This window comes from Mobula hypostoma, chromosome 2, assembly GCF_963921235.1.
Source record: "Mobula hypostoma chromosome 2, sMobHyp1.1, whole genome shotgun sequence".
In the NCBI taxonomy this organism is placed as follows: Eukaryota; Metazoa; Chordata; class Chondrichthyes; order Myliobatiformes; family Myliobatidae; genus Mobula; species Mobula hypostoma.
In genome coordinates, this window is record NC_086098.1 from 144,595,211 (window position 1) to 144,657,304 (window position 62,094).

General features: G+C 43.3%; 2 protein-coding genes across 4 annotated transcripts; one reads left to right on the forward strand and one right to left on the reverse strand.

Moving 5' to 3' along the window:
* The first annotated feature begins 18,127 nt into the window (after positions 1 to 18,127).
* Positions 18,128 to 26,301, forward strand: LOC134342550 (zinc finger protein 239-like). 3 transcript variants are annotated; one of them, XM_063040836.1, is made up of 3 exons: positions 18,128 to 18,152; positions 20,450 to 21,871; positions 25,324 to 26,301. In XM_063040836.1, the coding sequence occupies exons 2-3, from the start codon at positions 20,923 to 20,925 to the stop codon at positions 25,338 to 25,340; spliced, it is 966 nt and encodes a 321-aa protein (XP_062896906.1). In that variant the 5' UTR covers positions 18,128 to 18,152; positions 20,450 to 20,922; the 3' UTR covers positions 25,341 to 26,301. The 3 variants fall into 3 exon arrangements, with proteins under 3 accessions (XP_062896906.1, XP_062896903.1, XP_062896905.1); XM_063040833.1 differs by having other exon boundaries at positions 20,450 to 26,301; XM_063040835.1 differs by having other exon boundaries at positions 18,139 to 18,222; positions 20,450 to 26,301.
* Positions 26,302 to 36,721: 10,420 nt separating this feature from the next.
* Positions 36,722 to 46,483, reverse strand: LOC134342551 (zinc finger protein 239-like). Its single transcript, XM_063040837.1, has 2 exons — positions 44,115 to 46,483; positions 36,722 to 42,411 (listed from the first exon to the last, which is right to left on the reverse strand). Exon 1 carries the CDS (start codon positions 44,990 to 44,992, stop codon positions 44,171 to 44,173), a length of 822 nt encoding a protein of 273 aa, XP_062896907.1. The 5' UTR covers positions 44,993 to 46,483; the 3' UTR covers positions 36,722 to 42,411; positions 44,115 to 44,170.
* Between the last annotated feature and the right edge of the window lie 15,611 nt (positions 46,484 to 62,094).

Consider the following 62,094-nt stretch of genomic DNA (forward strand, 5'->3'; position numbering starts at 1 on the left):
TTCATCAACCTGCGCAGCTGCTTCGAGCGACCTATGGACTCAGACCCCAAGATCCCTCTGATCCTTCACACTGCTAAGAGTCTTATCATTAATACTATATTCTGCCATCATATTTGACCTACCAAAATGAACTACTTCACACTTATCTGGGTTGAACTCCATCTGCCACTTCTCAGCCCAGTTTTGCATCCTATCAATGTCCCGCTGTAACCTCTGACAGCCCTCCACACTATCCACAACACCCCCATCCTTTGTGTCATCCGCAAATTTACTAACCTATCCCTTCACTTCCTCATCCACGTCATTTATAAAAATCACGAAGAGTCAGGGTCCCAGAACAGATCCCTGAAATAGACCACTGGTCACCGATCTCCATGTAGAATATGACCCATCTACAACCACTCTTTACCTTCTATGTATAAACCAGTTTTGGTCCCAGAAAGCAAGGTCCCCTTGGATCCCATGCCTCCTTACTTTCTGAATAAGCCTTGCATGGGGTACCTCATCAAATGCCTTGCTGAGTTCGTCTAGCATTTTGTGTGTGTTCAGAGGAATTGCGAAATCTGAGAATGCAGAAACAGCAAAGCCGGCTTTAGCATTGTACGCAGGTGCAAACAAGACAGCTACGAGCATATGCGAGGCAAGATGCCTATCAGCGCATGCGTGGAAGCGAGGATGACTGATGGATGATGGAGGCAGCCATGCTGATGAAAGGACGATTCCCGGTACGCCGGACACTGGAGTATCTGCGGAGTGGGGCACTGGCACTTAAAGATTCGGTGAAGGTGATGACTGTTAATTATAACACCCATGGGCAGCTGAGTGAAGGAGCAAGGTGAGTGTCACGAAGGAACACTGGAACAGAATGGGATAGTCCACAATGGCTTGGATTTGGGGAAACACAGAACAGCGCAGCACAAGAACAGGCTCTTATGCCCACAATGTAGTGCTGAACCAGCTTAAAAAGGAAATAAAAATTCCCCAAAAAACTCATCCCTCCAATCTATGCAATGTCTATATTCTTCCGTCTTCCTTACATCCCTGTAAATGTCTCTTAAAAGCCTCCAATGTATTTTCCTCTACCATCGTATCAGACATCCACGAATCTGAGTAAAAAACTTCCTCCTCGCATCTCCCCTTGAATCTACCCATCTCCCCTTGAATCTACCCATCTCTCACTTTCAATACATGCCTTCTGGTAGAAACATAGAAAACCTACAGCACAATACAGGCCCTTCGGCCCATAAAGCTGTGCCGGACATGCACTTACCTTAGAAATTATCTAGAGTTCTCCACAGCCTCTATTTTTCTGAGCTCCATGCACCTATCCAGGAGTCACCACTTTATGCGAAAAAAAAAACTTACCCCGCCATCTCCTCTGTAACTACTTCGTGCTAGCCATTTCAGCCCTGGGGAAAAGTCTCTGATTATCTACACGATCAATGCCTCTCATCGAATCTTCCATTTTATCAGGTCACCTCTCATCCTCCGTCGCTCCAAGGAGAAAAGGCCGAGTTCACTCAACTTATTCACATAAGGCATGCTTCCCAATCCAGGCAACATCCTTGTAAATCTCCTCTGCACCCGTTCTATGCATCATTCCTGTGGTGAGGCAACCAGGAATGAACACAGTATGACAAATGGGGTCTGACCAGGGTCCTATGTAGATGCAACATTACCTCTCGATTCTTAAACTCAGTCCCACGATTGATGAAGTCCAATGCACCGTATGCCTTCTTAACTACAGAGTCAACCTGTATAGCAGCTTTGAGTGTCCTATGGACTCGGACCCCAAGATCCCTCTCATCCTCCACACTGCCAAGAGTCTTACCATTAATGCTATATTCTGCCATCATATTTGACCCACCAAAATGAACCACCTCAAACTTATCTGGGTTGAACTCCATCTGCCACTTCTCAGCCCAATTTTGCATCCTATCAATGTCCTATTGTAACCTCTGACAGCCCTCCACACTATCCACAACAGTCCCAACCTTTGTGTCATCGGCAAATTTACTATCCCATCCCTCCACTTCCTCATCCAGGTCATTTATAAAAATCACAAAGAGTAATAGGGGTCCCAGAACAGATCCCTGAGTCAGACCACTGGTAACGGGTATGTATTTAAAAAAAAACAGCTCTACCTCCCTGTTCCCTCATTCTCACCCGACAATCTCTCTTCCCCTCTTCCACTACCTCTTGCTCTCACTCTGCCCCTCTCTTGCTTGCTCACCCACAATCTATCCTTCTTTCTCTTAATCTTCTCAACCCCCACCTCCAACATGCCCCCATCAGTCCCAGAACAAGGCCAGTGTGTGGTGGCAGGATGTGAAATTAACCCTCAGGCAAAAAAAATTAAACTCCAGGATGCTGTGTTACGTCTTAGGTGCTAGGGCTAATGGTGTTTCTAAGCAGATCCAGAACATTCAAACTGAAGGGAGGTTTCCTACCAACAAAGCGAGTAGGAAAAGGGATGTGGTCCTACACAGTCAGCATGAGGAGTTAGAAGTAAAACAATAACAATCTCATGGGCTGTAATCTCTGGATGAGACACCATACCAGTCTATGAATGGGAGGATGAGCAGACGAACACACAACTCAGGATGCTGATGCAGGAGGGAGGGATTCAGAGTCTTGGACCATTGTGACCTTCTCTAGGGCAGAGAGGTGACCTACACAAGTGGGACGCGTTGTACTGAACTGAACGGCTCCTAAATATTGGCAGACAGCTTTGCGAGATCTACTCTGCAGGTTTAAACTAGAATGGCTGGGGAGTGGGACATAACACAGTAGTTTAGCAAGTAGGAAAGTTGAGGCAAATGTAGAAGGTAGTGGAGTAACTTTACTAGGTAGAAACAGGAGAGGGAACAGAGAAGGCCGGTTGACTAAAATACATTTTAAATAAAGAGGTCAGATGAGCTACATGGGAACGCTGTGATGAGAGTCCTTGACAACGATGGATTAGAACCAAATTCTGAAGTAACTGAGGCTGAGCTCGAGACATTGTCAAAAACAAGATCAAGAAACTGACCACAAAAGAAATGCTCGACGAAATCACAGGTAGGCTTATGATTGAGCACTGAACCCATGTTTAGGTGTTCCTTAAAATATTCAATTCTGGGTCTCCAAAACACGATTATCAATTAATGGAAAGGTTCTAAGCCCTTAAAGAGGCTGCAACAGCTATCCATATTCTGAAGAGTAATTACATCTCGGAAGCTGGCATGGTTGGAAGCATCTTGTAACAGGACGCACTCTCCTTCGGCTGGCTCCTGATGGCCCTGGTTGCTCGGAGAGGAAGTGATGGTAATACTGAATGAGAGTCAGATCCAGGATGTCCCTTTCCAGCACCTTCCCTTCAGTCCGAGTCTCTCCCAGTGCACTAGGTATTGCTGAACACTTCACACAGTATGCGAATCCAAAAGTCTTCACCGCGAAGACCTATTCCATCTTGATAAACCTGGGTGGTGGCAGGGCTGATGGCGATGGGGCTACGGGACTGGTACTGACAGGTTTTAATTTAGAGATGTCAAAGGTGGGATTGATCTTTAGGATTTTGGGGATCTGTCAGGTGTAAGCCACCAGGTTTACCTTCCTCAGGATCTTAAATGGACCAATGAACTTGAGCACCAACTTTCTAGATTCCACTCACAGAGGCAAATCACAAGTGGACAGCCAGACCTGTTTCCCAGGCTGTAACACAGGTCCCTGACTTCTCCTTCAGTTTGCCTTGGTCTCTGCTCTCCAGGTAGAAGCCGGCAAATTTTATCTTGCCCTCACCCATTTCTCCATGCAGCGTTGGCCATGATCTTCTGCCACAGGTACCCCAACCTCAGCTTCTTTTTCCATAAAGAGGCAATGGATAACCAAACTTGCACTTGATCAGTGACATCCCATTTGCTGAGTGCTGCAAGGTGTTATGGGAGATCTCTGCCCACATCAAATGGTCACACCACTCATCAGGTGTGTCCGAGGCCAAGCATCTCAGGGTACGTTCCATCTGGTCTGCTCCATGTGGGTGTTGGACTGCAGGTGAAACTCAGAGGGAAGGCTTGTTGCTAGCCCTATCAGTTTACAGAAAGCCTTCCAGAAATGGGATGAAAATTGTGGACCACAACCTGAGACAATGCCAAATGGGAAACTGTGGACCCCAAACAGCAGGTCTGGGACAATCTCAGCTGTCTCCGTCACAGAAGGTAGCTTCTCCAAGGCAATGAACTTGCAGGCTTTCGGTAATCGATTGACAACAGCCATGATGGCTGACTTCAACTTTGGATGGCAGGAGAAGTGTGACAAAGTCCATGGAGGTGTGTTCCCAAGATCTTTTTGGAATGGGTAGGGGGTGGAAGAGCACTTGAGGTCAGGTACAGGGTTCACCTCGCACACCTCACGTGCCTGCACGTACTGCCAAACTTCTCTTGTTACTCTGGGCCACCAGTACCTCTCCTTGACTAACTCCAAGGTCTTGGCAATCCCTGGGTGTGTGGTCATTCTTGATTAATGTCCCCATTGCAGTACCTGGGACTGGAGAGAACTTGGAACAAACAGCCGACCAGGAGGACACATCCTTGGGCCTTGTGAATAAGAGCATAGAATCCTCAATGAATTGATGCTTGGGGCAAAATAGTGTAGGCTGCTCCCTCATTCTGTTTCGTCAAACTGACAGGACAAGGCATCAGGCTTCTGATTCCTAGAACCCGGTTGATAGGTCAGGATGAAATTAAACCAGTTAAAAAAAAACAAACATACAAAGACCCATGGCCTGCCTGGAATTCAGCTTCTTGGCCTCCAGAATAGAGACCAGGTTCTTGTGGCCAATCCAAATGATAGCAAGGTTCTTGGCCGCTTTCTGCTAGTGACACCATTCCTCCAAAGCCAACTTAACCACAAGAATCTATTGATTCCCGATGTCATATTTCCTCTCTGCCGGGGATAACCTGAGTGCAGTTCACTGTTTGAAGGTGATTGTTGAGACAAGAGGGAAGCTACACCAATATCTGAGGTGTCCACCTCCACAATGTAGGGAAGGTCTAGGTTAGGAGAAACCAAGATGGGAGCTGCAGTAAACCACTATTTAAGTTCTTCAAATGCAGCCTCCAATTCAGTTGCCAGTTGTCCAGACAAAAGGGCCCATGGAATTCTTAGTTTGGGCGAAGTTCCTGATGAACTTCCGGTGGAAGTTAGCAAACCGCAGGAATCACTGCACCTGTTCACTATTGGATGGTGGTGGCCAGTCTCTGATTGCCTGGGTCTTGGTAAAGTGCATCTCAAGATTACCATTAGAGATGAAACCCAGAAATGAAATGGTCATTACCTGAAACTCTGACTTCTCCAACTTGACAAAGTCCGTGATCCAGTAGCCTCTTTAAAATGCCTCTGACATGAGCGACATGCTCCTCCATGGAGGACTTGGAGAAGATTAGGATATCATCCAAGTCAATGAAGGGATTCTTTTGGAGAGTATCCTGGAGCACAAAGTTTATAAAGGCTTGGAAACAGGCTGGGGTGTTCACAAGGTTGAAGGGTATTACCTGGTACTCGTAGTGCCCCGCTGGTGTATTGAATGTTGACTTCCATTCATTGCCCTCCCTGATATGGACCAGATGGCAGGCTCTCAGAGGTCTAATTTTGTGAATACGCTCACCCTTTGGAGCATCTTGAAAGCTGTATCCATAAGAGGAAGGGGTAGCGATTCTTGGTCATTATGCAGTTTAATCCGCTGTAATCAATGCACAGCCAAAGGCTCCTGACTTTCTTTTGTATGAAGAAGAAACCTGCACCAGCAGGTGAGGAGGACCACCAAGTGAAGTCCATGGCAAGTGCTTCCTTTATAAGCTCCTCCTTGGTGCTTCTCTTTGCGCCTGAGAACACATACAAATGACCTCATGGAACCCTCCGACGACTTTTAACGGCGGTCGGCAGTCGAACTTAAAGTGCATTACTGCCACCAAGTGGACTGGAATGTGGTGCAGGGAGTTGGGAATATCCCTACTAAATATCCCTACTAGTTCTTTATCAAATGAAAACTGAGTTACTCCCAAAAGCCCTATAGATTGTAAATAGTGAAAGACAATATTGTGAATTAAATTAAAGTCACTTCCATAATTTAGTAACGTACTTAAATGAAACCTATCAACTCCCAGAGATAGTAGTGCAGCCTGCATTTGCTTTCTTTCATTCTTGTATGCTTCATATTGTAAAAAAGTGTTCAACTGTTTCATAATGAAGGCAAAACCTACACACCCCAGACTGATATTTTCCAACAAGATACAAGAAATAATTAAACACACTATGCCGAATTCCAGGTCAATATAATTCCTTCTCTTCTTGTTTTACCCCTTTTCCCATTAATCCAGCAGTTTTACATATTCTGTAAAGTGTCTCCACTTTTGCCCATTATCCCACAAATTTTGCCATAATCCCCCAATTCTTAGTCTCACCAACACCCTCGATTCTGATTTGCTACATGGAAGCTCTACATCCACAGTTGAACTTTTAACAGCTTTTTTGGCCAAACAATCAACCAGCTTGTTCCCCTCAACACCCTCTACATGCAGGGACCCACAAGGCGACATGTAAACCAATATTTAGAATATGAAATAAAATTTGAAGAGCTTCCAGAGGTAAATCTAACCTACTGATAGAATGACTAGAAAAACCAAAAAAGAATGTGAACAAATTACATCTTTGCAAAGGGCAAATTTCCTCAACCCACTGTAAGCCCAAAATTATGGCAACCATTTCTGCTGTGTACACTGATAGATGGTCAAGATGCTTCTTTATTGTTACCTGTAATTCAGGCACAGAAACAGCCATAACAACATTCCCTGTTAAATTATCTTTTGATCCATTAGTAGAAATGATTAGTATATAATTTTCTTTCTCATATTGATGAACCTAGACTGTCAGACATATCGGGATGTTAGACTTCATTAAATCATGCAACCTAAAAATCAACTAAAGTCTTTGGAAAGAAACCAAGGTGGGGTTACCGAGAAAGCTAGTGGGACATACTGCATAATCCAGCAAACCCACTTTCCTAGCGTGATAGGAACCCAGCCACCCAGCACTAAAAACTCTTCATGTGATGTTGCTAACAGTTTTCAAAACACTTAACAGTGATCATTTCTCTGCCCCCTCAAATTAATCCAGTATGTTAACAACAAATTCAACCTCCACAACTGTATGGGTAATTGTCCCATTTCAACTTGTAAAGCCAAAACAGGAGATGACCTTACTGCACCATAACAGTCTTAAAGCAGTGCTTGTATCACGTCCAAGCATTTTAAATTTGAAGATGAAGCTGATCTATATGCCACACAGTCTTAATCAAGCAGAGATCTAGTTAAACAAATAAATAAACAGAGATTTTCATATAGCACCCCAAGAAGACCCACATAGACACCCAAGGGTATCTAATGTCCTTTTGGATTTATCAATTATTTTACTGATATGTTGCTTTCATGCCAATTTATTATCCAGGCATAAGCTGATAAACCTTACCACTGGCACTTCAAGAGTTTGTCCATACAATTTCTTATCAAGTGCAGGTCTATTGATTCTCTTTGTAAAACATGGAACTTGTATTTTAGCTACTGAAAGCTTAAACACACATATAGTTGCCTACTGTTTGACCTTAATTGCAGTCAACTTAAAAATTTTACCTCTGATCCATAAAGCTCCATCACCTACAAAAAGTGATTACCCACCCCAGTACCCATTTCAGAGGGCTACAAATACTGCCATGTGAGGTCCTATTCTCTATTCACAGAAGCCCGAATACACCTTTCCTACCGTTACCTGCATTGACTGTCCAAATTTTAAAAAACTGCAATTGTACAGCCTTCCTCTCGCTCATTTCCATAACTTAATCAAAAGACCATCACTCCATAAACGTATCATATACTTTTCAATATTAAATAATACTGCTGCTACAACTTCTTTATTTACATGTGCTTTCCGAATATCATCTTCCGAACACAAAACTGAATCCAATGCCATACTACCCTCCCGAAATCTGCTTTGATAAAATGCTGTATCACCTCCTTTCCAAAATATAATTCAACTGCTCTATTACCATACGTTCCACAAGTCTACACAAATGGCATGTTAATGATATTGGTCTATAACTAGAAGGATCCAGCAGGGGTTTCCCTGGGTTTAGAATAGGCATCACTACTGCCATTTTCCATGAGGAGGGAAGATGGCCTAAACTCCAAATACGATTCAAAAATTTTGTTTTCCCAATGGAGCTGTCAGCCACATGTTTAAACACACAATAGCATATACTTATATCATCCTTTCCTGAAACTGTCTGGCTGTATCATTAATCATTTCATTAAATTCACACAAAGAAAACTCTACATGACCAGCATTGCTACTGCCAGCTTCCAACACATCAGGGTATTCACTTACAGCTTTATCCCTACATTGTTTAGCCTCTTCACGTAAATGATTATGAATTGCAGCAAATGACCAAGCCAGTAACTCAACCTTCTCTATATCAGTAAAAATCATATTACCTTCTTTAATTAATACTTGAATGTTATTATTAGCTCTATGAATCCACCACCCACTGCCTATTTTCTTAATGATTACCACAAACAGCTCCAAGTTTGATATCCCTTCCAATACTATCACAATATGACCTCCAGTAAACCTTATTCACAACCTTCACCACTTTTCTCACCACGGCCTGTGCCCTTTTATATTTAGGTAGTATCACTCTCCAAATTACCTTATTAACTTTCCTAAATGCCTTATTTCTCTCTCTAATTGCCTCTGCACACTTCTCGGTCCATCATGGTACAGCCTTTCTCCTATTAGAGGTCCTTTTTAATAGGGATCACTTCCACTGCAGTTTGGTGAATAATGTGACATAATCTTTCATTGCAAAAATCCAAACTATCCTCAACATGCAGCCCTGACAGATGTTCATCACATAAAATCTTAAACTTCTCCCAATTTGCTTTATCACAATTCCACCTCCTGAAAGTGGACTCCTGTCCCGTATACCAGCGGTTCCCAACCACCGGGCTGCAAAGCATGTGCTACAGGGCCACAAGGAAACAATATGAGTCAGCTGCACCTTTGCTCATTCCCTGTCACGCACTGTTGAACTTGAACAAAGGATTGCCAAGTGTCCCATATTTGCCGGGACATCCGTATATTGGGCTAAATTGGTTTGCCCCATACGGGCCCGCCCTTGTCCCGTATTTCCCCCGCTAAGGTACAGCATTCCTATGAAACATTTCATGCTGAAATGGCGTAAAGCGAAGAAGCAATTACCATTAATTTATATGGGAAAAATTTTGGAGTGTTCCCAGACCCAAAAAATAACCTACCAAATCATACCAAATAACACATAAAACCAAAAATAACACTAACATATAGTAAAAGCAGGAATGATATGATAAACACACAGCCTATATAAAGTAGAAATAATATATGTATAGTCGGGAAGATTAAGCCAAAACTGATTTGTGGAAAAAAATCGGCACGTACACGCATGCACACAGGTGCCCGTGCAAGGCTTCATGATCATGGTAGTCTTTTCTGGGGTAAACGCAAGTGTCCCGGGATTTGACTGCTACTTTTGTCCCTTATTTGGGAGTGAGAAAGTTGGCAATTCTAACAGTAAAAGACATGTTGAGGTGAGTTTAACCCTACTTGAACACCCCTCCCCCACCCCCCCCACCACCCCGCCTCCACCGGTCGGCTGGTCCGCAAGAATGTTGTCAATATTAAACTGGTCTGCAGTGCAAAAAAGGTTGCGGAGCCCTGCCCCACACAACTCCACACCCAAGCTTATAAATACAGGAAAATGATCACTCCTCAATGTTTGATCTCCCATGACATCCCTCTCATTCACTCCAGACAGATGTTCTAAACTAAAGTTAAATCCATAGCAGTTTCATAACTATTATTAATACGTGTCCCTCCCATCGTTAAGACACACAAGATGGGAAATACCCAGAAAATCTTCTACAATCATTCCATGAACAACAACAGTGAACTATGTGCATTAAAATCCCAATACCATACAAACCTTAGTGAGCTTGAACTACACATACTTTCCAACAAACTAACTGAAAGCTTTCCACAAGGGCTGTAAAAATTTACCACTTCAATACCCCTACCCATTGAATCAAATATTGCTACTACCAGTGCCTCATACATGTCATTCACATCCACCTCTCTATATCCTATTCCTTTCCTTATAAAACTTGCAACACCACCCTCTATTCTATCACACCTAATTACAATATAATCTTGCAAAGAAAATCTTAAATGTGGTAACAACCAGGTTTCTTGAATACATATAAAATCAGATGGATTTGATAAATCAGAAACAAACTTAGACGATAAGACAAAGGAGCAGAAGTAGGCCATTCGGCCCATCGAGTTTGCTCCGCCATTTTATCATGAGCTGATCCATTCTCCTATTCAGTCCCACTCCCCCGCCTTCTCACCATAACCTTTGATGCCCTGGCTACTCAGATACCTATCAACCTCTGCCTTAAATACACCCAATGACTTGGCCTCCACTGCTGCTCGTGGCAACAAATTCCATAGATTCACCACCCTCTAACTCAAAAAATTTCTTCGCATTTCTGTTCTGAATGGGCGCCCTTCAATCTTTAAATCATGTCCTCTCATACTAGGCTCCCCCATCATGGGAAACAACTTTGCCACATCCACTCTGTCCGTGCCTTTCAACATTCAAAATGTTTCTATGAGGTCTCCCCTCATTCTTCTAAACTCCAAGGAATACAGTCCAAGAGCGCACAAATGTTCCTCATATGTTAACCCTCTCATTCCCGGAATCATTCTAGTGAATCTTCTCTGTACCCTCTCCAATGTCAGCACATCCTTTCTTAAATAAGGAGACCAAAACTGCCCACAGTACTCCAAGTGAGGTCTCACCAGCGCCTTATAGAGCCTCAACATTACATCCCTGCTCCTATACTCTATTCCTCTAGAAATGAATACCAACATTGCATTCGCCTTCTTCACTACTGACTCAACCTGGAGGTTAACTTTAAGGGTATCCTGTACGAGGACTCCCAAGTCCTGTTGCATCTCAGAACTTTGAATTCTTTCCCTATTTAAATAATAGTCTGCCCGTTTATTTTTTCTGCCAAAGTGCATAACCATACACTTTCCAACATTGTACTTCATTTGCCACTTCTCTGCCCATTCTTCCAATCTATCCAAGTCTCTCTGCAGACTCTCCATTTTCTCAGCACTATTGACCCCTCCACCTATCTTCGTATCGTCAGCAAACTTAGCCACAAAGCCATCTATTCCATAATCCAAATCGTTGATGTACAATGTAAAAAGAAGTGGCCCCAACACTGACCCCTGTGGAACACCACTGGTAACCGGCAGCCAACCAGAATAGGATCCCTTTATTCCCACTCTCTGTTTCCTGCCAATCAGCCAACGCTCTATCCACGTATGTAACTTTCCTGTAATTCCATGGGCTTTTATCTTGTTAAGTAGCCTCATGTGTGGCACCTTGTCAAAGGCCTTCTGAAAATCCAAATGTACAACATCCACTGCATCTCCCTTGTCTAGCCTACTGCTAATTTCCTCAAAAAATTGTAATAGGTTTGTCAGGCAGGATTTTCCTTTAAGGAATCCATGCTGAGTTCTGCCTATCTTGTCATATGCCTCCAGGTACCCTGTAACCTCCTCCTTGACAATCGACTCCAACAACTTCCCAACCACGGATGTCAAGCTAACAGGTCTATAATTTCCATTTTGCTTCCTTGCCCCCTTCTTAAATAGCGGAGTGACATTTGCAATCTTCCAGTCTTCCAGAACCATGCCAGAATCTATCGACTTTTGAAAGATCATCGCTAATGCCTCCGCAATCTCCACAGCTACTTCCTTCAGAACATGAGGGTGCATTCCATCTGGTCCAGGAGATTTATCTTCCTTAAGACTAATCAACAACTTCTTAAAGTCTTGACCATTAGAAAATAGGCTTCTTGCATTCCTTCGCAATATTCTTATGTTCATTATGCATCTTCACAAGAAGACTGAAATACAGATACCCTACCCATTAGAGCTTCCTTTACAGCTTCCCACATAACACCTGTCACACCCAGATACTCTTCAGCAGCTTTCACCATAATTTTAATTTTCTCAGTACGACTTGGTGTTTGAGCAGTACAATTCACCACATCCATTCTGAACATCACAAACTTCAATTTATCAACTTGTAAAGTATCTTTAGTAAGAGAACTATGATGCAGTCATATAACCTCCAACTTCACATTCTGTTCTCTGACTGGTAATACTTTATCAATATTTGGTTTAATTCTTTGCAAGGCCTCTGCACAAGACACACCTAACTGTACCTAAACCAACTGAACTTCAGCTGCCTTCTTAAGCACTTCATACCCTCTAAAAGCTGCACCATGTTCTCTTCCACAGTAACAACAATGAAACTTTATGCCTTCACAATCTTCATACTCATGTTCCCCACCACATGTACTACATCTTAGTTTCCCACGACATACTGCTGCCACATGGCCAAACTTCTGATATTTGTAATATCTAAGTGGAGGTGGAATATAAGTAACATACCCCAAATTTTATCAGGGAGCTTCACCTCAAAAATATATCAATACAGATAAACCATTCATCCTTTCCCCATTTCTGACTGCTTGCAATCTCTTTGCCCCCTTAACCCTGCCTCCCAATAAATGAGATTTAACCTCTTGTATCGAAATCTTCACCAGAACACCTGCTATGACATCCCCAATACCTCTGTTTTCATTGGGAAACATAGATACTACCCTTTTGCCAAGTAAAGTCTTCAAAAGTATTGCCTTCTCACACTGTTTCTTATCCTTCCTAACGATTAACACGTTTCATTGCCGTCTGTAGATCACATCTGGAATTTCCAGTTGGCGGACGATTTCCCTCCACACTGCTCTGTCCCGACACTTGTCCATAACACCCCTAGTCTTGTCCAGCTTGGTCCAATACTTGATGTTATCCAGCCATGTTGTTCTTTGTCTTCCTCTCCATTCTTTCCCTCCACGTTAACACATTACCTCCTCTTAAAGTACAAGCACAATCTATATTTCCTATGGCCAATTTTAACTCTGTAGATTACTTAACGGGATTGATAGAAGGCAGTTCTGTGTCAAGCTTAAACAATACCTTGAAGTATTCTTTTCTTCTCACCCCCTCCAATATCCTGCCCCTCCTCTCCATCACTTAAAATCATTCCAACAGTATATCTCTTTTCCCGTTTTCCAGATCTAGAGTTAACTTTATTCCAACCACCTCCCGCCAACCTGCAACTCACCCGAACCCTCCATTTATGGTTTGTTTTCCATACTCCCCACCCCCACCTGAACCTACTCTATTTTCCATCATCCCTACACCATTCACATTCAGCGCCACCAACCACCACTCCTCCAAGCTAAAAAATCTGCGGGATTTCTCAAAAGAGCCCAACCAGCCAATACCTGCACTAAACTTATGTTCAGGTGTTCCTTAAGTATTCAATTTTGAGCGCCCAAAACATGATTATCAATTAATGGGAATGTCCTAAGCCCTTATAAAGGCTGCGCCAGCTATCGATACCCTGGAGAGTCAGAGTATTTAATTCTTGGAAGCTGGCACGCTTGGGAACATCACGCAGCAATTGCGATATTAGAGCCATGATAGAAATATGGTGAGGCAGCGACAGAACTAGAAACTCACTGTTCCAGGGTACAGATAAAACAGATGTGATGTAGGTAGAGATGAGAGAAGAGGGGCAGTTGTGTTTTGGATCAGGGTGCAGTCAGTATTTAAATAGGATATTCCTGAAGGATGGTCCTGTGAGACTATGGGTAGAAATTAGAAATATAAAGGATGTGAGCATGATCATTTTGATGGGATTGCGTTATAAACACCCAGTAATCATTAGGAATTAGAGGAACAAATATGTTGGGAATGAGAGAACTGATGGAACAATAGGGTTGCTATTACAGGTGATTTCAGTGTTCCTCATATTGACTGGGACTGCCATAATATTTGGATGGGACAGAATTTGCCAAATGTTGCCAGAAAGTTTTCAGAAACAGTTTGCAGATGAGGGGTCTAGAGTGGATCTCCTATTGGGAAATGAAAGTAGGCAAGTGACAGAAGTGACAGTGAGGGATCACATTGGGTTCAGTGACCATAAATCTATTAGTTTTAAAATAATTATGGAGAAATATAAAACTGATCCACAAATTAAAGTGCATAATCTGAGAGGACATGCAATTAAAGTGAAGGGAATAAGTTTCAGGGAGATGGGCAATGGAAGATTTTTTTTACACAGAAGATGGCAGGTACCTGTAACAAGCTTCCATAGTTGTTGAAACAGAAATGAAAGTGGTGTTTCAGAGAATGCTAAATACATATATGTGCATTTGGAGGGATATGGATCATGTACAGACAAAAAAGATTGAGTTCAATTTGAGATCATGTTTGTCACAGACATCGTGGGCTGAAGGACCCGTGTTCCTCTGCTGTACTGTTCGATAGACAGCAAATGTCGATGGCTTTTTGATTGATATCTGCTTGCAGGAAAAGGGACATCTGACAAATGAGATGGCACTGCTGAAGTGAGGGGCAGGATGGTAGGATTAGGGAACCTTGGTTCTTGAGAATCTGATCAGGAAAGGGCATGAAATGGATTATGAATCCCATGAAGAGTATAACAGATAGAGGAGTACACGTTGGGGAAATCAGGAGGACAAAATGACATTGGATAGTTCTAATAGATGAAGGGAAAGGAGAAGCCGAAGAGAGTCAGCAAGTAAAGTAAGAGCAAAAGAGTGCAGGGTAGTGTAGCAGTTAATGCAATCACTTTACATGTGTGATGATCGATCGGGCTTCCATTCCCAATGTTGTCTGTGAGGAGTTTTGTATGTTCTCCACATGACCATGTGGATTAACTGCAATCACCTGCTTGTTGCTAGATGGTGCCAATTAACTTTCCTGAGCCTTTCCTGCATTCGTATCTGAACTCTGTCCGCCTGAATATCGACTCTGCCTGTTTTCCTGATTCTGGTTTTTGGATTTCCCTGGACGTTTTGATCTCTGCCTGAACTTTGACGCCAACGTTGTTTGCACCTCGGGATTTGTTACTCAATTAATATCACTGTGTGCACTGTACTGGGTCTGCAATTGGATCCCTGCACCAGCGCCCTGACAGATCATACATCAAGGTGCTCTTTATCGAATACAGTTAAGCATTTAATGCTATCATCCCCTCAAAACTAATCAGTAAACTCCAAAACCTGGGCCTCAATAGCCCCTTGTGCAACTGGACCCCGGATTTCCTCACTTGCAGAACCCAGTCAGTTCAGATTTTTAAAAACATCTCCACGATCTCCATCAGCATAGGAGCACCAGAGGGATGAGTGCTCAGTCCCTGGTCTTCTTGCTTTACACCTATGACTGTCTGGCCAAGTACAGCTCCAACACCATCTATAAGTTTGCTGATGACACCACTGTTGAGGGTGATAAATCAGCATACATTCATTGAGATTGAACGTGTAATAACAACCTCGCACCCAATGTCAATAAGACCTAGGAACTGGTTGTAGACTTCAGGAGAGAGAAACTGGAGGTCCATGAGTTAATACTCATTGGAAGATCAGAGTTAGAGAGGGACAGTAACTTTAAATTCCTGGGTGTCACTATCTCAGAGGACCTGTCCCGGACCTATCCGATAAATGTATTTGCAGAGAAAGCACAACAGCACCTCACCTTCCTGAGGAGTCTGCAGAGATTTAGCATGTCATCAAAAACCTTGGCAAACTTCTATAAATGTGTGGTGGAAAGTGTACTGACTGGCTGATTACAGCCTGGTATGGGAACACCAATGCCTTTGAGCATAAAATCCTACAAAAGGCAGCAGATTCAGCCAGTATATCACGGGCAAAATCCTCCCAACCATTCAGCACATCTACATGAAATGTTGCCATAGAAAAGCAGTGTTCATCATCAAAAGACCCTCACCACCCAGGCCATGCAGCTTTCTCGCTGCTGCCATCAGGCGGGAGGTACAAGTGCCCCAGGACTCATACAATCAGGTTCGAGAACAGTTACCGCCCTTCAACCATTAGGCTCTTGAACAAAAGGGGATAACTACGCTCATTCGATTTCAGGTGTTCCCACAACCAATGGTCTCACTTTAAGGACTCTTTATCTTGTTAGTTCATGCTTGTTATTTATTGCTATTTATTTATATTTGCACAGTTTGTTGTTCATTGATCCTGTTTACAGTGACTGTTCTACAGATTTCCTAAGTATCCCTGCAGGAAAAAAGAATCTCAAGATTTTATGTGGTGATGTGTATGTATCCCGATAATAAATACTCTAAACTTTAATAAAGGCATTTTGAACTTTCTTCACACTTCCGAAGATGCATGAGTTAGGGTTCGAAGTTGTGAGTATGCTATGTTAGTGCCGGAAGTGGGGCGACATTTGTGGGCTACCCCAGCATATCTCTGATGCAAGTAACACATTTAACTGTATGGTTTAGTGTTTTGATGTATACCGGACAAATAATGAGAGCTAATCTTTAATAAGTGAGAGACATGTCCCTTAAAGATCAGTGCGGTCATCTGCAAGTGGAGACTCAGGGGATGGAAGAGCTTTTAAATGAATACTACTTGTTTGTATTTACTCTGGTGAACATGATGAAAGCTAATTATTTAAGGAAATGAATCATCATGTCTTTGCGCATATTGACATTAGAAAAGAGTGAGTACTGGCCGTACCCTCCAAATATCCGGATCTGCCTCCCGGTTTTTTTTTGGCACTACCTTTCTTCCCCTTTTTCTATTTTCTATATGATTTATAATTTAAATTTTTAATATTTACTAATTTTAACTATTTTTAATATCTTTATCATTTAATATTTGTAATCCAGGGAGTGTGAAGCGCAGAACCAAATATTGCTGTGATGATTGTACGCTCTAGTACCAATTGTTTGGCGACAATAAAGTATAAAGTATAAAAGCACTGGAAACTTTAAGACACATTAAGGAGAATAAATCAGCAATGTCTGATCAAGTTTATCCTTGGATGCTATGGAGAAGCAAGGAAAGTGTTTGTATGTGTCCTAAAAGAGGTATTTATATAATCTTATGGCCAGATGAGCCAGCTAGTGGCGTAGTGGCATCAGCGCTGGACTTCAGGGTGAGAGGTCCTGAGTTCAAATCCAGCCAGCTCCCCTGCACACTTTCCATCCTTGCTGGGTTGAGCGTTGAGCAAGCAACTTGACCTCATTTTTAAAAAACGCTCAAGACACGCTGTATGATGCGCAATCACCAAAAAAGATCGGTGCAAAAACCTTGTCATGACGGCGTCCTGATGACTTCACCAGGAGTTAAGGGAGTTCTCTCTCTCTCTCTCTATGGCCAGACGAATAGAGAGTGGATAATGGTGTGACTTAAGGCTGTAAGACCATAGAACATGGAGCAGAATTAGGCCACTCAGCTCATTGAGTCTGCTCTGCCATTTCATTATAGCTGATTCATTGCTCTCTCAACTCCATTCTCCCCAAAACCTTTCATGGCCTCACTTATAAAGTATCTATCAACTTGCACTTTAAATATACCCAATGACCTGGCAACCAATCCCACAGATTCATTACTCTCTGAACAAATTCCTCCCCCTCCTCCCCTTTCTAAAGGGATGTCCCTTTATTGTGGAGCTGTGCGCTCTGGTCTTAGGCTCACCCACTGAAGGAAACATACTCTCCACATCAAATTTTTTCTGGGCTTTTCACCATTCAATAGCTTTCAAGGTCATTCTACTGAATTCAAGTAAGTACAGGTGCACAGCCACCAAATATTTTTCATATGATAAACCTTTCAATCCTCGAACCATTCTCGTAAATACCCCTGGTGAATCCACACTTGGAATACTGCACACAGTTCTATTCTCCCTGCTACAGAAAAGACGAGAGAGGACTAGCAAGACTGGAGAGCTTGAGTGATAACGGAAAGCTGCTTACGCCGCGACTGTGCTAAACGAGAGGGCTCCGACCAAGAGGAAAAAACGGCGCAGGCGTAAAGGGCGAAGAAAGTTCCCGGATTTGCGCATGCGCTCAGCGGACAAACGGCTCGGCGGAACGACAGCAGGTAGAAGCAGGGCTGCGGGTTGGGGATCTATCAGTACTGGTGTCGGCACTGCGGCTAAAGGAAAACTTTAGTGAGTTCCGGAAATATGGTGGCCTCGCAAATTCGGGACGGTCTGGGTCCTTTCCCTCTCTGTCAGCCCCACCTCCCTATTCGGGCTCCACTGAAATTTCTGCTGATCTGCAATAGGGTCGGCGCCATTACTGCGGCGCATGCGTATTACTAGAAGCAGGACGGATAGACGGGTATCTTATTCGTGGGGATTTCTGGGTAAAGAGTCTGTCATGGGTGAATTTTACCGCTTTCTGCTCCAGTCCGTACGGTGTGTTTGGAACCGCTGGCGGAGGGAATATGAGCGGATGGGCCTCCCAAACACTGCCGAGCTCCAGCGACCGAATGCCATGGATTAGGGACTCGCAATAAAAATATCGTTCTGATTTAATCTCCAATGAAGAATCTTGTCTTCCAGTCACTGAAAATGTTATTTAGTGCTGTATGGAGAAATAGAACAAAATCCTTCCATCAGTTTTAGAACAAAGAAGCGCACTGCACAGGAACCGGCCACTCTGCCCACATTATCATGCCGAACCAGCTAGAAAGCAGATCAGAGTCACCCAATGCCTTTGTTTCTACCATTATTCTAGGCAGTGCATTCCAGGCATCCATGTCTCTGAGTGAAAAAAACTTAACCTCCCACCACCCCCCCTTAACATATCCCTTCTCACCATCAATGCATGCCCTCTGGTATTTGACAATTCAACCCTGGGAAACACATACCCTCTGTCCAGTCTATCTATGCCTCTCATAATCTTATAAACATGTATCAAATCTCCCCTCAGCCTCCAACACTCCAGAGAAACCAACCCAAGTTTATGCGGCCTCTTGTGATAGCACGTGTGTTCTCAATCAGGCAGCGTCCTGGTGAACTACTTCTGCACCCTCTCCAAAGCCTCAACATCCTTCCTAAAGTTGGGTGATCAGAACTGTACTCCAGATGTGGCCAAACCAAAGTTTTATAAAGTTGCAACATAACGTTCTGACTCTAGAACTCAATGCCTCAGCTAATAAAAACAAGCATTCCATAAGCCTTCTTAACCGCCTTGTCAACCTGTGAAGCCACTTTCAAGGAGCTATTTACTTCGAACTCAAGATCTCTCTGCTCAGGAAGACTATCAAGGGTCTTGTCCCTAACAGTGCACTGTATCCTTATACTTGCCTGTCGAGGTGAAACACCATCTGCCATTTCTCAGCCCATATCTGCAACTGATTTACATTGTACGGTGTTGTTTGCCAGTCTTCTACACTATCCACAACTCCATTAATCTTCGTGTCATCTGCAAATTTACTAACCCACTCATCTATAGTTTCATCCAGGTCATTCATAAACATTACAAACAGCAGAAATCCCAGCACAGATCCCTGTGGAACACCACTAATTACAGACCTCCAGATCAAATAAGCCACTTCCACCATTACCCTCTTGTCTTCTATGTGCAAACCTGTTCTGAATCTAAACAGCCAACTTGCTACATATCCTATGCATTTTAATCTTCTGGATTAGCCTCCGATGAGGGACTTTGTCAAACGCCTTACTAAAATCCATGTAGACAACATCCACTGCCCTACTACCATCATTAATCCACTGCCCTTCTACCATCATTAATCTCTCTCGTCACCTTGTCAAAAAACGCAATCAAACTGGTAATCCTTGGTTTGCCGTGCTCAAAGCCATTCTGGTTCTCCCTAATTAGGTCATGTATTTCCAAATGCTTATATATCTTATCCTTAAGAATTTTCTGCAGCAATTTCCCTACAACTGACATGAGACTCACTGGTCTATAGTTCCCAGGATTTTCCCTTGTTCCCTTCTTAAGTACAGGTACAACATTATCCACTCTCCAGTCTCCAGGACCTCACCTGTTGTTAGAGAGAACACAAAAATACTGGTCAAGGGCCACCATTAGTAAACTGGGGTAAATCCCATCAGGCCCTGGGGATTAATCCACCTTAATACCCCTTAGGAGGCCCAAATCTTCCTCTTCCTTGACCTCTAAAACTCCGAACACAGGTTGAAGATGGGCAGAAATGGCCCATTCTGATACAGACAGAAAAGCAATCAGAGAATTTGATGGTCAGTCCAGATGAGTGATCTGTGCCCAGTTAGAAGAGGAGAAGGTGTTCCTTCAACATGGGTTGAATTTCGCTGTTACAGTGTGATGTCAGAGCTCACCATAAAGACTCAGATTACCACATCTAAAATACTGTCCCTCACACATTGATGTCTTTTATAAATCTTACAGGGTTAGAAATGGCGAACAATTTGTGAACGGGAATCGTAAACTCGAGCACCTCAGGTTTGCTGTATCTGTGCACATTTTAAGGAGTGACCAGATATTTCCTCTGTAACACCAAAATATTTATTGTTGATCCTTGGAGATGAAGAATTATCTCATTCCAGCTGGGAATTTGCTTTGTGACTGACGTGACTCAGTGAAATCCACCAGAACTGACGTGCTGAGAACACTAGGTCTTCAACTGCATTGATTGTACAAGGGAGTCACTACTCAGGCATCTGACTTAATGAATTGCTAGAGAATTGACAGTAGGGAGATATCATTCTCGTTCTGTCATGTGGAAGGGATTCACTCAGTTATCTGACCAACTGGCTCACTGTTCAGTTCACCTTGGGGAAAGGTTGTTCACCTCGGAATGTGGGAAGGAATCCATTCAGTCATCTGACCTATTGACACACTAATCAGTTCACACTGGGAAGATGCCGTTTACTTGCTCAGACTGTGGGAAGGGATTTCCACGGTCATCTCAACTGAAGCTACATCAGCGAGTTCACACTAATAAGAAACCATTCACCTGCTCAGACTGTGGGAAAGGATTCAAATCATCATATCAGCTGAAGGTACATGAGCGAGTTCACACTGGGGAGAGGCCGTTTACCTGCTCAGACTGTGGAAAGGGATTCACTTTCTCATCCAACTTATATAGACATCAGCGAGTTCACACTGGGGAGAAACCATTCACCTGCTCAGACTGTGGGAAGCGATTCACTCGCCCATCTCACCTGCAGACACATCAGTTAGTTCACACTGGAGAGAAACCATTCACCTGCTCAGACTGTGGGAAGGGATTCACTCAGTCATCTGATCTTCTCAGACACCAGTCAGTTCACACTGGGGAGTGGTTGTTCACCTGCTCAAATTGTGGGAAGGGATTCAGTCGGTTATCTGCACTGAAAATACATCAGCGAGTTCACACTAGGGAGAAGCCATTCACCTGCTCAGACTGTGGGAAGCGATTCACTTGGTCATCTCATCTGTCCAGACACCAGCGAGTTCACTCTGGAGAGAGGCCATTCACGTGTTCCGTGTGTGGGAAAGGGTTTGCTCGGTCATCCCACCTACAGAGACACCAGTCAATTCACAGTGTGAAGAAACCTTTCACCTGCTCAGACTGTGGAAAGGGATTTTATCAGTCATCAGACCTACTGACGCACCAGTCAGTTCACACGGGGGAGTGGTTGTTCACCTGCTCAGATTGTGGGAAAGGATGCATCTCGTCATCTCAACTGAAAGTACATCAGCGAGTTCACACTGGGGAGAAGCCGTTCACCTGCTCAGACTGTGGGAAACGATTCACTCAGTTATCCAACCTACAGATACACCAGCGAGCTCACACTGGAGAGAAACCATTCATCTGCTCAGAATGTGGTAAGCGATTCGCTCAAACATCCCACCTGCAGGTACACTTGCGAGTTCACACTGGCGAGAGGCCGTTCTCCTGCTCTGAATGTAGGAAGCGATTCAGTCGGGTATCCGAACTTAAGAGACACTACCGAGTTCACAGTGAGGACATGTTTTAAATATGCCTCATGCTGGATATTTAACCATCAAAGTTGCTGAATCCGGAGCCAAATTCAAAAGGCATTGTTGGTGTTGAACTCAGTAATTATTGCTGCTGCCTATCACCCAGTTTGACACCCTAGCTACTGGACGTGAGAGGAGTTTCTTCTGCTGATGTTCACCTTCAATGGGATTGCAAATTAATATTCTGGATCTGTGATTAATAAATCAGTTCGATTTTAAACTTTGCCTTGGGTGGTTGCTGAATTTACAACTCACCCCATGTGCAGTAGGGAGTGAACTCAGTCCAGCTAGACCAGGGTCCCCAACCTCTGGGCCACAGACCGATACCGGGTCACGAAGCATGCAGGGGGGCAGCGGTAGCAGGAACGCACCCAACATATCTCTAAGAAAAAAGCCAAAGTAAACAAGCTAATTAATTATGTACGATTGCGTAGAGCAAATGAAATTGGCAATAGCCTCTGATCTGGGCTGACATTTACGTGCCAGGTGGCACCTAATTAATTAGCTTGTTTATTTTGGCTTTTTTCTTGAAGATGTGTTGGGTGTGTTCCGGCTATCGCTGCACCCCTGCATGCTTTGCGGCCCGGTATCGGCCTGTGGCCTGGACGTTGGGAACCACTGAGCTTGACCCTTCCAGTGTTTCTGCTCCATGATAATCCTTTTAAATCCATCCTGCCTAGGGAAGAATATCCTTGTTGGCCAGAAGGGACTACAGTCTACAATTTATTGGATTTGAATGAATCAGGGACAGTGGAAGTAGACAAAAAGAACAACAGTTTACAAATCAGTGGATTCAGATGAATCAGGACAGAAGTAGCAGACAATCCATATGTCTTTGTTTCCCCCCATTTTGTGAACTCTGAACTGATACTTGCTCGGGGATAATCTAATCAGAGCAATTGAATGTGGACATAAGGAGGTTCAAGTGATGACCTGCTGAACCTGAGATCATTCTCAGACAAGTAGCTATTTATTACGTAAAGTGCCAGTCCTACAAAAGAAGCAATCTGTAATAATGTGAATGGGTCACCTCATTTAAGTAGTTTGGATCAGTCAGAGTTGAAAGGCACAAATGCACAAAGATGGGGTGCAGAAACCATGGAACAACATTGGTTGTAGCCCTGGACTAGAGCCAGTAAGAAGGTGACCAATGTAGGTCAGGAGACCTTGAGCCAATCGGATGGAAATCCATTAGTTCAACTGATGAGGGAAACTGTAAGAGTCTGGATCTCCAAATGCAGAATGGTGATCACTCTCCAGTGTGACGTGTCCATAGTTTCATTTTCTGTGAGTCCACAGTTCTGTTTAATGTCAGCATCACTTTATGATGTCGGTATGAAAAGACATAAGGACAGATTGCTGGAGTCTTTCATTTCGAAGGAAAGAGCAAGAGAGTTAAGACTGTGAAATGCGAGCTATCAGGTTATTCAAACCAGGAGATAAGTGCTTGTTTTGTTCCCTGTGCAAACAAACCCTCTACAAGCTAAGTTTCATGGTCCCTATGAAATTGTGTCTGAAGTTAATGATGTGGACAATATAGTCAAAACACCAGATAGGCAAAAGCCAACACAGCTCTGTCATGTAAACATGCTTAAGCTGTATCATGAAAAACAGACAGCAGCTGTGACTGTTGTTGTCAATAACAATGAATCCGACCTCTCTGGGAATTTACTAGCTGATCCATCCAAGGCCTGTTTTGAACCAAACATTATTTCAGCCAGATTGACAAATTTGACTATTTTGGAAAGTATTGATGAGAAGCTGGCTCATTTACAACCCTAGCAGCAGCAGCAAATGATGCAGTTGATTATGAAATTTAGGGATATGTTCCCTGATGTTCCAAAAAGAACATCAGTAGCCTCACATCATGTAGATGTTGCTGATGCCAAACCTATAAAACAGCAACCGTATCGCATGAATATTGAAAAATGTAGATGTGCTGAACAAGAAATTGAGTATATGTTAGAAAATGATATTGTAAGACATTCTTCTTGGGATTGGAGTTCATCTTATGTCATGGTACCTAAACCAGATGGTAGTATCAGGTTTTGCGCTGATTACAGAAAGGTGAATGCTATAATGAAAACAGATGCTTATCCAATCCCTAGAGTGGATGATTGTGTAGACATGGTTGGAAAAGCTAAGTTTCTTACAAAGATCGATCTGTTGAAAGGATATTAGTGTGTTCCATTAACGGATAGAGGCAGAAAAATTTCCTTCTGGGTTGTATGAATACAATGTTCTGCCATTTGGGGAATGAAAAATGCTCCTGGAACATTCCAGAGAATTATTAATTCTGTAATTCATGGGTTGGAACACACAGGCGTCTATATTGTAGATTTGGTGACAGGGAATGACACTTGGGAAGCCCATATCACTGCAGTGAAAAAGCTGTTTGAAAGGCTCTCGAAAGCCAACCTTATAGTTAACTCAGCTAAGAGTGAATTTGGCCTTGCTCCTGTAACTTGTCTTGGTTATGTTGTAGGTCAAGGCAGGTTGGCTCCTGTTCAGGCAATTTCTGAGGTTCCCATTCCAACCGGTAAACGGGCTCTTAGAAGATTTCTGGGAACGGTCAGATATTATCGCAAGTTCTGCAAGAACTTTGCTGATATTTCCGTCCCATTGACTAACCTCCTGAGGAAGGGTGAAAATTTTGTTTGGACAGAGCCTTGTCAGGTGGCATTTGATAAATTGAAAGCCATCTTATGTCACCAACCTGTGCTCAGGTCACCTGACTTTGCAATGACATTTTCCATAGCTGTAGATAACAGTGACAAAGCTGCAGGAGCAGTGTTACTACAAATGGATGATTATGATAATATTGACCATCCTGTAGCTTACTTTTCAAAGAAATTCAATGAACATCAAAGAAATTACTCCACCATAGAGAAGGAATTATTATCACTTATTTTGGCTTTGCAGCATTTTGATGTATATGTTTGCACAGCTCAGAAACCACTTGTGGTTTATACAGATCATAATCCATTGATGTTCTTAAGTAAGCTGAAAAACAAAAATTGAAGGTTGCTGAATTGGTGTTTGATTTTGCAGGATTATGATCTGATAACTCATATTAGAGGAAAGGATAATATAATTGCTGATTGTCTTTCTAGATGTTAAACTTGCAATGTATTTTAATAATGGAGTGGAATTTGTTATTTATATATGCTGCTGAAATATTTTATACTGTATTAGATTGTAGTGTGCCAATGATAACGGTGTATTGTTTCACATATTATAGTTTGTAGTTAAAATTTTGCTCTTACAAACCAAAATTTTCTCTTCTTGTGGGGTAGGTGTGACATGGCCATAGTTTCGTTTATTGGGAGTCCACAGTTTCGTTTTCTGTAAGCGTCACTTTATGACGTATGATGTCGGTATACAAAGACATGTGGACAGACTGCTGGAGTCTTTCATTTCGAAGGAAAGGGCAAGAGAGTTAAGACTGTGGAATGCAAGCTATCCGGGAATGGCTCGCTACTGAAAAGGGTAAAGTCTGATATTTACCCATGCTCAAAAGGTTGGGTTAATCAACGGCACACTGTGCATTTTGGAGATGTGACTGTCACTTCGTATGATCCATACGTGGATTTGTTGAAATAGTTTGTGGCAACCACTTTTGCTAACCCTTACATGGTTTTGGGTATTTTATGTTGTAACCACTGGTGCTAAGAGATAGTCCGTGACTGTCACCTTGTGATATCTCTATGTGGATTTCGGAACGACTCGACTGGTAAGATCTTCGGCGACTGTTACTTCATTTACCCAGCATGGACCCTTTTGAAGACTTTGTGATCGCCTCTTCGTTGCATTGTGAATTTACAAGTTTCTCCTCTCACCTACCTTGCGGATTACTGGAACTTTCTAAATTGCCATTCTCAGACTGTGCTTGAGTAAGATTTGTTAAGAACTGTTAATAAGCTTGACTGTTTGGGAGCTACAGATGCATAACACTGTTAGGTTCTGTTTAAGATAGTAGTTTGTTTAATTTTCTATATTTTTGAGTAGATGTTTATAAATATAGTGGTTTAACATTAAAACCGGACTCAATTTGTGATCTATTGCTGCTGTTACGTAACACCAGCAACCAGAGACAGCATCACGGATGAGGAGGACCCCACAGATACGTGGAGATGGGGACCGCAAGGAACATCTGCCCAGGGTAGACTCCTTTACTGGGTAATACCTTTTCTCTTCATTAACTGTTCATGGAGGGTCAGGGAATTCTAGTGGATATCCACAGTTAGCTAGTTTGTGAACTCACATGTTCTTTAGTTGAGACAATAAAGGTTACTTGTTGGTAAATACAGATTCTCTCTGCCTCTCTGATCATGTAATAATGATCAATATTACAAGATCTGTATAACAAAACTGACATCCCTGTTGGCGGCTCGAAGATAAATCTTTCTTTTCGTTCAAGTCGGGCCATGGAGATAGGTAGATAGCAGTTACTAACCCATATGAAGAATTCAGGAAAATCTGCAAGTTCGAAGGACTTGGATTGTTTTGATGATTGTTTTCATTGGAAGGGATTCCTCTAAGAAATTCGTGTTGAGGAACTGGTCACAATATGAGGGAATTGTTAGTCACCCTGGCTGCGAAGGGAAAACTACTAGGGATATTCTTTGGAAAATCGCCCAAGGGAAGCTGTTGGGCAGGAAGTTTAAACAATTACTAAAACCAGTTACAGTTGGCTGTTGAATTGAGGATATGATACAATTACCACAGAATGCTAAGGCAGAACGGCACAGATTAGAAATGGAAAACGAATGCCGGCATAAAGCAGAAGCTGACTGAGATAGGTTAAACAGAGAACACAAAAGGAGATAGAAAGCTTGAGAGAAAGGGTTACTGATTTACAGGGTCAAAGGATTATGGACTTGATGCATATGAACCAGATTCAGTTGAAGTGTGAGAAATTACTTAAAGAAAAATGTAAACAAGAGGAAACCCCTGAACTAGCAAAGAGTGATGTGGAACAACTAAGGAAACAGTGCAGTGATTTAAAGATGTCAATGAATGTGATTGAGGAAATCAGCACAGGAAAGGAAGAGTAACACTGGCAATCTTGCCAAGTGTTTAAAGCAGATACAAAAGCTGCAGGACCAACCTGCTGCACAGCGAGGAATAATATGTGCTTTTGGATCTGAAAGGGGAGGAAGGTGAATTTGGAGATATTGATTGGTATGATTTCACAGATGAAGCTACCAGGTAACGGTTTTGATAATTACGAATGTTTTAAATTTGCCAAGGAACTCCCACCAACACCCTACCAATGGGAGCACTTTACATTCATGAGATTGGGAGGCAGAAAGAACAACAGATTATGGATTTAACCAAGGACCAGAAGAAAGATAAAGAATTCATCAATTAATAGAAGGAGGAGGGTCTAAAGTATACAAAGACAACAAGGGAGTGTTTGTTAAAGATGAAGTAGTCCTATATCATCTATGGGGACATCAGGGGTGCAAAAGCACTCTGGAAAAGATATCGGATGTGTGCTGGCACCCTAAGATGAAGGATGACATGGGGCAGTATGTCAAGAAATGCTCTTCTGTGCACCATATAATCCTGATGGAAATGTAAAGAAAGGAGCCCTCCAATACACCAGACCAGTAGAAGGGCCTTGGACTAATTTCCAGATAGATTATGTTGGTCCTCAACTATCCACCCCAGGAGGATACAAATATATTTTGGTAATAATAGAGACCTTTGTGAAGTGGGGGATGCTTTCCCAGCTAAGAGAAACACAGCAAAGGCTCTGTAAAAATCTTATTGGAAAGGATATTCACTCGCTTGGGATCAAGGCATACATTTCACAGCCCAGGTAATGCAAGATGTCATGGCAGTTTAAGGGATCAGGCAGAGATTTCATATACCCTGTAGACCACAGTCTAGTGGAATTGTGGAAAGGATGAATCGAACACTAAAAAATATAATTGCAAAAAATGGTGAAGCAACAGGGCAGGTAGTTTTGCCTTATGCCCTGATGATAATAATAAGGAATACAGAGGCATCTTCAACAGTTTACACCCCATTATAAGCTCATGACTGGAAGGGATATGAAAGGTTTGGAGGAGTTGTTAGGATTAGATTTGTCAGAATGTGAAATTGATGGGATTGTGTTGGAAAAGTGGGTACAACAATTGGTAGAGACAGTGAAAGAGGCCAATTATGTGGCAGCCCACCAAATAGGAAAAAAAGTAAAGTTTACTGTGACTCAAAAGTCAGTCTTATAGTATTAAGCCCAGAACAAAGAGTGATGATTCAAATACACCAACCCACCTCATTTTTAAATCCAAGGTTTGCAGGGGTCTTTGAAATTTTGGACAAAGTAAGTCCTTCAGTGTACAAAGTACTGACTTCGCCATGTAAAAGTGGGTGGTACTATGTCAACCAGCTGAAATGGGTGGACAAGAAACAGGAATGTTATGACCATTGGCACAGAACAATTGATGTAGCCCTGATTTGGGAGACTTCCAAAAAGATGGGGACAGGTCCCAGCAAGGGGTGATTTTCAGTTCCCTCATCCTGAGAACTGGGGGAGTTTTGTCAAAAAAAAGAGGAGAAGGAAAATATGCTAGTGCTTGTCTCACCTATCCTGAAATTAAGTTGTGTGAAGAAAAATGGATGCCTTGTGTCTAAACACAATTGGGAGTCCAGATTGGATGGTCTAGAAAAACAAATCGAAAATATAGACACAAAATAACTTAAAATTTAAACTTGAAATAAGAAGAGAAATTGCCATTGTGTGTTACAGGTTTAATACAACTTGAAGAGAATAATGTATTTTGTTGTAATGGAATTAACCATGACTGGAGCCATGGCCAGTCTTGCTCCAGAGCTATTACACAAACATATCAACGGTGAGGTCATTGCTTGGAGAACACTCAGTGAACAAAAACAAATCTTCTCAATGGATACGGGTAATGTGGACCAACAAAGGAGAAATGGAGGACTCAGATTTGCATTGTACTGGGTTAGATGGCTTGACAAAACCTTAGGTATTCCAGCAGGTACAAAGCTACAATTCCTATGCAGTAAAATTCAAGAGGTGGCATTATTCAGTATCCTAGAGGGGATAATCATAATTCAGTCTTTAGGTCCGATTATTGAGCAGCCTTCAGGTAATGATGGCCATGGTAAGATTACAGTTCCATGGGATCACACTCAAGTGAATTTTGAGTGGCGTAGTGATCTATACAAGAGGTATGTTGACTGGGCTAGCCACTCCAAGTGTTTCTCAAAGGTTGCATCTATCATTATAAACTGTCCACAGGAGAATATAATACACTGGGAGAGTAGAATGGAAAAGGGCCTAAAGGAGACGGGGAAGAGTTTCTGCCAGGGCCCAGGCCGGGCCCTTTCTAGGTTTTTAAAACTTAGAAAAATCTTTACCCCACATCCTCAAGTGATGGAAACTACACCAGTCCCTAAATGTAGTGATAACCAGTGTAATACAAAGGGGATAGGATTAGTGTCAGAAGATATGTGGAATTTGTCACTTCGGGACCAGTGTACCAGCATGTGCAGGTAATTTTTAATCTCACTGAAATAATGGTGCTCACCTACAATGAAGCAATTATTTACTCACCTTTTTGGAGGATAACTAAGCAGTAGTGAAATTAAGTCAGTCAAAAGTAGAAGGGGTAGCAAGAGTCATCACCTGAGATAGAGCCGAAATAAAAAGCCAGATAGTCTCTCCAACAGAAAATATGAGATATTACTGGAGAAAATTATAAAGATTAGGTACAAGCTATTCAGATTGGTTGAAATGCATCCCAGGTAACTCTGGATGTGGTTAAATTTCTGAAGCCCCCTCAGGATACAACAAATATGATTATTGACCGCATAGACCTAATGTCTAAGAAAATGCATAAAGCTGAGATCTGTGCTACAAATACTAGTTGGTTGCTACCATGATTGGCACTAATTTATTATAACTTGATGCACATGAAGTACCAAACTGGGTATCGGATGAGCAGCTAGAAGAATGGGTCTGCGTGGATATCCTTCTGTTCCCCACCAATACATGCTATTGTTATGAATGGTACTGGGAAAGGGATAGATTTATCAAGAGACCACTGGTCCTGTCGGGAAGAAATGACAAAGCAGAAACTTACAAATTGTGGTTTCAGTACTTAAGAAAACTGTTCATTGTCTACTTTGCCTGTGAATAATCTGTCTTTCTTACAATATGCATTGGTGGGACAGACATTATACAGCAACAGTGGACACAAGTTATACAAAGCTATATGCCCTTTGGAAAGTCACTATGTTGCCATTGGGAATGCGACATTAGATCTGGCCATTGGAGGATAAACTTTGCCTCAGCCAGCAGGAGACAGTAATGAAGGAGAACGTCAAGATCCAATGCTCTGATGCAGATCAATATCTGTGGGAGTAGGTTGTTACTGAGTTGCCACTAGTTCCTCACTTGACTGCAAACTGGACAAGCTCCTCACCTACGCAGGCCTCCTACCTCGCTGGAGCGGGTTCATCAAGTTAACTCGTCAGAGTGAGGCACTAGCCGTTGTTTTAGTCCCGGTGCTGAGTCGTGAGCTCGTCGTTTCTTGGAGCCATTTCGTGTGAAGTTAAATAACTGTCTATCGTTGTGTGGTTTTTGTCTCTTCGTGTCCTCGCCGCCCCTGAGTACGTCCGGCCGTTTATACTACTCTGAAATGGGGAATCCTGTCTCTTAGTGTTCTGCGTCTTGTGTCTAAATGCTGATTTATGCTTCTGCGTAGTAGCCTACGTTGAGCACTTATCCTTATGCGTTGGTGTGTCTGCGTCGGTCTGCAATTCAGCGCCAAAACGTTAGTTGGTGGTGGGGTTTCTGTGCAACTGTGTTGTGTTTCTAAGTGTTGAAACTCCAACCATTTATTTCGTATCAGTGTACACATAGTATACTGGCAATCACCATGCGAGTTTTGGCTTCAGGTGGAAGTCAACAGGCTGTAGCAGCTAGCTACAAACTGGCGTCAAGCACAGGATCCTCCATAATTTTGGCGGTCTGTAAAGCATTGCAGCCAGAGTTCCTTCCCTGCCCTTCAGTCGCCCAATGGAAAGCTATTGCGGCGTAGGAGGAAATGTGATTCTACCAAGGGGTCCAATCACAGTTGTTGCGGTCTGCATTGCCGCAACGCGTAGATGTATTTTCGGGGAGGTGTGCGTCAAGCTACGGTGTAGGGTACGCAGCTACGCCGTACCTACGGTGTCGATTTGACGCCCAAGTATATATAAATTGTCCTTAAGAGAAGAGTCCCAGCTCTATGTCCTGTACCCTAGGACGGCTCTGTGTTCCGTGTGCAAGGCTCCGAGGGTCCAGTCTGCGTCCAACTTTAAGGTGAGTCATGTTTCATTGCTTGTGAATAAACAGTTGGTGTTGTGAATAATCAGCGTCTGCTCTTTCTCTTACCCACAAAATTGTTTCTGTGCAACATTTGGTGCTGTAAACAGGGTTCAGTAAGTATAACAGGAGTTCATAATGTTCAGGGTTAAGTGTAAGCATAAGAGTTCCACCTGCAGGGTGTCCTGAGTCCTGGGATAGAGTGATGATAGTGTGGGGTTCGGTAGTCTCTCCTATCTCCTAGCAGATCATGACAAGCCAGTGGATTTGTCATACAGCTTGGACTCTCACGGGGAGAAGATGGGACATCACATTGCTGACCATGTTTGCCTTCCCAGATGGTGGTGTGGGGGGGGGGGGAATGCAAAGGGATGCTTTTCGGCTGCTGGTGGCCTTACGGCACCAACATGGTGCAGTAAGAGATTGTACAGAGAGAGCAGGAGATAACAAGATTAAAGAATGAAGTGGAAGTGCTGCAACAGCACTGCACAGACCCAGGCCAGGGATCTAGAAACTAGGGGCACAGAGATAGCTTCCCAACTAATGAAGGTGCAGACATTAGAAGCAGCTGCCAACCAGATCCCGGTAAGTTCCAAGCGTTGACAATGCACAGAACTGACTCCAACATGTGGCTGTGGAATGGAGATATCTGTCCTGTTAGTGAGGATGTAGAAATGGAAGAAGAGCAGTGTTTCAATTAAGCACCCCCTCCCCATTACCACAAACCAGCATAGGCCACTCCAGTATCCCATACCTGGCATGGGATCTCTCTAACACGAGGGGGAACAAGGACAAGTGAGGAACTGTACTCGTCTCTCTAAGACAGCAGAGGCTGGAGAGTTTTCTACAAAGGAACTGTTAGGATTGGGGGACAGGTACTGGCAGAAGTTGTGTGAACCTCTGGCCACGTGGTTGGTGAGGATATGGGATGAGGTGGGTATTGGAGTGAGCCTGTCTAACAGAGTTGGGAATCCTGGAAGGACTGTCATCCCCAAACACAGTTAATACCACCCAGAGGATGCCACACGATTCCCTTGGAGGCAATGCCTCAATAGGGGTTCAGGTGGTAGTGGTGGTTAAGATATGGCATGCTTCTCTCCTTGAGTGGAATTTACAGTCCTGGGTTGAGTGGTGTACAGTAGAGAATGTCCTGACATGAGTGAACTTTAGTTATGGGCTTGTATGATGGTACAGATAGTAATAACCTGCCAGAGGGTTCTAAATTAACCCCTGCCACAATAGGGCATTTGGTTGCGACAGTACATCCTGATGTGAAAGGAATAGTATTTCTCTTAATTGGATTAGCAGTTGGCAGAACCACAGAGGATGCCATTCATGCTGGAAGGGTTGGCGTATGTGGAAAAGGGTACACAGCTGGCTCCAGAAGCTGGATAAGAAGGTGAGGGTTGGGTGATTCCACACACCAGCAGCAGATTAAGATGCACCATATGCCAACACATCTCCGGAAACCGCAGTGGCTTTATATAATACTGCAGTAGGTAGAGCAGCACCAGCCTGTATGGTCATGATGCATTCAGAGGAAGAGGATTGTGGTTGCCTGGTGATCTGGGAGCACTACAACAGTAAGCATCTAGGAGTGGATGGAAGCTGAAAGGGTGGTGTTATGATGAGGCCAAAGCGGCGACTGTTAACTGCCCAACCTGCCAGGGGTTGGCTAGCAGGTCCCTTGGGATACATTCGCAGGGCTATGGGAGCTGGTCAGATCTGTTCCATTGGACCTCTGCCATGACAAAATAAAAAGCTGTATTCCCTGTCCTGGTGGCAGCGCTGTGTGACCATGCTGACCAGGAAAACAAAAATGGTTATAGCGTTTGTCATTCATGCATGGGGTTGCCTGGGAGATTCAGTTGGCCAAGTGTTCACATTTTATGGGAGCTAGGGTCCACTAAATTGGGTGATTGTGACATGTGGACTAGGGAATGCATGGTGGCAACACACATCAAAGTTGCTGGTGAATGCAGCAGGCCAGGCAGCATCTCTAAGAAGAGGTACAGTTGATGTGTATGGTGGGTAGATTTACCAGGGGAGGCAGGAATGCCATGGCTGAGTACCCAATGACTAACCATGATAGAGTGAGTTTGTGTCTCCCTACATTGATGGTGACCTGAGGTGGGAGGTAAGTTAACATGTTCTTGTGGATGGCCTAAGAATATGCAAACAGAACAAACGTGTCAGATTGCTGAACCGTCCACCACCTCCACCCCACCCCCCGCCCACTGCATGCAATACTATTCTCACCTATGGATGTATTTTAATATTTGTTCCCCAATTCCAAAACTTACTCCAAAAGGCTAGGTCACACAATATTTCATTTGCCTTACCAGCATGTGTTTTAATTACTTTAGTGTGTCTAGACCATTGATGGATCATCTCCCTTGCCCCCTCAACAACACTTGTCCAGTCTGCAGTCAAGTGAGGAACTAGTGGCAACTCAGTTACAACCTAGTCCCACAGATATTGATCTGCGTCAGAGCATTGGATCTTGACGTTCTCCTTCATTACTGTCTCCTGCTGGCTGAGGCAAAGTTTATCCTCCAATGGCCAGATCTAATGTTGCATTCCCAATAGCAACATAGTGACTTTCCAAAGGGCATATAGTTTCATATAACTTGTGTCCACTGTTGCTGTATAATGTCTGTCCCACCAATGCATATTGTAAGAAAGATTATTCACAGGCAAAGTAGACAATGAACAATTTAAGTACTGAAACCACAATTTGTAAGTTTCTGCTTTGTCATTTCTTCCCGATAGTACCAGTGGTCTCTTGATAAATCTATCCCTTTCCCAGTACCATTCCTCACAATAGCATGTGTTGGTGGGGAACAGACGGATATCCATGTAGACCCATTCTTCTAGCTGCTCATCCGATACCCAGTTTGGTACTTCATGTGCATCAAGTTATAATAAATTAGTGCCAATCATGGTAGCAACCAACTAGTATATGTAGCACAGATCTCAGCTTTATGCATTTTCTTAGACATTAGATCTATGCGGTCAATAATCATATTTGTTGTATCTTGAAGGGGCTTCAGAAATTTAACCACATCCAGAGTTACCTGGGATGCATTTCAACCAATCTGAATAGCTTGTACCTAATCTTTATAATTTTCTCTAGTAATATCTTGTATTTTCTGCTGGAGACAGTATCTGGCGTTCTAATTCTGCTACATCTAGGGTGATGACTCTTGCTACCCCTTCTACTTTTGACAGACTTAAATTCACTACTGCTTAGTTATCCTCCAAAAAGGTGAGTAAATAATTGCTTTGTCGGTGAGCACCATTATTTTAGTGAGATTAAAAATTACCTGCACACGCTGGTAGCCTGGTGCTGAAGTGACAAATTCCACATATCTTCTAACACTAATCCTATCCCCTTTGTATTCTACTGGTTATCAGTACATTTAGGCTCTGGTGTAGTTTCCATCACTTGAGGGTGTGGGGTAAAGATTTTTCTAAGTTTTAGAAACCTGGAAAGGGCCTGGGCCCTGACAGAAACTCTTCCCGGTCTCCTTTAGGCCCTCGTTCATTCTATTGTCCCAGTGAATTATATTCTCCTGTGGACAGTTTATAATGATAGAAGCAACCTTTGAGAAACACTTGGGAGTGGCTAGCCCAGTCAACATACCTCTTGTATAGATCACTATGCCACTCAAAATTCACTTGAGTGTGATCCCATGGAACTGTAATCTTACCATGGCCATCATTACCTGAAGGCTGCTCAATAATCGGACCTAAAGACTGAATTATGATTATCCCCTCTAGGATACTGAATAATGCCACCTCTAGAATTTTACCACATAGGAATTGTAGCTTTGTACCTTCTGGAATACCTAAGGTTTTGTCAAGCCATCTACCCCAGTAAAATACAAATCTGAGTCATCAGTCTCTCCTTTGTTAGTCCACATTACCCGTATCCATTGAGTAGATTTGTTTTAGTTCACTGAGCGTTCTCCAAGCAATGACCTCTCCATTGATATGTTTGTGGAATAGCTCTGGAGCAAGACTGGTCATAGCCCCAGTCATGGTTAATTTCTTTGCAACAAAATACATCATTCTCTTCATGTTGAATTAATCCTCCCGGTAGGGGGGAGAAGATGGCGGCGTGACGGCAGCGCGCATGGCCACTTCGGTGATGGTGTCTGGTATCTGTCAAGTAGGGGACTGCAAAATTCTGATTTGATGGAGACAGACGTGAGAGCACAGGAACATCTGGAAAACTTCTGACATGCCCACTTCACTGCCGCTGCTATTGTGTGGTAACCGGAATCTACAGAGCTGAAGGCCCTGAAATCCTCAGATTTGCGTGTTTCAGCGGCCGAGGAGAGGTTGAAGGCAGAGGATGGTACGCGGGAGGCTGTATCGGAGAGGCTGGCGGAAGCTTGAAGTTTTTGGACGGATGGACTCAGTGGTTGGCTGCTTCCAAGGTATCAGCAAGTTGACAGTGCCTGGAGGTTTCTGGCAGGGAGTTTCTCCCTTCTGCTGCCTGCTATTGGGGACTTGGGAGTCGATCGACTCGGGACTTTGAGACTATTTTTTACCGTGCCCATAGTCTGTTCTTCATCAAACTAAGGTATTGCTTTGCACTGCTGTAACTATATGTTATAGTTATATGGTTCTGTCAGTGTTAGTCTTTGGTTTCTCCTGTTTTCTGTGATATCACTCCAGAGAAACATTGTATCATTTCTTAATGCATGTATGCACTTCTAAATGACAATAAGAGGACTGAGTGTTCTCATAATCTAAACTCAAACCTGTAATACACATTGGTAATTTATCTTATTTCAAGTTTAAATTTTGTTATTTTATGTCTATATTTTCAATTTGTTTTTCTGGACCATCCAATCTGGACTCTGAATTGTCTTTGGACTCGGTGTCCATTTTTCATCACCTAACTTCATTTCAGGATAAGAGAGACAAGCACTACCATATTTTCCTTTTCCTTTTTTTTTTGACAAAGCTCCCCCAGCTCTCAGGATGAGGGAACTGAAAATCACCCCTTGCTGGGACCTGTCCCCATCTTGGAAAAGTTGTTCCATCCTCAAGTCTCTCAAATCAGGGCTGCAAAATCCAACTCCAATTCAGCAACCTTCCATTTTTGTCTTTCAGCTTACTCAAGAACACCAATGGATTATGATCTATATAAACCACAAGTGGTTTCTGAGCTGTACCAACATATACATCAAAATGTTGCAAAGCCAAAATAAGTGATAATTCCTCCTATGGTGGAATAATTTCTTTGATTATTGAATTTCTTTGAAAAGTAAGCTACAGGATGGTCAATATTATCATAATCATCCATTTGTAGTAACACTGCTCCTGCAGTTTCATCAATATCTACAGCTATGGAAAATGGCATTACAAAGTCAGGTGACCTGAGCACAGATTGGTGACATAAGATGGCTTTCAATTTATCAAATGACTCCTGACAAGGCTCTGTCCAAACAAATTTTCACCCTTCTTCAGGAGGTTAGTCAATGGGAGGGAAATATCAGCAAAGTTCTTGCAGAACTTGCGATAATAGCTGACCATTCTCAGAAATCTTCTAAGACCCCTTTTGCCAGTTAGAATGGGAACCTCAGAAATTGCCTGAACAGGAGCCAACCTGCCTTGACCTACAACATAACCAAGACAGGTCACAGGAACATGGCCAAATTCACTCTTAGCTAAGTTAACTGTAAGGTTGGCTTTCGAGAGCCTTTCAAACAGCTTTTCCACTACAGAGATATGGGCTTCCCAGGTGTCATTCCCTGTAACCAAATCATCAATATAGGCATCTGTGTGTTCCAACCCTTGAATTACAGAATTAATAATTCTCTGGAATGTTCCTGGAGCATTTTTCATTCCAAATGGCAGATCATTATATTCATACAAATCAGAAGGCATTACAAATGCAGAACTTTTTCTGCCTCTATCTGTTAATGGAACACACCAATATTGTTTTAACAGATCGTTGTTTTTTTTTATAAAAGAAACTTAGCTTTACACAATCATGCGCTCCAGGGATTGGATAAGCATCTGTTTTCGTTATAGCATTCACCTTTGTGTAATCAGTGCAAAACCTGATACTACCATCTGGTTTAGGTACCATGACACAAGATGAACTCCAATCCGAAGAGAATGTCTTTATAATATCATTTTCTAACATATACTCAATTTCTTGTTCAGCAAGTCTATATTTTTCAATATTCATGCGATACAGATGCTATTTTATAGGTCTGGCATCACCAACTTCTACATGATGTGAGGCTACTGTTTTTCTTTTTGGAACATCAGGGAACAAATCCCTAAATTTCATGATCAACTGCATCATTTGCTGCTGGGGTTGTAAATGAGCCAGTTTCTCATCAATATTTTCCAAAATAGTCAAATTTGTCAATCTGGCTGAAATAATGTTTGGTTTAAAATAGGCCTCGGATGGATCAGCTAGTAAATTCCCAGAGAGGTCAGATGCATTGTTATTAACAACAGTCACAGCTGCTGTCTGTTTCTCATGTTACAACTTAAGCATGTTTACGTAACAAAGCTGCGTTGGCTTTCGTCTATCTGGTGTTTTGACTACATTGTCCACATCATTAACTTCAGACACAATTTCACAGGGACCATGAAACTTAGCTTGTGGAGGGTTTGTCTGCACAAGGAACAAAACAAGCACTGTATCTCACGGCTTTAATGACCTCATTTGGGCTTCCTTATCATATCAAGTTTTCATTTTTTCCTGGGCTGATTTAAAAATTTCCCTTGCTAAATTAGAAACCCTTTGCAATCTGTCCTTAAATTTTAAAACATAATGCAGCAAATTAATATGCAGGTCATTGTTAATCCACTGCTCTTTTAATAATGCCAAAGGGCCTCAGACCTGGTGCCCAAACACTAGTTCAAAGGGGCTAAAGCCTATGGACTCTTGCACTGACTCCCTTACTGCAAATAGAAGCAAATGAACTCCCTCATCTCAATCCTTCTCATTTTCGATACAGAATATCCTAATCATGGTCTGGGGGGTAGAATGGAATCTTTCTAAGGCCCCTTGGGATTCTGGATGGTACACAGATGATGTAATTTGTTTTGCTCCCAGTTCGTAAACTACCTGCTGGAGTAATCCTGACATAAAATTACTTCCTTGATCAGACTGGATTTCTTTAGGCAAACCAGATAGGATGAAAAACTTTATGAGAGCCTTCGACACTATTTGAGCTTTTCTCTTCCTGAGGGGCATCGCTTCGGAAATCTAGATGCTGTACACATGATGGTTAGCAAATACTGATAGCCAGCTCTAGTCTTGAGCAATGGGCCAACACAATCCACAATAACTTTAGAAAAGGGTTCACCAAATGCAGGAATAGGCTGCAGTGGGGCCACTGGGGTGACCTGATTAGGTTTACCCACAACCTGACAAATGTGACAAGTTCAGCAAAATGTCGCAACATCCTTCCTCAAACCAGGCCAGAAGAATTGTTTAAATACCTTACCCACAGTTTTATTCACACCAAGATGGCTCCCCAAGGGCATACTATGGGCCAAAGTTAAAATTTCATTCCTATAGACTTTAGCAACTACAACCTAGTGAACAATTGCCCATTCCTCACTTGCAGGAATATCAGGTGGTCTCCACTTCCTCATTAACACTCCATTCTTAATATAATATCCTACTGCCACTTTCTCAATCTCCTCACCTGAGAGAGCTTTTACTCTCAAGGCTGCAATCTCAGGGTCTCTGCTCTGTTCTGCTATAAACTCCTTCCTCGACAGAGATAAATCTTTATAATCAGACCTAATACAAGGATCTTGATCAAACAATGAAGGCAGGAAAGTCACTGACAAGTCATCAAAACCTGTGTCCCAATTTGGACTATCATGGGTAGAAGGACCATGCTGCACAGAACAATGCATTGGCAAGCTTCTTGGCCATAGCGCAGGAGGGAGAAATGCTACAATCCATCTTTGGATCCTCAGTGATTGGCTTAGTCGTCAGCTGCACTGCAGGGACAACTTTATCATCTGCTAGGTCATTCCCTAACAACAAAGAAACACCCTTCACTGGTAAACTAGGTTGTAATCCTATCTTAACAGGTCCCGAAACTAACTCTGACTTCAAAATTACCTTGTGCAGAGGTACAGAAACAATGTCATCCCCAATGCCTTGAATAAGATTTACCTCACCAGTGGCAGTCTCATCACGAAACCCTAGAACATTGTCTAACAAGAGTGACTGTGAAGCCCCAGTATCTCGAAGAATTTTCACTGGTACCGGGGTTGACCCTTCATTTATTGAAACAAATCCCTCTGACACAAAAGGAATTATTTTTTTTCTAACTAGGCCATACATCTCAGCCCCTGACAGAGCTTCATCAGAATGTCCAGATAACTGTGGGTTTATAGGTGCTTCAAAGCATTGAACACAGGCATCTGGATCTGCCTCCTTTTCCTTCTTCTTCTTTAGGAGGAAACAGTTAGCCATAACATGACCAGGTTTCCTACAATAGTGACAAGTAGGACCAGAATGTTTCTCCCTTAATTGCTTCCCTTCATCCTTACCTTTGTCACTAGACCCAGATTTGATTTCTTTTTTTACCCTGATTATCCATGCTATTTTTTTGGAAGGTCTTACTCGGGGTAAACTTAAACTCGTGGGTTACAGCAAACTCATCTGCTAACTTAGCAGACTCTTGCAAAGTGGCAGCATCCTTCTCATCTAAATACGTCTTTATGTCATTATGGATGCACCTCTTAAACTCTTCAATTAAAACCAAGTCTTTTAATTTGTTGAAATCACCATCCACATTTTTAGATGTGCACCATCGTTCAAAACACACAGACTTCTCATAAGCAAGTTCCACATGAGTCTGGTTCACAGATTTCCTCAAATTTCTAAACCTTTGCCTATAAGCTTCCGGAACCAGTTCATGGGCTTTAAGCACAGCCTGTTTTACTGTCTCATAATCAGCTGCATCTTCAACTGATAGGGCAGAATAAGCCTGCTGAGCCTTACCTTTAATTACACTCTGCAACAGGAGAGGCCAACCATCTTTTAGCCACCAAAGTCTCTGAGCAACTTTCTCAAAATGCTTAAAGTATTTATCAACCTCAGCCTCATCAAATGGAGGGACCAATTTAACTTCCCGACGGGTAACAAACCTATCACCAGAGTCAAATGTTGGACCCACGAGATGTAGCCTCTCTCGCTCAAAACTCCTATTTTTTCTGCTTCTGCAGCTTCAAACTGCCTTTGTCTGTCTCTGTCCTCAGCCTCCAATCTAAGTTTCTCCAGCTCGAACTTTAATTGTTCCAGCCATAAATGGAGCTCAGGGTTATCTTATTTACTTTCAGGAAAACAATTCTAACACCCTCTCTTCAAACACATTCATAGATACATAGTGCTCAGCTATTCTCCTCTGAATCTCTGCCTTTCTCATAGCCAGTTTTACTGCAGCAAGTTCCAGCTTTTTAGCAATGACCAACACGTCTTTCTTTCTGGCTTCCTCTGATGCCTCAGAGGTTGGTGATGCCAGAAATCCATCAATATCCATTGCTGCTGGTTTCCACACACAAGTCAATCAAAAGGGAAATAACCAATCAGATTAATAATCAATCAATCAATAAGCTCCAATTTTGTTCAAATTGCGGTCAAGCCCCCAATCTTATGTTACGTACCAGCAGCAATAGATCATAAATTGAGTCCGGTTTTGATGTTAAACCACTATGTGTATTAACATCAACTCAAACATATAGAAAATTAAACAAACTACTTTCTTAAACAGAAGTTAACAGTGTTATGTGCCTATACCTCCCAGAGGTATAGCTTATGAACACTTCTTAACAAATCATACTCAGTCTGATTCAAGCACAGTCTGAGAATGGCAATTTAGAAAGTTCCAGTAATCCACAAGGTAGGTGACAGGAGAAATTTGTAAATTCACAATGCAACGAAGAGGTGATCACAAAGTCTTCAAAAGGGTCCACGCTGGGTAAACGAAGTAACAGTCGCCGAAGATCTTATCCATCGAGTCATTCCGAAACCCACATAGAGATATCACATGGTGACAGTCACAGACTATCTCTTAGCACAAGTTGTTACAACATAACATACCTGAAACCATGTAAGGGTTAACAAAAGTGGTTGCCACAAAATATTCCAACGAATCCACATATGGATCATATGAAGTGACAGTCCCCTCTCCAAAATGCAGAGTGTGCTGCTGATTAACCCAATCTTTCGGTCATGGTTAAGTATCAGACTTCACCCTTTTTGGTAGCGAGCTGTTCCCTGATTGTTTGCATTCCGCTGTCTTGACTCTCGCACTTTCCTTTGAAATGAAAGACTCCAGCAATCTGTCCACACGTCTTTTTCTACTGACATCATACGTCATAAAGCGACGCTCACAGAAAACGACACTATGGACATGTCACACTGGAGAGTTGTCACACTGGAGAGTTATCACCAGTATGCATTTGGAGCTCCAGACTCTTACAATTTCCCTCATCAGTTGAACGAATGGATTTCCATTCAATTGGGTCAAGGTCACCGGACCTACTTTGGTCACCTTATTACTGGCTCTAGTCCAGGGCTACAACCAATGTTGTTCCATGGTTTCTGCACCCCATCTTTGTGCATTTGTGCCTTTCAACTCTGACTGGTCCAACCTAGTTCAACGAGGTGACCCAGACACGTTATTACAGATTGCTTCTTTGGTAGGTCTGGCACTTTATGTAATAAATAGCTACTTGTCTGAGAATGATCTCGGGTTCAGCAGGTCATCATTTGAAACTCCTTATGTCCACATTCAATTGCTGTGATTAGATTATCCCCGAGCAAGTATCAGTTCAGAGTTCACAAAATGGGGGGAAACAAAGACATATGGATTGTCTGCTACTTCTGTTCTGATTCATCTGAATCCACTGATCTGTAGATTGTTGTTCTTTTTGTCTACTTCCACTGTCCTTGATTCATTCAAATCCAATAATTTGTAGACTGTAGTCCCTTCTGGCCAACAAGGATATTCTTCCCCAGGCAAGAGATCTGAGAGAGAAACATGTTACGAGAATACACATAAAATTAAGATGTTTGCTGGCCTGGGCTAGCATCAGTGGCATCAGCAGTTGGTCTGCCACCTGCCCTCAGGGGAAGGAGAGATAAGGAACAATGGAGCAGCGTCTGGAGATGTGTAATGAAGGGATGTGGGAGAGAGAGCTGTCTGGAGCGGCTCCCCCCTTTGAACCCTGAACTGTTTGAAGTGATGGACAGGCGATACCCCAGCAGGGGGATAAAAAGGGACAGGTTCGCTAAGACAGACACACACGCCACCCGAGGTAACGAGACCCTGGAAGCGGTGCGCCTCTCACGAGTGGGTGAGAAGCCTCAGACAACGACAAGGGTGGAAAGGTACGATCAGCGGGAACCCGGTGTGTGTCCGCCCTTGCCTGGGTGCCGGGTTCACTGCAGAGGATCGACCGCATCTGGAGGAGGGGTCACAGTCGGTGACCTCAGGTGACATCACCAAGGACCCGCCCAAAAGTTGCTTGGGAGCCATCCCGCTGGTCTGTGAGTGAAGCCGTTCTGAATGATCAGTTGTTCCTGTTCTCTCTGTCTCTCTTCCCCCACCTTGTCCATCGCCATGGCAACGATTACTGTGAACTGAACTACTAACTGGACTGAACTTTGAGTCATTTTGAAATTGGTCATTTACCCCTAGACAACGATAGAGCTTGATTGATGCTGTTATCTTAATTCTGTGCACATGTGCGTTTATCATCGCTGAACTGTTGCATTTATTATCCTTTCGATTAATGTGTTGCTTGTTTCTTTAATAAAACTTTCTTAGTTCTAGTACTCCAGACTCCAACTGAGTGATCCATTTCTGCTGGTTTGGCAACCCAGTTACGGGGTACGTAACAAACATAACTGCAGTCAGCTTTTCTTCCTCTTCAGTCTGTAGAAAGTCACGCGGGAAATTCAAGGGAAACCTCTTTACCCACAGTGGAGACTGTCCGGAACCCATCACCAAAGAGAACTTCAGAGGTGAACAGCAGGATGGATTTAAAATGATTCTCATGGAACAGAAATACTGGAAGGGTTGAGCTCAGTGGTCCCCAACCTCCGGGCCATGGACCAATATCGGGCTGCGAAGCATACAGGGGTACGGCGGTAGCCGGAACGCACCCAGCACACCTTTAAGAAAAAAACCGAAATATACAAGCTAATTAATTAGGGGCTGCCTGGCACGTAAATGACGGCCCAGGTCAGAAGTGAATGCCGATTTCACTTGCTCTACGCAATCGCACCTAATTAATTAGCTTGTTTATTTTGGCTTTTTTCTTAAAGATGTGTTGGGTGCGTTCCAGCTACCGCTGCACCCCTGTATGCTTCGTGACCCGGTATCGTTCTGTGGCCCAGAGGCTGGGGACCACTGGTCTAGCTGGACTGAGTTGACTCCCTACTGCACATGGGGTGAGTTGTAAATTCAGCAACTACCTGAGGCAAAGTTTAAAATAGAACTGATTTATTAATCACAGATCCAGAATATTAATTTGCAGTCCCATTGAAGGTGAACATCAGAAGAAACTCCTCTCATGTCCAGTGGCCAGGGTGTAGAACTGTGTGTGATAAGCATCAGCAATAATTACTGAGTTCAACACCAACAGTGTCTTTTGAATTTGCCTCTGGATTCAGCAACTTTGATGGTTAAATTTCCAGCATGAGATATATTTAAACTCTGTACTCACTGTGAATTTGGTAGTGTCTCTGAAGTTCAGATACCCGACTGAATTGCTTCCTACATTCAGAGCAGGAGAACGGCCTCTCGCCAGTGTGTCTGCAGGCTGGATAACTGAGTGAATTGTTTACCACAGTCTGAGCAGGTGAACGGCTTCTCCGCAGTGTGAACTCGCTGATGTACTTTCAGTTGAGATGATATGAATCCTTTCCCACAATCTGAGCAGTTGAACAACCACTCCCCCGTATGAACCGACTGGTGTGTCAGTAGGTCTGATGACTGACAAAATCCCTTTCCACAGTCTGAGCAGGTGAATGGTTTGTTCACACTGTGAGTTAACTGGTGTCTCTGTAGGTGGGATGACCGAGCAAACCCTTTCCCACACACGGAACACGTGAATGGCCTCTCTCCAGAGTGAACTCGCTGGTGTCTGTAGAGGTGAGATGAACAAGTGAATCGCTTCCCACAGTCTGAGCAGGTGAATAGCCTCTCCCCAGTGTGAACTCGCTGATGTAGTTTCAGATCATAGAACCGAATGAATCCTTTCCCACAATTTGAGCAGGTGCACGACTGCTCCCCAGTGTGAACTGACTGATGTGCCTGCAGGTGAGATGCACGACTGAATCGCTTCCCAGTCTGAGCAGGTGAATGGTTTCTCCCCAGTGTGAACTCGCTGATGTCTATGTAAGTTGGATGAGAAAGTGAATCCCTTTCCACAGTCTGAGCAGGTAAACAGCCTCTCCCCAGTGTGAACTCGCTCATGTGATGATTTGAATCCTTTCCCACAGTCTGAGCAGGTGGTTTCTTATTAGTGTGAACTCGTTGGTGTAGCTTCAGTTGAGATGACCGTGGAAATCCCTTCCCACAGTCTGAGCAAGTAAACGGCATCTCCCCAGATGACTGAATGGATTCCTTCCCACCTTCTAAGGTGAAGAGCCTTTCCCCAAGGTTAACTGATCAGTGAGTCAGTTGGTCAGATAACTGAGTGAATCCCTTCCACATGACAGAATGAGAATGATATCTCCCTTCTGTCAATACATTAAGTCAGATGCCTGACATAGTGGCTCCCTTGTACAATTGATGCAGTTGAAGATCTAGTGTTCTCAGCACGTCAGTTCTCATGGATTTCACTGAGTCACAACAGAAAACTTCATCTCAGTCAGAATGGAATGAGATAATTCTTCATTTCCAAGGATCAACAATAAATATATTGATGTTAGAGACGAAATATCTGGGCACTCCTTAAAATCTCTGAAGCATTGGAGGCTGAGGGGAGATTTGATGCATGTTTATAAGATTATGAGAGGCATAGATCGACTGGACAGAGGGTATGTGTTTCCCAGGGTTGAAATGTCAAATACCTGAGAGCATGCATTGACAGTGAGAGTGGGTCGGTTAAGGGGGGGGGGTGGGAGGGGTAAGTTTTTTACTCAGTCATTCATGCCTGGAATGCACTGCCTAGAATGGTGGTAGACACAAATACATTAGAGACTTTTAGGAGAAGTTTGGATGCACATAGATACAAGGAGGATGGAGGGATATGTTGGAGGAATTTTGGGTGACTCTGATCTGTTTTCTAGCTGGTTCAGCACGATAATGTGGGCAGAATGGCCTGTTCCTGTGTAGTACACTTCTATGTGCTAAAGCTGATGGAAGGATTATGTTCTATTTCTCCATACAGCACTAATTGGCAATTTCAGTGACTGGACGATAAGATTCCTCACCGGAGATTAAACAAGAACGATATTTTTGTTCCGAGTCCCTAATTTTTGGAATTCGGTCGCTAGAGCTCGGCAGTGTTTGGGAGACCCATCCACTCATATTCCCTCCGCCTGCGCTTCCAAACACACCTTACGGACTGGTGCGGAAAGCGGTAAAATGTCACCCACGACAGTCTCTTTACCCAGAAATCCCCACGAATAAGATACCCATCTATCCGTCACGCTTCCAGTAATGCGCATGCGCCGCAGTAATGGCGCCTACCACATTGCAGATAGGCAGAAATCTCAGTGGAGCCCGACTAGGGAGATGGGGCTGACAAAGAGGGAGAGGACCGAGACTGTCCCGAATTTGCGAGGCCACCATATTTCCGGAACTCAAAGGAGCTTTCCCTCAGCCGCGGTGCCGACACCAGTACTGACAGATTCCGCCCCGCAGCCCTGCTTCTACCTACTGCCGATCCGCCAGAGCCGTTTTCCGTTGAGCGCATGCGCATTTTTGAGAACTTGCTTCACGCTTCACGCCTGCGCATTTGATCGCCGGGTCGTTGACGGCGACTTGTGTTGAGCGCTACGCTGTTTGGAGCAACAAACACGAAATGTTGGAGAAACTCAGGCCTCGGCCCGAAATATCAACAGGCATCCCCTACCTTGAGAGAAAAAAAACTGACTATCTGCCTTATTTACACACTTAGTAATAATATATACTTCTGCATCATCACCCTGAGCGTCCTACGTTCTCAGGAAAACAATCTGTGACGGAGACGGAGAACACTCGTTCAACGCACTTTGTACACACACACACACACACACACACACACACACACACACACACACACACACACACACACACACACACACACACACACACACACACACCTGTAGTTCTGCTGTCATTCTTAGAAGGTATTGGCTTTATGGTACTTCCCCGCCATATACGGGGAAATGTTCTTTTTCTTTAGTGATGGGATGTGCAAATGTGTATATATTGTTTGTGTACTGTATGTAACATAGTATATGTATATAAACTTCTGTTTATTTTCTATTATGATTGTAACTACATTGTGGTGTGCATCTAGTCTAAATTGTGTGTAGTCCTAATTTAACTTTGTGCATAATTGACAGGGTTTTTCGCTCTCAGAGATCGAGCTGTGATAAGTTCACACTGGACAAATATTATGGAGCTACGTATTGTGTCATGATATCTTTTTGTAAATATTGGCAGTTTTTGCTCATTTTTGTAAGCTTGATTTTTGACACTCCAGCCGTTTTTTCCCTTTGGTCAGAACCCACTCCTTTAACACAGTCGCAGTACATCCAGCTTTCCTTTATAACTCAAGCTCTCCAGTCCTGGTATGAATCTTTTCTGCACCCTCTCCAACTTAATGACATCCTTTCTGTAGCTGGAAGAGTAGAACTGTGTGCAGTATTCCAAGTATGGAATCACCAAGCGTATTATGAGAATGGTTCTGGGATTGAAAGGTTCATCATATGAAAAATGTTTGGTGGCTCTGCGCCTGTACTCACTGGAATTCAGAAGGATGACGGGGAATCTCCTTGAAATCTATTGAATGGTGAAAAGCCCAGAAAAATTTGATGTGGAGAGTACATTTCCTTCAGTGGGGGAGTCTCAGACCAGAGGGCACAGCTCCAGAATAAAGGGTCATCCCTTTCGAAAGAGGAGTAGGAAAAAGAATTTCTTTATTCAGAGAGTAATGAATCTGTGGAATTGGTTGCCACAGGCAGCTGTCGAGACCAGGTCATTGACTATATTAGGCCGGCTGGTGGCGCAGTGGCATCAGTGACAGACTTCAGAGCAAAGGCTCCTGAGTTCGAATTGAAGTTGGGCCACCCTCCCGAGCACACTTTCCATCCATGGAGTGTTGAGCGTCAAGCTAGCCACTCGGCCTCGTAAAAAAAAACAAGGGTTGAGTCAGGAATGTTCATATTGTGACCGGTTTAATCCGAAAGGAGACCAATCCTGACACTACGTGCCAGACAAGAATGGCTGACTGTCTGGTGTGACAAGCTAGGAAGGTAGGAAATTTGGTATATTTAAAGTGGAAGTTGATAGATTCTTAATAAGTGAGGCCATGAAAGGTTATTGGGAGAAGGCAGGAGAATGGAGTTGAGAGAGCAATGAATCACCCATAATGAAATGGCAGAGTAGACTCAATGGGCTGAGTGGTCTAATTCTGCTCCAGATCTTATGGTCTTACAGCCTTAAGGCACACCATTATCCACCCTCCATTCATCTGGCCATAAGATTATATAAATTTCTCTTTTAGGATACATACAAACAATTTCCTTGCTTCTCCACAGCATCCAAGGATAAATTTGATCAAACATTGGTGATTTATTCTCCTTAATGTGGCTTAAAGTTTCCAGTACTCCCTGTTTTGTAATGTCAATATGCGTAAAGACATGATGATTCATTCCCTTAAATCATTAGCTTTCGTCATATTCACTGGAGTAAGTACAAACAAGTATTCATTTAAAATCTCTTCCATCCCCTGAGCCTCCACATGTGGATGACCACACTGATTTTTAAGGGACATGTCTCTCACTTATTAAAGATTAGCTTTCATTATTTGTCAGGTATACATCAAAACATTAAACCATACAGTTAAATGTGTTACTTGCATCAGAAATATGTTGGGGTAGCCCACAAATGTCGCACCACTTCCAGCACTAACATAGCAGACTCACAACTTCGAACCCCAACTCATGCATCTTCGGAAGTGTGAAGAAAGTTCAAAGTGCCTTTATTAAAGTTTAGAGTAACATTTATTATCAGAATACATACACATCACCACATACGATCTTGAGATTCTTTTTTCCTGCAGGGATACTTAGGAAATCTATAGAATAGTCACTGTAAACAGGATCAATGAACAACAAACTGTGCAAATAGAAATAAATAGCAATAAATAATGAGCACGAAATAACAAGATAAAGAGTCCTTAAAGTGAGACCATTGGTTGTGGGAACACCTGAAATGGAATGCGCGTAGTTATCCCCTTTTGTTCAAGAGCCTAATGGTTGAAGGGCGGTAACTGTTCTCGAACCTGATTGTATGAGTCCTGGGGCACTTGTACCTCCCGCCTGATGGCAGCAGCGAGAAAGCTGCATGGCCTGGGTGGTGAGGATCTTTTGATGATGAACACTGCTTTTCTATGGCAACATTTCATGTAGATGTGCTCAATAGTTGGGAGGATTTTGCCCATGATATACTGGCTGAATCCGCTGAGATAGGGCAGGTGACAGAGGTATGTGTTGGGTAGCACTAAGGGTCCAGTGATCACAATACCATTAGTTTCAATATAATTATGGAGAAGGATAGAACTGGACCCAGGGTTGAGATTTTTGGTTGGAGAAAGGTTAACTTTGAGGAGATGCGAAAGGATTTAGAAGGAGTGGATTGGGACAATTTGTTTTATGGGAAGGATGTAATAGAGAAATGGAGGTCATTTAAAGGTGAAATTTTGAGTGTACAGGATCTTTATGTTCTTGTTAGGTGGAAAGGAAAGGTTGAAAGATTGAGAGAGCCATGGTTTTCAAGGGATATTGGAAATGTGGTTCAGAAAAAGAGAGGGATCTACAATAAATATAGGCAGCTTGGAGTTAATGAGGTGCTCAAGGAATATAAATAATGTAAAAAGAATCTTAAGAAAGAAATTAGAAAAGCTAAAAGAAGATACGAGGCTGCTTTGGCAAGTAAGGTGAAAATAAATCCAAAGGGTTTCTACAGTTATATTAATAGCAAAAGGATAGTGAGGGATAAAATCGGTCCCTTAGAGAATCAGAGTGGATGGCTATGTGTGGAGCCAAAAGAGATGGGGGAGATTTTGAACAATTTCTTTTCTTCAGTATTCACTAAGGAGAAGGATATTGAATTGTGTAAGGTAAAGGAAACAAGAAGGGTAGTTATGGAAAGTATGACGATTAAAGAAGAGGAAGTACTGGTGCTTTTAAGGAATATAAAAGTGGATAAGTCTCCAGGTCCGGACAAGATATTCCCTAAGACCTTGAGAGAAGTTAGTGTGGAAATAGCAGGGGCTCTGACAGAAATATTTCAAATGTCATTAGAAACGGGGAGGGTGCCGGAGGATTGGCGTATTGCTCATGTGGTTCCATTCTTTAAAAAGAGTTCTAAGAGTAAACCTAGCAATTATCGGCCTGTGAGTTTGACGTCAGTGGTGGGTAAATTGATGGAAAGTATTCTTAGAGTAGCAGTGGATAACTGTGTGTCAGATTGGAGGACGGTGTGTAGCGGTGTGCCTCAGGGATCTGTACTGGGTCCAGTGTTGTTTGTCATATATATTAATGATCTGGATGATGGGGTGGTAAATTGGATTAGTAAGTATGCAGATGATACTAAGATAGGTGGCGTTGTGGATAATGAAGTAGGTTTTCAAAGCTTGCAGAGAGATTTAGGCCATTTAGAAGAGTGGGCTGAAAGATGGCAGATGGAGTTTAATGCTGAAAAATGTGAGGTGCTACATTTTGGTAGGACTAATCAAAATAGGACATACATTGTAAATGGTAGGGCATTGAAGAATGCAGTAGAAGAGAGGGATCTAGGAATAATGGTGCACAGTTCCCTGAAGGTGGAATCTCATGTGGATAGGGTGGTGAAGAAAGCTTTTGGTATACTGGCCTTTATTAATCATAGCATTGAGTATAGGAGCTGGGATGTAATGTTGAAATTGTATAAGGCATTGGTAAGGCCAAATTTGGAGTACTGTGTACAGTTCTGGTCACCAAATTATAGGAAAGATGTCAATAAAATTGAGAGAGTACAGAGGAGATTTACTAAAACGTTGCCTGGGTTCATCTCCTAAGTTACAGAGAAAGGTTGAACAAGTTAGGTCTTTATTCTTTGGAGTGTAGAAGGTTGAGGGGGGACTTGATGGAGGTGTTTAAAATTATGAGGGGGATTGATAGAGTTGACATGGATAAGCTTTTTCCATTGAGAATGGGGGAGATTCAAACAAGAGGACATCAGTTGAGAGTTAAAGGGCAAAAGTTTAAGGGTAACATGAGGGGGAACTTCTTTACTCAGAGAGTGGTAGCTGTGCGGAACGAGCTTCCAGCAGAAGTGGTTAAGGCAGATTCGATGTTGTTGTTTAAAGTTAAATTGGATAGATATATGGACAGGAAAGGAATGGAGGGTTATGGGCTGAATGCAGGTTGGTGGGACTAGGTGAGAGTAGGAGTTCGGCATGGACTAGAAGGGCTGAGTTGGCCTGTTTCCGTGCTGTAATTGTTATATGGTTGTATATTAAGTGAATACCCTGATGTGTTGGAAGCTGGCAGTAGCAATGCAAATAATGTAGAGTATTCTTTGTATGAATTTAATAAAACGATTAATGATACAAGCCAGACAGCTCTATTGGGATAACAAAATTTTTGAATCGTATTTGGAGTTTAGGCCACCTTCCCTCCTCATGGAAAATGGCAGTAGTTGTGCCTGTTCTAAACCCAGGGAAACCCCTGCTGGATCCTTCTAGTTATAGACCAATATCATTAACATGCCATTTGTGTAGACTTGTGGAACGTATGGTAATAGAGCAGTTGAATTATATTTTGGATGTTACGTACCCCGTAACTGGGTTGCCAAACCAGCAGAAATGGATCACTCAGTTGGAGTCTGGAGTACTAGAACTAAGAAAGTTTTATTAAAGAAACAAGCAACACAGTACTCGAAAGGATAATAAATGCAACAGTTCAGCAATTATAAACACACGTGCACAGAATTAAGATAACAGCATCAATCAAGCTCTATCGTTCTCTAGGGGTAAATGACCAAATCTCAAAGTGACTCAAAGTTCAGTCCAGTTTAGTAGTTCAGTTCGCAGTAATCATTGCCATGGCGATGGACAACGTGGGGGGAAGAGAGAGATAGAACAGGAACAACTGATCATTCAGACACAGCTTCACTCACAGACCGACAATATGGCTCACAAGCAGCTTTTGGGCAGGTCCTTGGTGATGTCACCTGAGGTCACCGACTGTGACCCCTCCTCCAGATGCGGTCGATCCTCTGCAGTGAACCCGGCACCCAGGCAAGGGCGGACACACACCGGGTTCCCGCTGATCATACCTTTCCACCCTGGCCGTTGTCTGGTACTTCCCACCGACTCGTGAGAAGCGTACCACTTCCAGGGTCTCGTTACCTCGGGTGGCGTGTCCTGCCTTAGCGAACCGGTCCCTTTTTATCCCCCTGCTGGGGCATTGCCTGTCCATCACTTCAAACAGTTCAAGGTTCAAAGGGGGGAGCCGCTCCAGACAGCTCTCTCTCCCCCGTCCCTTCATTACACATCTCCAGACGCTGCTCCATTGTTCCTTATCTCTCCTTCCCCTGAAGGCAGGTGGCAGACCATTTGCTGATGTCACTGATGCTAACCCAGGCCAGCAAACATCTTAATTTTATGTGTATTCTTGTCACATGGAAAAGAGGTGATAAAGCGTTTTATCAAAGCAAATTTCGGGAGGGTAGTATGGCATTTGTTGCGTACCCCGTAACTGGGTTGCCAAACCAACAGAAATGGAACGCTTGTTGGAGTCTGGATTACTAGGAACTAATAAAGTTTTATTAAAGAAATATGTAATACAGTGCACTAATCGTAAGGATATAAATGTAACAGGTTAGCAGTGATAATGCACACATATACACAGAACTAGGGTAATAGGAATCAACCAAGCTCTATTGCAGTCTAGGGGTAAAATGATCAGTGAAGCAAAGTTCAGTTCAGTTTAGTGCAGTTCACAGTAATCGCTGTTGTCATACCGTTGGGGGGAGAGAGAGAGAGAGAGATGCAATTTGGTTTCAGGCAGACCTTTTGGATGTCTTCGCAGTTGGTTTCGGGCAGACCCTTTGATGTCTTCTATCCCACTGTGGTCACCGACTGTGACCCCTCTGTTCTGGATACGATCGTTCTTCCGCGGTGAACCCGGCACCCAGGGAAGGGCAGACACACACCCTAGGTTCCCACCGATCGTACCTTTACACCCTGTGAGCCTCTGGTCGGTTCCCAAGAAAAGGACCTCCAAACTCCCACCACTTGTGGGGGCACACTGCTCTTTCCAGGGTCTCGTGGTCCACGTGCCTTAGCAAACCTGCTCCTTTTATCCCCCTGCTGGGGTATCACCTGTCCATCAAACTTCAAACAGTTCAGGTTCAAAGCAACCGGTCTGTCAATAGCTGAATTGTGTTTCTTTCCCATTAATCCCTCTCTTCTCTCTTATTAGCATTTTGAATGTTGTTCCATTGTCTTTCTTATCTCTCTCATTAGCATCATCCGTCTGGTACTTCTGCTGGGCGTCACACATGACATCCCTACCCTTAAAAGGATTTTTACCGGGGTAAAAATTATGGGCATGAATGCACATTATTAGATACGCACTAATATACAGGTAGTCATCAGCTAGTCGGCTAATACAGAGATCTTTAAGTTTTAACACCTTGACAGACAGTCAGCAATCACATTGTCCATTCCTTTTATATGTTTTATTCTAATATCAAATTCCTGTAAGACCAGGCTCCAACTTAGTAAGCGTTTGTTTTTATCCTTCATAGTGGCTAAAAACACTAATGGATTGTGATCAGTGTATCAGTGGTTTCTGTGCTGGACAAATATAAACCTCAAAATGTTGTAATGCTAGTATAATTGCCAGTAATTCCTTCTCCACAGTGGAATAATTTCTCTGATGGACATTAAACTTCTTAGAAAAATAAGCCACTGGGTGGTCAATCTCCTCTTTGTCTGTCTGCAACAGCACCGCCCCTGCTGCTTCGTCACTAGCATCTGTTGCTAGGGAGAAGGTTTTTGAAAAGTCAGGCGCATTCAATACAGGGTGGTGACACAGAATCGCCTTCAGACTCTTGAAGGCTTGTTGACAAAGGTCGTTCTACACAAACTTCGCATTCTTCGGCAAGAGCTTAGTAAGAGGAAGGGTAATATCCGCAAAGTTTTTGCAAAACTTCTGATAGTACCCCACTATCCCCAAGAACCTTCTCAGGGCTCTCTTGTCCGTTGGGATGGGAACTTCAGAGATAGCCTGCACCTTAGCCTGCGTCGGTGCCAGCTGCCCCTGTCCTATCACATATCCCAGATAAGTGACCTTGGCGTGGCCGAACTCACTTTTTGCGAGGTTCACTGTCAGGTTGGCTTCAGCAGCCGTTTAAACAGTTCCTCTACTGCCACAATGTGCTCCTCCCACGTGTCACTCCAGACCACTAAGTCATCAATATATGCTTCTGCATTCTTTAACCCTTTTATCATTGAATTAATCATCCTTTGGAAGGTCCCTGGTGCGTTTTTCATGCCAAAAGGTAAAACATTATTCTTGTTTAACCCGGATGGAGTGACAAATGCTGAGATTTCTCTAGCCTGGTCGGTTAAAGGAACGCACCAGTACCCTTTTAGCAAATCGATCTTTGTGATGTACTTAGCTCTCCCCACTTTATCAATGCAATCGGCTGCCCTTGGGATGGGGTAAGCATCAATTTTTGTGATGGCGTTCACTTTTCTGTAATCTGTACAGAATCGTATGCTCCCATCGACTTTTGGGACAACCACACAGGGAAAAGCCCATTCTGATTTGGATGGCCTAATAATACCTGTGGCTAGCATGTGTTCGATTTCTTTCTCCACTAGTTTGCCCTTCTCCAAGTTCATCCTATAGGGGTGTTGCTTAATAGGCCGATCTGAGGTGACAACAACATCATGTACCATCCCCTTGCATCGCCTCGGGACGTCCGGACACACATTGGCATGCCAGTTAATTAGCTTTATCAGTGGCTCGCTCTGTTTGGGGGTTAAGTGAGAGACCTTATCAGCAAAGTTGGCCAAAACAATAGAGTTCTCCAATCTGGTCGGCACCGTATTTATCTTTTCAAGATGGGTTTTCCCCTTATCATTTGGCACCCCAGCCTCATTAATTTTCATGATAACACCAACTAGATCTGCTTTCTGATCGTGGTAAGCTTTTAACATATTACTGTGCACTAATTGGGTTGGCTTACGCTTGTCCGGCATTTCGATAACATAATTCAAAGAGTCTATCTTTTTAATCACTTTGTACGGACCGTGGAATCTCGCCTGGAGGGGCTTGGTTACCACTGGAAACAGAACTAAGACCCGATCGCCCACTTGAAACACTTGTTCGTGGGCACGTCTATCATACCACAGTTTCATTTTAGTTTGGGAGTGTTGTAGATTTTCTTTGGCAAGGTCACAGATCCTTTTAAGCCTCTCACAAAATTTTAAAACATAGTCAATCACATTGACTTGTACTGCTGGACTGGACCATTGCTCTTTCAGTAAGGTCAGGGGTCCTCTGGGCCGATGACCGAAGACAAGCTCGAATGGGCTGAACCCCAATGACTCCTGAACCGTGTCCCTTACGGCAAATACCAGAAGAGGCAAGGCATCATCCCAGTCCCTAGCGTTCTCTTGACAATAAATTTTAATCATGGTCTTTAATGCTGCGTGGAATCTTTCCAATGCCCCTTGGGACTCTGGGTGATACGCGGAGGCCAAAATCTGCCTTTCTCCCATCTCATCCAACATCCGTTGGAATGTATGAGAGGTGAAGACACTCCCCTGATCTGACTGGATTTCCCTGGGCAGCCCCACCGTAATGAAAAATTTCACAAGCGCCTTTACCACTGCTGGAGCCTTGACACTTGCCAGGGGCACCACCTCCGGAAACCTGGTGGCAGCGCACATCATAGTCATCACATACTCTCACCCACTCGCAGTTCTGGGCAGGGGACCGACGAAATCCACAATTATTTGGGAAAAAGGTTCCCTGAAAGTGGGTATCGGTTGAAGGGGCGCTTTAGGCAGGACCTGGTTCGGCTTTCCTACCACCTGACATAAATGACACCGTCTACAAAATTCAATAATATCCTTCTGCATGTTCGGCCAGTAAAACTCTTTGATAATTCTATCGATTGCTTTCCTCACCCCAAAATGTCCACCGAGGGGTATCTTGTGGGCCAGGTTAAAAATCTCGTCTCTATAAATTTTCGGCACTACCACCTGGTGTACCACCCCCCACTCCTCATCTGCGGGCACGGTACTTGGTCTCCACTTCCTTGTCAGTACTCCCTCCTTCACATAATAGTCCACTGGTTCCTTTTTTATTTCTGCTTCGAAGAGAGCTGTCTCCATCAAAACCATCAGCTCCTTGTCTCGTTCCTGTGCCTGTATAAATTCCTTTCTCGCTAATGATAAATCTGCCTCAACTCCCTCACTTCTGTCCGTTCCACTATGCTCCTTCTTCTCACTTTCTAACCCCTCCTGGTACAAGGCTGGTAAAAACATCTCAGCTAAATCTACATTCGCTTCGGCAGCCTTTCTGGACATGTGCTGAGTCACTGCGCAAACGGGATAAACCTGAGTCCATGGGCGGGTCCTCAGTCCTGGCAGGCTTGCTTGTCAGCTTTACTGCTGGGTACACATCTCCGCCTGCAAGGTCATTACCGAGTAAGACCTCCACGTCTTCCATCGGTAATTTGGGCCTCACCCCTATCGTGACCGGTCCGGAGAACAAGTCGCTTTTTAGGTGTATCTGTTGCAAAGGTACTGCTTCAGCCCCTTTCTCAATGCCTTTTATCACACTGATCTTCCCAGTCTCGGTCTCTGAACTGAAGTCTAACATCCTCCTTAAGATCAGTGACTGACAAGACCCAGTGTCTCTCCAGATCTGTACTGGAACTGGGTTTGACCCCTCCTTCACCGACACCAATCCGGCTGAAATAAACTTCTCGCGCCCTTCCTGAACTCTATCAGACCTCTTCTCCCCTAGCGGTTTGTTTGCCCGCTCAATACAGCCAGTCAGAGTTGTCGTTTTTCCTTTCCCCGTCTCCTTCTTTAGGGCAAAGCACCTGGACGCAATGTGACTGGCTTTCCCACAATTATAGTATACGAAACCAGGAGACTTCCTACTAAACTGCTTCCTGTCTTCCTTACCTTTCTCACTAGTCCCCGGCTTACTTTCTGGGTTTTCCGGTGGACTTTCTCTGCCCTCTCGACTACCCATCTGGTAGCTTTTACTCAGGGTAAACTTTCCTTTGTGTGTTAACGCGTACTCCTCCGCTAACTTAGCAGTTGTGGCTAAGGTTTCTGCCTCTTTCTCATCTGGATAGGGCCTTGTACCTTCAGGGACACAATCTTTAAATTGCTCAATCAGTATTAACTGGAGCAGTCTGTCATAATCCCCACTGACCCCTTTCGAGGTGCACCAACGCTCACAATACATCTGCATCTCATAGACAAACTCTAAATACGTGCAGCCCCACTGCTTCCTCACATTCCGGAAACTTTGCCAGTATGCCTCCGGGATCAACTCATAAATCCTGAGTTTAGCCTCTTTCACCACATCATACCTCTGGGCATCTTCTGCGGACAATGCCGAGTAAGCTTGCTGAGCCTTCCCCTTAAGTATGCTCTGAAGCAAAACAGCCCACTTATCCCTCGGCCAGTCCTGACTTGCAGCGACTTTTTCAAAATGTAGAAAGTACCGATCAACATCGGCCTCCTCAAATGGGGGAACCAACCTAACCTCCTGGGTCGCGATGAGCCCTCCACCTTGGTTCGGCATTTGGCACCTCTCTAGTGTCATCCTTAACTTCTCCAGTTCAAACTCCCTTTCCTTCTGCTTCCCTCTCTCTTCCTGTTCTAACTGCTGTACTCTCTCTTCCTGTTCTAACTGCTTTATTCGGAACCCATGCTCGAGTCTCAATTTTTCCATCTGCAGCTGCACTGCTTCTCCACCAGGTCTGCTCATAGATACCACTTCCAGCTCCCCGTGGGGAAACACACCTTGAGATACATAATGCTCAGTGATAGCTCTGTGCATCTCCACTCTCCTCATTGTCGGCTTCCCCTTAAAAAGATTCAACCGTTTTGCAACAGTCGCCAAGTCTGATTTCCTGGCATCCTCTAATGCCTCCAAGGTTGGCACTTTTAGAAATTCCTGAGTCTCCATTTCTGCTGTTTGCCCTTTCTTTCTTTCGGGAATTTTAACCCAATCAATTTACCCAGTCCCAAATTTGGCATTCAAAATCCTGGATGAGATCCCCACTTATGTTACGACTGGGTTCAAACCAACAGAAGTGGAACGCTCATTGGAGTCCGGATTACTAGGAACTGATAAAGTTTTATTAAGGAAATAGGTAATACAGTACACTAATCATAAGGATATAAATGTACCAGGTTAGCAATGATAATGCACACATATACACAGAACTAGGGTATTAGGAATCAACCAAGCTCTATCACAGTCTAGGGGTAAAATAATCAGTCTTAAGTGAAGCAGAGTTCAGTTCAGTTTAGTGCAGTTCCCAGTAATTGCTGTTGTCGTACCGTTTGGGGGAGAGAGAGAGAGAGATGCAATTTGGTTTCAGGCAGACCTTTTGGATGTCTTCGCAGTTGGTTTCGGGCAGACCCTTTGATGTCTTCTATCCCGCTGTGGTCATCGACTGTGACCTCTCCGTTCCAGATACGATCGTTCTTCTGCGGTGAACCCAGCACCCAGGGAAGGGCGGACACACACCCCAGGTTCCCACCGATTGTACCTTTACACCCTGTGAGCCTCTGGTCAGTTCCTGCGAATGGGACCTCCAAACTCCCACCACTTGTGGGGACACACTGCTCTTTCCAGGGTCTTGTGGTCCGCGTGCCTTAGCAAACCTGCTCCTTTTATCCCCCTGCTGGGGTATCACCTGTCCATCAAACTTCAAACAGTTCAGGTTCAAAGCAACCGGTCTGTCAATAGCTGAATTGTGTTTCTTTCCCGTTAAGCTCTCTCTTCTCTCTTATTAGCATTTTGAATGTCTCTCCATTGTCTTTCTTATCTCTCTCATTAACATCATCCGTCCGGTACCTCTGCTGGGCGTCACACATGAGACATTCGATTCAGTTTTGTGTTGGGAAGATGATATTTGGAAAGCACACGTAAATAAAGAAGTTGTAGTAGCAGTATTATCTAATATTGAAAAGCATATGATACCTTTATGGATTAATGGTCTTTTGATTAAATTATGGAAATGGGGAGTGAGGGGAAGGCTGTACAATTGAGGTTTTTTAAAATTTGGACAGTCAGTGCAGGTAACGGTAGGAAAGGTGTATTTGGGCTTCTATGAATAGAGAATAGGACCTCACAAGGCAGTAGTTGTAGCCCTCTGAAATGGGTACTCGGGTGGGTAGTCACTTTTTGCAGATGATGGAGCTTTAAATTTTTAATTAAAGAGGTAAAATTTTTAATTTGCAATCAAGGTCAAACAGTAGGCAACTATACGTGTGTTTAAGCATTCAGTAGCTAAAATACAAGTTGCGTGTTTTACAAAGAGGATCAATAGACCTGCACTTGATTTGAAATTGTATGGAGAAACTCTTGAAGTGCCAGTGGGGTGCTATATGAAAATCTCTGATTATTTATTTGTTTAACTAGATCTCTGCTTGATTAAGGCTGTGTGGCTTATGGATCAGCTTCATCTTCAAATTTGAAATGCTTGGACGTGATACAAGCACAGGCTTTAAGACTATTATGGTGCAGTAAGATCGTCTCCTGTTTTGGCTTTACAGGTTGAAATGGGACAATTACCCGTACAGTTGTGGAGGTTGAATTTTTTGTTAACGTACTGGATTAATTTGAGGGGGCAGAGAAATGATCACCTTTAAGTGTTTTGAAAACTGTTAGCAACGTCACATGAAGAGTTTTTAGTGCTGGGTGGCTGGGTTCTTATCACGCGAGGAAAGTGGGTTTGCTGGATTATGCAGTATGTCCCACTAGCTTTCTCGGTAACCCCACCTTGGTTTCTTTCCAAAGATTTTAGTTGATTTTTAGGTCGCATGATTTAATGAAGTCTAAGATCCTGATATGTCTGACAGTCTAGGTTCATCAATATGAGAAAGAAAATTGTATACTAATCATTTCTACTAATGGATCAAAAGATAATTTAACAGGGAATGTTGGTATGGCTGTTTCTGTGCCTGAATTACAGGTAACAATAAAGAAGCATCTTGACCATCTATCAGTGTACACAGCAGAAATGGTTGCCATAATTTTGGGCTTACAGTGGGTTGAGGAAATTTGCCCTTGCAAAGATGTAATTTGTTCACATTCTTTTTTGGTTTTTCTAGTCATTCTATCAGTAGGTTAGATTTACTGCTGGAAGCTCTTCAAATTTTATTTCATATTCTAAATATTGGTTTACATGTTGCCTTGTGGGTCCCTGCATGTAGAGGGTGTTGAGGGGAACAAGCGGGTTGATTGTTCCAGAATCACCATCTTTTTTTCCGTTCCTGGCGGAACCTTTCCCTTCTTTAACTTCTCGTGCTCTGGTATTCATGTTCAATAAGTAAAAGTCATAGTTCAATAATATAGATCATTTAGTGTAGGCATAGGTAAGGTAAGTAAGAGTGGTAACTTGTAAAAAAGTAAAGGGTACGGAGCAACTCCCAAATGCAGCTCACTCCATGAGTCCCCTGCCGGAAAGAACTAGCAGGGATATTTATTTCCCAACTCCCTGCACCACATTCCAGTCCACTTGGTGACAGTAATGCACTTTAATTTCGATTGCCGACCCCCATTAAAAGTTGTCGGAAGGTTCCATGAGGTCATTTGTATGTGTTCTCAGGCGCAAAGAGAAGCACCAGGGAGGAGCTTATAAAGGAAGCACTTGCCATGGACTTCACTTGGTGGTCCTCCTCACCTGCTCGTGCAGGTTTCTTCTTCATACAAAAGAAAGTCAGGAGCCTTTGGCTGTGCATTGATTACAGCGGATTAAACTGTATAGTGACCAAGAATCGCTACCCCTTCCTCTTATGGATACAGCTTTCAAGAAGCTCCAAAGGGCGAGCGTATTCACAAAATTAGACCTCTGAGAGCCTGCCATCTGGTCCATATCAGGGAGGGCAATGAATGGAAGTCAACATTCAATACACCAGTGGGGCACTACGAGTACCAGGTTATACCCTTCAACCTTGTGAACACCCCAGCCTTTTCCCAAGCCTTTATAAACTTTGTGCTCCAGGATACTCTCCAAAAGAATCCCTTCATCGACTTGGATGATATCCTAATCTTCTCCAAGTCCTCCATGGAGGAGCATGTCGCTCATGTCAGAGACATTTTAAAGAGGCTACTGGATCACGGACTTTGTCAAGTTGGAGAAGTCAGAGTTTCAGGTAATGACCATTTCATTTCTGGGTTTCATCTCTAATGGTAATCTTGAGATGCACCTTACCAAGACCCAGGCTGTCAGAGACTGGCCACCACCATCCAATAGTGAACAGGTGCAGTGATTCCTGAGGTTTGCTAACTTCCACCGGAAGTTCATCAGGAACTTCCGCACAAACTAAGAAATCCATGGGCCCTGTTGTCTGCACAACTGGCAACTGAATTGGAGGCTGCATTTGAAGAACTTAAGCAGTGATTTACTGCAGCTCCCATCTTAGTTTCTCCTAACCTGGACCTTCCTTACATTGTGGAGGTGGACACCTCAGATATTGGTGTAGGTTCCCTCTTGTCTCAACAATCACCTTCAAACAGTGAACTGCACTTAGGTTATCCCCGGCAGAGAGGAAATATGCCTAACGTCGGTGGTGGGGAAACTGCTGGAGTCAGTTATCAAGGATGTGATAACAGCACATTTGGAAAGCGGTGAAATGATCGGACAAAGTCAGCATGGATTTGTGAAAGGAAAATCATGTCTGACGAATCTCATAGAATTTTTTGAGGATGTAACTAGTAGAGTGGATAGGGGAGAACCAGTGGATGTGGTATATTTGGATTTTCAAAAGGCTTTTGACAAGGTCCCACACAGGAGATTAGTGTGCAAACTTAAAGCACACGGTATTGGGGGTATGGTATTGGTGTGGGTGGAGAATTGGTTAGCAGACAGGAAGCAAAGAGTGGGAATAAACGGGACCTTTTCAGAATGGCAGGCGGAGACTAGTGGGGTACCGCAAGGCTCAGTGCTGGGACCCCAGTTGTTTACAATATATATTAATGACTTGGATGAGGGAATTAAATGCAGCATCTCCAAGTTTGCGGATGACACGAAGCTGGGTGGCAGCGTTAGCAGTGAGGAGGATGCTAAGAGGATGCAGGGTGACTTGGATAGGTTGGGTGAGTGGGCAAACTCATGGCAGATGCAATTTAATGTGGATAAATGTGAAGTTATCCACTTTGGTGGCAAAAATAGGAAAACAGATTATTATCTGAATGGTGGCCAATTAGGAAAAGGGGAAGTGC

Excerpts from the sequence above, each read along its gene's own strand:
- LOC134342550 (XM_063040833.1), top strand. The coding sequence starts at position 20,923 with ATGCCGTTTACTTGCTCAGACTGTGGGAAGGGATTTCCACGGTCATCT.
- LOC134342551 (XM_063040837.1), bottom strand. The coding sequence starts at position 44,992 with ATGCCGTTTACTTGCTCAGACTGTGGGAAGGGATTTCCACGGTCATCT.